The sequence below is a fragment of the Eumetopias jubatus genome, unplaced genomic scaffold (genome assembly GCF_037043125.1).
Source record: "Eumetopias jubatus isolate StellerSeaLion01/CBP00866 unplaced genomic scaffold, mEumJub1_p1.0 scaffold_5, whole genome shotgun sequence".
Lineage (NCBI taxonomy): Eukaryota > Metazoa > Chordata > Mammalia > Carnivora > Otariidae > Eumetopias > Eumetopias jubatus.
In genome coordinates, this window is record NW_028274811.1 from 105,783,318 (window position 1) to 105,854,785 (window position 71,468).

Here is a 71,468-nt window from a genome sequence, read left to right on the forward strand (position 1 = left end):
TTAAGATGAGGTCATTAGGGTGGATCCTTAATCCAATATGATGAGTGCCCATGTGAACAGAGAAAACAGAAACACACAGAAGAGCACCATGTGGAGAAGGAGGCAGAGATCTGAGTGAAGGAGGCAGAGATTTGAGTGACGCATCTACAAGCCAAGAAAGGCCAAGGATTGTCAGCCATCACCAGAAGCTAGGAGAGAAGCATGGAAATAGGTGCTATCATTATTACCATTTTACAGATGTGGAAATTGAGTAGAGAGAGGTTAAGTAACTTGCCTAAGGTCACAGAACCAACAGGTGGTGATGTGAGAATTCCAAACCAGGCATTTTAACTACAGAGCTTATGCTCTTAGCCACTCCTCACTACTACCTCCTCTTCTCTCTCTCTCTTTCTGTTTTTATTCACCAGCTACACAGTAGTTTCTACCTGTACCAATTATTGAGTACTTCACTGAATCTTCAAATCATACAGGTACATGGGTCATCCAATCCCTTAATTCTCAAACATAATTTATTCATATACAGCCTCTGTGAATTTTGTCATTTGCATATGCTACCTTATTTTTAAAATATTTTCCGTTATGTCAACTCTCTTCTTTTTAAATCCTTTTATTGGAAAAAATATTTTTATTGAAAATGAACATACCTATGGAAAAGTACACAAAACACGATGTAACCGGCACCCACTCAAAAAAGAGAACATTGTCGGTTTCCAGGAGTCCATTTCAATTATTTCTTCTCCTTTCCAGAGGTAATGGCCTTAACATCTATAACTTAGTTATGTTCTTTTTTTTTAAGTAATCTCTACACCCAGTGTGGGGCTTGACCTCACGACCCCAAGATGAAGAGTTGCACACTCTACCAACTGAGCCAGCCAGGCACCCTAGTTATGTTCATTTTTAAACTTTATATAAATGAAATCTTCAGTACATATTCTTTGGCATTTGGTCTCTGGATCAACATTATGTTTGGAAGATTCAACCAAGTGTTGAGTGTAACTGTAGTTCATTTGTCTTCATTCTTCTGTAGTATCCCATAGTATAACCATACCAGTTTATCCACTGTATTGTTGAATAGATATTTGGGTTGCTTACATTTTGGGGGTGATTACGAAAAATGCTACTCTGAGATCTCCCCCAGGTTTATCATTTAATACCAGGTACCATTCATTAAATACTAGCAACTTTATATTGTACTGTACTAGCAACATTACATGACTATCTCATTTATTCTGCATAGCTGCCTATCGAGGTTGGATTTTCCAACAATGGAGTGTGGCTCCTATCCTTGAGACCTGGAGCTATCAAGCCACTGCATTACCTGTTCCAAGAAGGAAAAAGGAGAAAGGGGAAGAGAGCAAAGCTCACACCTCCAAGCCAAATCATCTCTCTTTATCAGGTTTTTACTAAAGCTACACAACTTCTGCATATGTATTTTGAGCCTTCCTTCTTCCTTAACTGCAAGGGAGCCTGGGAAATGTAGTTCTTTTATCTGGGCACTTGGCCACTCCAATAATACAGGATATTTCCTCCCTCCCTCCCTTCCCTCCTTCCTTCCTCCCTTCCTTCCTTCCTTCCAAAAGAAGGGAGGAGTACCTGGGTGGATCAGTCAGATAAGCGTCCAACTCTTGATTTCAGCTCGAGTCATGATCTCAGGGTCCTGGGATCGAACCCCGTATCAGGCTCCCCACTCAACAGGGAGTGGGCTTGAGGATTCTCTCTCTCCTTCTGCCCCTCCCCCCACTTGAGAGCATGCATGTGAATGCTCTATAAATAAATTACTACTAATAATAAATAAATAAATCTTAAAAAAAAAGAAAGAGGGGAGAATGCTATTGTATGGGCAACTGGAAGTTTCTGCCACAAAAACCAACAAGAGTAATAAAGCACAGCCTAACAGGCCCTGTACCCTGAACTCTAACTCCCAGACTGTTCTTCCTACCACCTTCAGCCAGTCTATAAGAAAAGAAGTTAGAGAAGGAAAAGGAGAGACAGAGCATTGGTTGGAAATTCCAGGGGCGATGTTACTTTCTTCCCTTCCCATACTGCCCTCCACCACCTGCCTTGAGTCCCTCCACCTCCCACCCCCAGAACAGGTAGTAGCAGGAGCGGGGAGGCTTCAAAGGCAGGCAAGAAGGGAGGACTACTTCCTTACTTACCAGCTGGGGACCTGCAGAGTTTTCCTGGTGCTGTCACTGTAGCAGGGTACCAGGAGAGTCACTGGGAGATCCTGATAGGTATTACCTCTTCTGCTCCCCTTGAGTTTGGGGATGTATGTGAATGTAGACACCAGTGACTGCATGATACTTGGAGGTTTCTGAGGCAGCCTAGACCAGTAGATGAGAAGGATCAGCAATGTGGTATGCCTGAGTAAAGGATGAGGATACCTCACTGCAGTCCCCCTCAGCCTTTAGGGCCTGAAAAAGGTCATCATCATCATTGGTTCCATAAGAAGGAGCTCAGAGGTTGGGGGTGGGGGAAGGCAGGAGCTGGGAGTTGCCTCTGAGACCACTGGGCAAATAAAAGTCATCCCTCCTGCAGAAGATTTGGAGACAGAGTGAGCTGGAAGGGCCAAAGGCAGCTATGGCTGTTCCTCTCTAAGGGATCCTTGGAGATTAGTCTGGTGCTAAAAATGGCCCCAGGATAACCATGTACCATGCCAATGCAGGAAGAGAGAAGACTTCCCAGCACCAGGTGGAAGGCCAATTACACCAAAAGGCCTCTGCTTTGCCTACACTTCAACCCAGGTGATGCAGAGGATCTCAGAAACAGACTGTGGCTCCTACCTCCATTTCAGATTGTTGGGGTGGGAGCAGAGTGAAAGAGCAGACCCAGGGTCTCCTACTCTTAAGCCCCTTCAGTAATAGGCCTGGCCAGTGCTGGGGCTGCAGGGAGGGCACTTGTCACAAAAAGACAAATAATGTATGATTCTGGAAACTCAATGAGTTGTGTAGTCATACTCATGCTAGGGAATAAGGGGAGTGGGTGAAGGGGAGTTATTGTTTAATGGATATAGAATTTCAATTTTGTAAGACAAAAAGAATTTGGAGATTGTTTGCACAACAGTGTAAATGATGCACAACACTATTGAGCTGTACACTTAAAAATGGTTAAGGTGGTAAATTTTATGTTACGTGTATTTTACCACAATTAAAAATAACTAAAATCCTGCATACAACAGATATTTATGACCTAACTGGACAGTGACCTCTATTTCCAAAAATTTCTATTACTTAGAAGATCACTTATCACTGAGACTGACACAGAAAAAAATAATTACCTTTGGTGTGGAAGTCATATTTCAGTTTGTCTTCCCTGATGCTGACTCATTTCATTTGTACTAAGAGCTACATTATGTAAATGAAATTCAGGGTGGAGAGGGGTAAGAAGAAGGAATAATTTGTCTCTAAAGTCTCCTTCCTGCTCTGAACGACTCTAATCAAATTTCTAGTTGGGAGCAACGTATACACTTCCAGGAATGGACTGATAGTTCTGTCATGATTTTGAGGCCGTTAAAACATTAGCATATACCAGGATATACATGGGTATAAAATTTAGAACTATTATTCTAGGATAAATTAATGATTACAGGGCCTTGAAATTGCTATAATACATTAGTTCTGTACTTTGAAATGTAGCTCACATAAGTCAGAGTAAATGGATTTTATTTCTAAATAATCATCAATTGTGTCCTAAAATGGACTTTTTTGTCAACTACCCATTCTTTCTCTACTTAATAGAAGTTCCAGAAGTCATGAGGATATGGCCACTTGGAGGGCTTGGAAGAAGACATTAGGGAACAGAAAGGGGGATTGAGATGTATGTTTCCTAGTCCACTTGACCTTGTTACCACTTAATCCTGCAAATTTACTCATTCATTGAGCAGGTATTTCTTAATTTCCTACTTTGTACTATGCTCAATGGGATGCAACAGCGAACAATACAGCCACGGTGCCTCCACAATGGAGTTCATAGCCAGCTGAGGAAGATGGACATTAAACAAAGAGTTTCACAAGTTAACTGTTGGACTAGAATTGTGTTAAGTGTTGTGAAATGGGTTGGAGGCCCTGCCCTGATTGGGCAGCTGGGGATGGTCCATGAAGTTTTCCCTGAGGAAACAGTATTTAAATTCTGACCTGAATAATGAAGTCAAAAGACAGCTTGCTTCATATCTTCCTGGAATTGTTGAATTTAATGTTGAATAAACATTTTGCCAAAATATTTTGCTTGTATAAAATTTTGGAAAAAACCTAAAATAATGTGAGTTTGCATACCATGGATCAGCCAATTAATAAACACCTATTGGGCACCTTCAATGCATAAGGGCACTGGACAAGGTACTGACTGGGAGGATTAAATAAATAAATAAATAAATAAATAAATAAATAAATAAATATTTTTTAAAAAAATGCCTTCCAAGTGTAAGAAGCTTACCAAGTTTCCAAACCATATTCTCATATATTATCCTATTTTTCCCTTTCAATGAGTCTGTGGGGGAGGCAGAACAATAATTCTCTCCATTTTATAAGAAAGGAAACAAACTTTTTGGGAACTGGTTAAGTGATTTGCCCAGTATCTAAGGGCTTCCAGAACTAGGACTAGAACCCAGTCCTTCTGATGCCACGTCTAGTATCTCCACTCTACCAACTTGCCTTGCTATGTTTTTAAGAAACAAAGTGAATAGCTATTGTTTTTACCTGCCTAGCATCCTAGCATCCCTCTTTCTGTGTTATGGCAATGGCACTCCAACTGTCCTTCCCCTGCCAGACCATTTGGTTTATGTGGGGAATACCTCATATGACCTTTGCTCCAAGGTAAGCACATGACCAAGACTACTGTAATGTTTCAGTGTGAATTAGAAAAAGGCCCCTGTTTCCAGCAGATATAGTTGTGTACCAGACAAAGCTTTGGTAAGTATGACCACACCAGATTTCAGCCCCTGCTTGTCCTCTTTGCAATGACCAACCTGCACAAATATGATGGCCCCACTAATAACTGAGACCTGGCCAGTAATGTTCAGAGATATGCATCTGACCCAAGCCAGGTCAATAAGACAGTCTGACATGCTTCTAGAATGACTAGGAAAAACAGATTCTCTTCCTATTAGAAATGCTGCTTCCTATTAGAAATGACCACACTGCCTTCAAGAGGGAAGAGCCTGCCCATGAATTAGGCCTATACAAAAGGAAAAAAATCTAAGAGATAGAGAAAATGATTTCTGATGACACTGAGTTGAGCATTGGGTCTGGAGCCAGTGCTGCTCCCAGACTCGTATTACAAGTTCTAGGAGGGCAGGGGCCTTGCCTAATATTTTTCAAAGCTCTACCCTCTGTGCCTAGAATAGTGCCTGGCATTGGGGAAGCAATCAATAAATAAGTTTTGAAATATTAAGCCAATAAGTTCCTTTTTTGTATATGGAATTCAGTTTTTAGAAGTCTCAATTCATTAGGGTGTAAATAAATAACTTCATTTTCCCCAATAACTGCTCTCTCATGTTCTCTTTTACTGATGGTTAGGAACTCCCTTAAAGAATCTTGGCCAGGGGCGCCTGGGTGACTCAGTCATTAAGTGTCTGCCTTTGGCTCAGGTCATGATCCCGGGCTCCTGGGATCGAGCCCCGCATCGGGCTCCCTGCTCGGCGGGAAGCCTGCTTCTTCCTCTCCCACTCCCCCTGCTTGTGTTCCCTCTCTCGCTGTGTCTCTCTCTGTCAAATAAATAAATAAAATCTTAAAAAAAAAAAAAAAAAAGAATCTTGGCCAGGGGCGCCTGGGTGGCTTAGTTGGTTAAGTGTCTGCCTTCGGCTCAGGTCATGATCCCGGGGTCCTGGGATCGAGCTCCACCTCGGGCTCCCTGCTCAGCGAGGAGACTGCTTCTCCCTCTCCCTCTGCCTGCTGCTCCCCCTGCTTGTGTTCTCTCTCTCTGTCTCAAAGAAACTTCCCAGTAGGTGAAACATGTTAGTGTTGGTATTCAAATGTTGGTCAAGAGCACTGAGCTCCTCCAAATGCGGGCAACTCTCTCCCTCCCAGTCCTATTCTTCTACCTGAAAGAATAACATCTTTCTTCTACCTGAAAGAATAACACACTGAAACTATAACATCTAAAGCAGAAAGGAGATGAACAGGAAAGAGCTTTCTTAGTTTATCTGCTCTCTCTTCTATTAGGGAAAATGGTTCCTTCAGAAGCATCAAATAGACTGCTCCTTATGTCTCAGGGGATAGAACCTGGGTCACATGCTCACCTCTACCAACTCAGGGCGGAGAGGTAGTTGACATAGCAGGTCTGGTTTTGGCTTTTTTCAGCAAGCCCTTCAGGGAGGTACCTGGCTTAGTAGGGGCTCCTGGAACTTTGAAGTGGGTTACTTCACACTTTATGTTCTAGGCTTTAGGCCTTTGGTATAATTTAAGAACAACAGGAAAATCCCACTCAGTATCTTGTTTATCGGTTCGAGTTAGATCAAAAGCAATTCACATAGAAGAGATGAACTTGGAAGAATAGGATCACACTTTGGGTAAATTCAAGAGCATGAGTAATATATGCAAAGTAGATTGAGGTACATGAGGAGACCCAGAAAGAAATGGAAAGAAGGGGAGCACCTGGGTGGCTCAGTCAGCTGAGCATCTGACTCTTGATTTCGGCTCAGATCATGATGTCAAGGTCCTGGGATCAAGCCCCATGTTGGGCTCTGTGCTCAGTGCAGAGTCTGCTTGTCCCTCTCCCTCTGCTCCTCCCCCAGCTCACACTCTCTCTCAAATAAATAAAATCCTTAAAAAAAAAGAGAGAGATGGAAAGTAGGGAGTGGGGGAAAAAAATCTTACAAGAGACAAATCAGACTTGAGGATATTAAGTACAAGGTAAGGACTTTGGCCTTGATCTATCTAATGGTGTTTTAGGAAAATTAATCTGGCTATGGCATGAAGGATAAATGAGAGTGAAAAAGCCTGGAGGCAGCTAAGCCAACTGAGAATCTATTTTAATATTTCAGATATACAGTGCTGACTAAAAGAAAAAGATGGATAAAAAAAAGAATTTGGCATCCATTAAATGTTTTGAGGTCCTAAATCATAAAGATCTTTAATCCTTTTTAGAAAAGCCAAGACATTAAGATATCTTGAAATAATTACAGATATTATTATTGATACAGAGACAGAGTTGTGCTCACTGAAGTATAAATTCTACCATATAACTAGGAGTTATTTATAAGGCTGCATATTGAGTGCCCCATAATGAGTTGGGCCTGAATGGGCCATAAGTTGGTAGTGAGTTGATACAGACAGATATATTTCAATTTAAGTTTTTCCAGTGGCTGGGCTGCTTTATTGAAAAAAAGAATTTGAAATCTTCATGCCTATCTAAAAGTGGAATCTGGAATGTGAACTTTCTTTTTAGCTTACCCTGTTACTCATTCCTAAGTGATGGAAATTAAAGATAAAAGAAAATCCAGTAAGTAATTTTTGAGTAATTTGCTTGGGAAGAATTATTTCCTAATCTGAGTTCAACGAGATCTTCTTTTTCATTTTAACAATGAAAAAAAAAAAAAAATCAAAGCTCTGCATAACAAACTACCCATGCTTGATTTTTACTACTGGTTCTGGCTAACTGGGGAACAGAAGTGGTTTCTTGAGCACAAATGCCCAGAATTTTACCCCTAAATATTTCTGATGTAGCTTCTGTTTATCTTAATCTTTCAACACTTATTGATTGATTCCCATGTGCCTTCTTATGTGAAGAAACATAAAATTAGAAGAGAATTCAAAGGATTTCAGAGACTGAACCGTACTGCATCACCGACACTGCATGCATTCATGCCATTTAAGGAAATTTTTTCTCTCTGTGACATTTTGTTTATGAAGATTATTACTCAGAGAGGGAGACAAACCATGAGAGACTCTGGAGTCTGGGAAACAAACTAAGGATTATAGAAGGGAGGGGGTGGGGGGAATGGGTAACCAGGTGATGGGTATTAAGGAGGGCACATGTTGTGATGAGCACTGGGTGTTATACACAAATAATGAACTGCTGAACACTGCATTAAAAACTAATAATGTACTAAAAAAATAAAATAAAAAATACAAATATCTCAGTAAAATGTGGGTAAAAGTAAAAAAAAAAAAAAAAAAACATGTTCTTAGGCAAAACCTCACAAATTACTACCCCTTTCTGACTCATCGTAGATGTAGTCTGGGAGTTATCACCTCTTTAAATTACATTTAAAAGTACAATTCTGTAATTACAGAATTTAATGATGAGTCACTGAGTATAAATCAGAATCGACTAACTATATAAATACAACCAAAGTATCTTCACTCTTGAGCTATATTTAGGCTTTGCTTTATACATGTTTGAAGATGAACATCATCTTTTCCATTTCCACACTGAATTTTGGCCAGATTTATCTTCATTTTCCCAGTCAACAGGCTTGAAAGTTTGGAATCATTATTGGCTCTTCTCTATTTTCCTCTAGTAATGGCTAACATGCTTATTAGGTGCCAAATACTTTATCGAGCCCTTTACATAGAACACTTAATATACTCCCAACAGTTCTTTTAGGTATATACTGTTGTTACACACATTTCATAGCACATAGAGATTAAATTATTTTCCAAGGTCACATAGCTAGTAAATGGTATAGCCAGGATGGGAAGCCAGAAATGTAATGCCAGAGCTTATGCTCTTAACCAATTTTCCTATACTGCCTCCTAATAACACCATAACATTGGTTTATGGATTTATCCATTCAATTAGTTGTTAATTTATTTATTCATGGCACAAACACTTCTTCTATTTACTTATTTATTTATGAGAGCAAGCAGGGGCGGGGGTGGAGGGGCAGAGTGGAGAAGGAGAGAGACAATCTTAAGCAGGCTTCACACTCAGTGTAAAGCCTGACCCAGAGCTCAATCTCATGACCCTGAGATCATGACCTAAGCCGAAATCAAAAGTCAGAGGATTGACTGAACCACCCAGGCGCCGCTGCACAAATACCTCTTAAGCAGCCATTCTAAATCAGAAACTATAGAAGGTGCTAGGAATAAAGACAAGGTCCCTATACCAACAACTTAGGAGGGAAAAACATCTTAAAAAAAAATTAAAGTATATTACAAATGTTCAGCAAATGTTATTTTCATTCCTTTTTTATTAATTTGGATGCTCTCGCTGTAAATAACTAGGAGCCTAAGAGAAGCTTCAAGAATATGAAAATTTACTTATATCACATAGGGAAGTTGAGTTTGGAAGTTCCAGGGCCCATGCAGTAGCTCAATGATGCCATTAAGCATTCGAACACTTAATACTTCTGCCTCACAGTTCATACCGTATCAAAGAGATCGTTCCTTATGTTCACAAAATGGCTACTATAGTATGAGGACATGAGACATCATGTCCTCATACTATAACATCTAAAGCAGAAAGGAGATGAACAGGAAAGAGCTTTCTTAGTTTACCTGCTCTCTCTATTCTATTAGGGAAAATGGTTCCTTCAGAAGCATCAAATAGACTGCTCCTTATGTCTCAGGGGATAGAACCTGGGTCACATGCTCACCTCTAGACTTATCTCAGACTAAGAGAACAGTACTTGGCACAGTGTCTTCTAAACAAAAGCAGGATTTTGTTAGTAAGGAAAAAAGGAGAATGGTTAAAAGGTAGGCAACCAATATTGATTACCACACCCCTCTTCCAAAATAGAGGTATATGGAAAGTGCTGGGAAAAAATAGACCAAAAAAAAAAAAAATGTTTCACTCTGCCTATGAGAACTAGAGATGGCTTTTTAAAGAATGGTACATTTAAGCTGACTATTGAAGGGTAGATAGAAGTATGTATCCCAGACAAAGGACCTATATCTCAGAATATCAGAGATAAAAGACCTTAAAGAATATCAGAAAAAAATTACATTCAACATGTATGTACGTCTCTTTCACAGTATTTTCCAAATTTGCCTCATTCTTTTTTATGACCTCCATTTCTCACCAAGTCAAAGCCAATAGTGTTTGGGCCTTTTTGCTTCAGTCAATAGTGATTTTATGTGGTAGGAGGTCCAAGATAATATAAATGCAAGAACCACATTTTTACCAGCTGACCAAATGCCCTTTTGACCAAATAAGATAATAAAAGACATGGTATGCACACTGTAAGGGACCTCAAATATTTGTTCCTTTCCCAGCTCCCTTTCTCTCTCTTTCCATCTTCCCCCTTTATTAATTATCTTACTTTAGGGAAAGCTCAAATTGAAAAGCTAGAACTTTGATTCTTCTGACAGTAATGGAACAGAAACTGTAGGATACCATGTAATAGAGACCAAAGAGCTCCATTTGCTCTTTATTCAGGATTAAAACTGTATTAGTCATCCTTTGCTGTGTAACAAATTATCCCAAAGCTTAGTAGCTTTAAACAACAAGTATGTATTGTCTCACATAGTTTCTGTAAGTCTGGAATTCAGGAGTAGCCTAGTGGGCTGGTTTGGGCTCAGGGTCTTTTATGAGGTTGTAATTAAGAGGTCAGATGGGTCTGTAGTCATCAGAAGAGGCTTGAATGGGGCTAGAGGATTTACTTCCAACATAATTCACTTACATGGCTTTTGGCAGGAAGCCGCAGTCCTCTCCCTGTGTCCTCTTCATAGGGACACTTGGTATATGGAGGCAGAGGATTCAGTAGCAGAGAAAACAGATTGTTAGGATAACTAGATAGGAAGTGAACTTGGATCCTTATTTTACATCATATATAAAGGAAAATCTCTCATAAAGACCTAAACATAAAAGGTAAAACTATAAAACTAATGAAAGAAAATATAAAAGAATTCTTTTGAGATACTTGGGGTGGGAAAATATTTCTTAAACAAGACTCTAAAAGTACGGGCGCCTGGGTGGCTCAGTTGGTTAAGCGACTGCCTTCAGCTCAGGTCGTGATCCTGGAGTCCAGGGATCGAGTCCCACATCGGGCTCCCTGCTCAGCAGGGAGTCTGCTTCTCCCTCTGACCCTCTTCCCTCTCGTGCTGTCTATCTCTCATTCTCTCTCTCTCAAATAAATAAATAAAATCTTTAAAAAAAAAAAGACTCTAAAAGTACAAATTATAAGGTACAAAAACGATGGATGCAACTGCATTAAGGATTCTGTTCAACAGAGGATATCAATGAACAGATGGCTCATAGAAAGATGTTTGCAATGTTTGAATATCTATAATAAACAAGGGACTCCCATGGCTCAACATGGAAAAAAGCAGGAAACAATGATAAAATTATGAATGATCTGAATATGCATAATTACCAATTGGGAAGGCTGAAAGACTAGTAAGCTTATGATGAGATGGTCAATCTCTCTAATGATCAGAGAAGTGAAAATTAAAACAACCATCAGATACTTCTAGACTCCAATAAGATTGGCAAAATGTGTTGAATAAAACCAAGTGTTGGTAAAAAAGTGGAAAATAGGAAATCCTTGTGCACTGCCATTATGAGTTTGAAGTGGAATAGCCACCTGAGAGAGCAATCTGTTAGTGAAGTGTGCATGTGCACACCTAGAACCTAGCAATCCCACTCTTGGGTATATCTACAGAGAAACCGCTATACAGGTTTATGGGGGACACGTCCATGATAACACTGCTTGTGGTAGGAAATTGCTGGAGGCATCCTAGGAGTCCATAATCAGAGCAATGGAGAAGTAAAAAGTGCTTGACAGAATACAGAATTCAGGAGCTCAGAACCAGACGTACCAGTATGACATGGACAGATCTTTCTACAGATTTTTCTGCTTCATAAGGGCAGAAAGTAGATCAGTAGTTTACAGGGGCTGGGGAAAGGGAAAATGGGGAGTAACTACTAATGGGTTTGAGGTTTCCTTTTGGGATAATGAAAATATTCTGGAATCAAATGGTGATTGTTGTGCAATGTTGTGACCATACTAAAAACCACTAAAGTATACACTTAAAAAATAAGCTAAAAAAAATCAGTAAACACATCCACTGGAGAAAGTACAGATAACCAAAAAGAAATTTTAAAAAAATTATGCTAAATGAAAAAAAAAAAGAAACAAATTGAGTCTGTATCTAAGATGAAATGTGTAAACTAAAAAACAAATACATGTGGGGCACCTGAAGGCTCAGTTGGTTGAGTGTCCAACGCTTGGTTCCGAACGAACCAAGATCATGATCTCAGATTATGATCTCAGGATCATGTGATCCAGCCCCGTGTTGGGCTCCATGCTCAGCGCAGAGTCTGCTTGTCCCTCTCCCTCTGCTCCTCCCCTGGCTTTCATTCTCTCTCTCTCTCTCTCTCTCTCTCTCTCTCTCAAATAAATAAATAAATAAAATCTTTACCAAAAAACACAAAAAAACAAATACATGTATTCACCAAACACTGTATATATCACTCAATGATACTTATATAACCAAAGACACACTAAATAGATTAAGTGGGTGCCTGGGAATGGGGGTAAGGGAAAGTAGAATTGGAATGGGAATAGAAAATGGTGAATAAGGAAGTGTCATAAAATAATAAAACGGGAATATGGACTGAAGTAGACAGACTAATGCCCCTCCAAAGATATCCATGTACTAATCCTAGCAACATGTGAATATGTTACCTTACATGGCAAAAGGGACTTTGTGGATATGATTAAGTTAAAGATTTAAAAATAGGAATATTATCGTAGATTATCTGGGTAAGCCCAATGCAATCATAAGGACATTTAAAAGATGGAAAAGAGAGATAAATGAGCCAGAGAAGATGATGTAACAATGGAAGCAGGGGGGGCCTAGAAGGTCAGAGTGATGCATTTGTTGGCTTTGAAAATGGAAGAGGTCCATGAGCCAAGAAATGTGGGCAGCCTCTCAACAGTGGGAAAATCAAGAAACAGGTTCTTCCCTAGAGCCTCCAGAAGGAAAGCAGCCTTACTGACATCTTAGGTTTAGTTCCATGTGACCTATTTCAGACTTCTGACTTCCAGAATTATAAAGTAATAAATTTGTGTTTTTTTAAGTCATTAAATTTATGACTACAACAGCATTGGAAAATTTATACAGGGACTTGCCCAGAGCGAAGCTAATATTCTGCTGGAACTGTAGAGAATAATGAACTCAATTATCCATACTAAAAGTCCAAAAAGAAAAAAAATGTCCATCTTCCCCCATAAACAATTAGTACTTGGTTCATTCTGTGTTTGTTCTAAGAATTAGCATGTGGAGGCAATTATACCTAAACTTTCTAAAATGTAAGTTTAATCAAATCCATTTCACAATTTTATAAGGATAAAAAGTACCCCTTTCTCACCAATTACCATAGATATTTGATTCTTGTTTGTATTAACTCCTTGGGCTGCCTTACAAAATACCATGGGCTGGGTGGCTTAAAAAACACATTTATTTTCTTACAGTTCTGGAGGCTAGAAGTCCTGGATCAAGATCTGACAGGGTTTATTCTTGGTGAGAGCTCCCTTCCTGGCTTGTAGATGACTACCTTCTTGCTATGTTCTCATATGGCCTTTCCCAGGGGTGTTCTCAAAGACGGTAGGGAAGAGGAGAGAGCTCTCTGGTGTCTCTTCTCAAAAAGACACTAATCCTACTGGATCAAGGCCCCATCCTTATGGCCTCATTTAAGTTTATTTACTTCTGTAGAGACTCTATCTCCAAATATAGCTATACTGGGAGTTAGGGCTTCAGTATATGAATTTGGGGGGGAGGAGGTCACAAATATACAGTCTATAATACTGTTTTAGTGGATTCATTTTAAGTAAACTTCTTAAGGGACATTTGTGACCTTAGACAGTTTTGTTATTATTTTAAAATTTCTGTTTAAAAGGTAAGCTGTATAAGGGAAGAGAAATTGTTTTATCCCGTTATATTCCTAGTACCTAGCACAGAGCTTAACACATTTTAGGGGTTCATTAAATATTTGCTGAATGAATAAATTAATTAATCAGTGATTGGAAACTCTCCTCTAGGCTTTCAGTCAATGGATAGTAGCAGTCACAGAAAATGACCAATCCCAGAATTTTCTGTTGCACATTCTCTATTAAGAAAAGAGAGAGAAGAAAAGAGAATACATTAGTTTTCAAGGCTGCTGTAACAAAGTACCACAACCTGGGTGGCTTAAAACAAAGAAATTTGTTCTCTCCTGATTCTGGAAACTAGTACTTTGAAATCAAGATGGAGGCAGATTGATTCCTTCTGGAGGCTCTGAGGAAAAATCAGTCCAATGCCTCTTCCTAGCTTCTGGTGGTTCCCAGGAATCCTTGGCATCCCTTGGCTTATAAGAGGCATCTCTCATCCATCTCTGCCTCCTTACATAATCTCCATCTGTCTCTGTGTCCTCTCCTCTTCTTATAAGGACACCAGTCACTGGATTTAAGGTTCACCCAAAAACAGTATGATTTAATCTCAATCCTTAAGAAATTACATCTTCAAAGAACTTATTTCCAAATAAGGTCACATTCTGAGGTTCTGGACATGAATTTTTGGATACACTACTTAACCCACAACAAGGATCTGATTGAAACAGTCACTGCAGACAGATTTCCATCATTAAGTAAATAAATAACACCTCCCGCTATACCTTACATAAATTGTCAAAAAAACAACTATGGAAGTCCATATATTATTTGACAATTACTGATACCCTTTCACGAAAGATGAGAAATGAGAGCAAAAATCTATCAGGCCCACTAGCAAATCAAAAGATAGCTTTTTTGTGAATAGAAATTTACTGTGAAGGGGGTCCAAATGTTGGATTTCACAGACAAAAACTTCAAAGAAAGTATTATAAATATGTTCAAAGAATTAAATATATGGTAATAACAAACACATTGGAAATATTAATAAGTAAAAATTATTAAAAATTAAAATATGAGAGTTGAAAAGTACAATTGAAATGAAAATTTCACTAGATAAGATCAACATTAGAATTGAGATGGTAGAATAATCAGTAAGCTTCATGACAGATCAAAAGAAATGATTGAATCCAAAGACTAGATATAGATAAAAAGGATGAAGGAAAATGAACAGAGCATCAGAGACTTGCAGGATAATAGTAAGGATCCAAACATGTGTTAATGGGAGTCCCTGAAGGAAAAGAGAAAGAAAAGGAGTAGGAAAAATATTTGAAGAAATAACGGCTGAAACCTTCCTAAATTTGATTTAAGAGAAACAAACAAAAAACTTACAGAGAATCTCAACAAACCCCAAATAAGATAAACATAAAGAGAACCACACCTAAACTCATGATAGCCAAACTCCTGAAAGCCAAAAACAAGGAAAAAATTATGAAAGCTTCAGAAGAAAAATGACTCATTATGTATGGGGGAAATAAAAATGTAACTACTGGCTGACTTCTCAGAAACAAAAGAGGGTAGTGGAATGACAGATTCAAGGTGCTGAAAGAAAAAACAAAAGAGATCAACTATGAATTCTATATCCAATGAAACTAGTCTTCAAAGATGAAGGTAAAATAAAGACATTTACAGAGAAACAAAAACTGAGACAAGTTGTTGCTAGCAGACCTGTCTTCCAAGACATACTAAAGGAAATGATGCTTGACAATAACTTGATCTGCAGGAAGGAAAAAAGGGCATGGGAAATAGTACATATGTGGGTAAGCATAAAAGACCATGTAATTTTTCTCTCTTTTCTTAGAAAAACATGTTTGTTCAATGCAATAAATATATTATTGTATTATTCCATTTATAACATATATAGGTATAATATATATGATAATAATAGCATAAAGCAAAGAGGAGGAAATGGAGTTCTCCTGGTGAAATATATTTTATCAGAATTAGGCAGTATTAACCTATCTTTAGGAAACCTATTAACCATGTTACACCTAAAGGAACTAGAACAAGAAAAACGAACAAAACCTAAAACCAACAAAGGAAGGAAATAATAAAGATTAGAGCAGAAATAAATGACACAGAAACTAAACAAATAGAACAGATCAATGAAACCAGAGCTGGTTCTTTGACAAGATCAACAAAATGATAAACCTCTAGCCAGACTCAAAGAGAGAGAGAGAGAACTCAAAATCACAAATGAAAGAGGAGAAATAACAACCAACACCACATAAAGGCAAACAGTTGTAAGAAAATATTATTAAAAACTAGATGCCAACAAATTGGACAATCTAGAAAAATTGTATAAATTCTTAGAAACATATAACCTACCAAACTGAAGCAGGAAGAAACAGAAGATTTGAACAGACTAATTACCAGCACGGAGATTGAATTGGTAATCAAAGAACTCCCAACAAACAAAAGTCCAGAACTAGATGGCTTCACAGGTGAATTCTACCAAACACTTAAAGAAGAGTTAATACTTATTCTTCTCAAACTGTTCCAAAAAATACAAGCGGAGGGAAAACTTCCAAATTCATTCTATGAAGCCAGCATTACCCTGATACCAAAGCCAGATAAAGACACCACAAAAAAAGAGAACAAAAGGCCAGTATCTGTGATGAACACAGATGCAAAAATCCTCAACAAAATAAAACCAAATCCAATAACGCATTAAAAAAATAATTCACCACAATCAAGCGGGATTTACTCCCAGTATGCAAGGCTGGTTTACAAATCAATCAACATGATACATCACATCAATAAAAGGATAAAAATCATATGATCATTTCAATAGATGCAGAAAAGGCACTTGACAAAGTATAACATCTATTCATGATAAAAGCCCTCCACAAAGTAGGTTTAGAGATAACATACCTCAACAAAATAAAGGCCATATGAAAAACCCACAGTGAACATCATACTCAACGGGGAAAAACTGAGAACTTTACCCCTAAGGACAGGAACAAGGCAAGGATATCCACTCTCACCACTTTTATTCAACATAGTACTGGAAGTCCTAGCCACAACAATCAAACAACAAAAAGAAATAAAAGGCATCCAGATCAGGAAGGAAGAAGTAAAACTTTCACTATTTGCAGATGACATGATACTATATATAGAAAACACAAAGGACTCCACCAAAAAACTACTAGAACTGATAAATGAATTCAGCAAAGTTGCAAGATACAAAAATCAATGTGCAGAAATCTGTTGCATTTCTATACTCTAACTATGAAGTAGCAGAAAGAGAAATTCAAAAACAAGCCCATTTGCAACTGCACCAAAAATAGTAAGATACTTAAACCTAACCAAAGAGGTGAAAGACCTGTACTCTGAAAACTATAAAACATTGATAAAAGAAATTGAAGAGGATGCAAAGAAATGGAAAAACATGCCATGCTCACGGATTGGAAGATAAATATTGTTAAAATGTCTATACTACCCAAAGTAATCTACACATTCAATGCAATCTCTACTACAATACCAACAGCATTTTTCACAGAACTAGAACAAAGAATCCTAAAAGCTGTATGTAAACACAAAAGACCCTGAATAGCCAGAGCAAAACTGGAGGCATCACAATTCTGGACTTTAGGTTATATTACAAAGCTACAGTAATCAAAACAGTATGGTACTGGCATAAAAGTAGACACATAGATCTATAGAACAGAAATAACCCACAATTATATGGTCAATTAATCTTTGACAAAGCAGGAAAGACTATCCAATGGGAAAAGACAATCTTTTCAACAAATTGTCTTGGTCTCAAAAAGCTGAACAAATGAAAACTGTTCAGCTACATGCAGAAGAATGAAATTGGACTACTTTTTTTTTCCCAGAAAAATCACTTTATTAATGACATATTTTTTCAAATTGTTATGTGTGACTATTCCACTTTGATGTACCTTGATTGGAAGGATAATTGATTAGCAGCTTTTAAAATTGAAATATAATTAACATACAGTGTTATATTAGTTTCAGGTGTACAACATAATAATTTGACAATTCCATACATTACTCAGCACTCACCACAATAAGCATAGTGACCATCTGTCACCAAACAATGTTATTACAATCTTATTGACTATATTCCCTCTGCTGTAGTTTTCATCTCTGTGACTTATTTATTTTGTAACAGGAATTTTGTACCTCTTAATCCCCTTTATCTATTTCGCCCCATCCCCCTCCCCCTACCTCCCCTCTGGCAACCACCAGTTTGTTCTCTGTATTTAAAAGTCTGGTTTTTGTTGTTGTTGTTGTTTATCTCTTTCTTTCTTTGCTTGTTTATTCATTTTGTTTTTTAGATTCCATATATGAGTGAAATCATATGGTATTTGTCTTTTTTTGTCTGACTTATTTCACTTAGCATCATACCCTCTAGGTCCATCCATGTTGTTGCAAATGGCAAGATTTCATTCTTTTTATGGCTGAGTAATATTCCATTGTATATATAACACATGTTCTTTATCCATTCATCTGTTGACGGACACAGGTTGTTTCCATCACTTGGCTACTGGAAATAACGCTGCAGTAAAGATAGGTGTGCATATATCTTTTTAAATAAGTGTTTTTGTTTTCTTTGGGTAAATACCCAGTAGTGGAATTACTGGATTATAAGGTATTCCTATTTTTTGATTTTTTGAGAAACCTCCATAATGTTTTCCACTGTGGCTGCACCAACTTGCATTTCCACCAACAGTGCACCATATTTTCGCCAATACTTTGTTATCTCTTGTCTTTTTGATTCTAGCCATTCTGACAGGTGTAAAATGATATCTCACTGCATTTTCATTTGCATTTCCCTGATGATGAGTGATGTTGAGCATCTTTTCATGTGTTTGGCATCTGTATGTCGTCTTTGTCTATTTAGGTCATCTGCCCATTTTTTAATTAAACAAAACAGTATGGTACTGGCACAAAATTGACACACAGATCAGTGGAATAAAATAAATTGCCCAGAAATAAACCCATACTTATATGGTCAATTAACCTATGACAAAGGAGGTGAGAATATATATAGGAAAAAGGCAGTCTCTTTAACAAATGGTGCTGGGAAAATGGGACAGTTACATGCAAAAGAGTGAAACTTGACCACTTTCTTCTACCATACACAAAAACAAACTCAGAATTGATTAAAGATCTAAACGTGAAACCATAAAACTCCCAGAAAAAAACACAAGCAGCAATTTCTTTGACATCAGCCATAGAAACATTTTTCTAGATACATCTTCTCAGGCAAGCAAAACAAAAGCAAAAATAAACTATTGATACCACACTAAAATATAAAGCTTTTACATCAGTGAAAGGATAGGGGCCCATCATAGCTCTTCTTTTGCTATAAAATGGGATCCTTGGCCCAGGGTAATTATGCAGGACCTCATGTCAGTTTATCAACTAATCTCATAAGCTCATAGATGGTGGTACTAATGGAGTCCCGACAGTGGGCCACCTGGTGACCCAGGTAAGAATCTCCGTCCTTGGACCATTCCTGGCACCAGTGGTTCGCTATGCTTCTCTGGAGCACAAACTGAGATGGAGATCTACACGCAAGGCTTTCACTGGGGCGTGCTCTCAGGATCTCTACCTATAAGGAAGTAAGAGAAAAGGGGGTCCAAGGAGGGAGAAGCTGACCTACAATGCAGTCGTGATAAAGGCCTCAGGCCATCCTGTGGAGCATTCCGGAGCTGGGAAAGCCATCAGAGTCATCCTCACCAAGCCAGACGGGTGAGCTGCTGAAGGCAGGGACGGTGTGGCTGTGGGCAGGGCAGCAACCTTCCCCTAAGGGCCATTCTCAGAGACTGACTCCTGGCCAGACCCCAAAGATCAGCGCTCCTGGCAGCGGGGTAGCGAGGGCCTCCGTCCTGAGGCAGGGATCTGGGCTGCTTAACTCTGCACCCACTCTCGGCACCCACTGAGTGCCTGCATCCCTGGTACCGAGATCAGAGAGGCACCCCAAGTTTGGCTTTTACCATCACACACTCATTACTAGGGATCTTGGAGAAGCCCTGGGTCCAGTTACCTGTTGCGATTGTCATTGTTTTTCTGAAAGGAATTCTAGATAATGAAAGCAGAAAAGTAGCAATGGTTTACTGTCTATAGAAACCTTAAAATCCACTTTTCACAGGTAAAACAACAGGAAGGAAGGAAGGGAAGGAGGGAGGGTGAGAGGGAGGGAGGGAGGGAGGGAGGAAGGGAGGAAGGAAGGAAGGAAGCGAAATTGGACTACTTTCTTATACCATACACAAAAAATAAACTCAAAATGGATTAAAAATCTAGATGTGAAACCTGAAACTATAAAAATCTTAGAAGAGAGCACAGGCAATAATGTCTCTGACATAGGCTGTAGCAACATTTTTCTAGATATGTCTCCTGAGGCAAGAGAAATAAAAGCAAAAATAAACTATTGAGAGTATATCAAAATAAAAATTTCCTGTACAGTGAAGGAAAGTCAACAAAACAAAAAGGCAACCTATGGAATGGGAGAAGATATTTACAAATGGCATATCCAATAAAGGGTTAGTATCCAAAATACATGAAGGACTCATATAACTCAACACCCCAAAAAACCTCCAATAATCCAATTAAAAAGGGGGCAGACGACATGAATAGACATTTCTCCAAAGAAGACGTAGCGATGGACAATAGACACATGAAAAGATGCTCAACATCACTGATCATCAGGGAAACACAAATCAAAACTACAATGAAATATCACCTCACACCTGTCAGAATGGCTAAAATCAAAAACACAAGAAACAACAAGTGTTGGCAAGGATGTGGAGAAAAAGGAACCCTCCTGCAGTATCAGTGGGAATGTAAACTGATGCAGCCACTGTGGAACCAGTATGGAGGTTCCTCAAAAAGTAAAAAATAGAACTACCATTTCATCCAGTAATTGCACTACTAGGTATTTAGCTAACAAATACAAAAACACTAATTCAAAGAGATACATGTGCCCTTATGTTCATTGCAGCATTATTTATCTTAGCCACATTATGGAAGCAGCCTGTGTCCATCAACAGATGAATGGATAAAGAAAATATGGTATACATACACAAGGGAATATTATTCAGCCATAGAAAAGAATGAAATCTTGCCATTTGTAACAAGGATGGGGCTAGAGAGTATAGTGCTAAGAGAAGTCAGAGAAAGATAAATACCATATGATTTCACTCATATGTGGAGTTTAAGAAACAAAACAAATGAGCAAAGAGAAAGAGAGAAACCAAGAAACAGACTCTTAACTGTAGAGAACAAACTGATGGTTACCAGAGTGGAGGTGGGAGGGGAATGGGTGAAATAGGTGATGGGGGTTAAGGTGATGCACTTGTCGTGATGAGCACTGGGTGATGTATGGAATTGTTGAGTCACTATATTGTACACCTGAAACTAATATAATGCTGTATGTTAACTACACTGGAATTAAAACAATAACAATTTAAAAATGATAAAATAAAAATTTTAGAAATTGACTAATCTCGGGTGCCTGGGTGGCTCAGTTGGTTAAGCAACTGCCTTCGGCTCAGGTCATGATCCTGGAGTCCCGGGATCGAGGCCCGCATCGGGCTCCCTGCTCAGCAGGGAGTCTGCTTCTCCCTCTGACCCTCTTCCCTCTCATGCTCTCTGTCTCTCATTCTCTCTCTCTCAAACAAATAAAATCTTTAAAAAAAATTAAAAAAAAGAAATTGACTAATCTCTATATTAAGTATGCATGATTTCAGACAAATTTGTAAGTTTGTAAGTGTGCAGATACATATTCAAAAGGAGCTGAGATGACATTTTATAAAAATGTAATAAAATGAATTAAATGCAAGTTCACTGAAACTATAAGGAGGACAAACTGGAGCAACTGCTGAATTTCAAATACATATTTCCTTTGTCCCAAGATGTACCATTCCTTTAAGGTTAAGAAAAAATTATTAAATATGATGGAACCATTAAAAAATACAATAGATTGAAAGTAATAGGATGGGAAAAGGTATACCAAGAAAACACTAGTCACAAGAAAGCTGGAGAGGCTATATTAAAATAGACTTTAAGAAAATCACTAGAGGGGCGCTTGGGTGGCTCAGTCAGTTAAACGGCTGCCTTTGGCTCAGGTCATGATCCCAGGGTCCTGGGATCGAGCCCCATGTCGGGATCCCTGCTCAGCGAGAGTCCACTTCTCCCTCTGCCTGCCGCTCCACCTGCTTGCGTTCTCTGTATCTGTTCAAATAAATAAAATCTTAAAAAAAAAAAAAAACTTAAAAAAAAGAAAATCACTAGAGACAGAGGAACATTTCATAATGATAACAGGGTCAATTCATCAAAAAGATAGAGCAATTCCAAATATACTTGCATGTAACAAGAGAACCCCAAAATATGTGAAGCAAAAATTGATACCTTTGAAAGGAGAAACAGACTATTCAGTAATTGCAGTTGGATATTTCAGTATTTCTCTCTCACTAACTGATAATAGTAATTGGTAATAAACTAGACAGCAAATCAGAAAGGATATAGAATACCTGAGCAATACTATTAAACAACTAGAACACTCCACCCAACAACAGTAGAATATACATTCTTTCTAGTACACATGAAAGATTCTCTAGAATATACCATATACTAGGTGATAGAACAAGTCACAATACATTTATACAGATTGAAATCATACAAAGTATGTTCTCTCACCATAGTGGAATTAAATTAGAAACCAATAATAGAAGAAAATCTGGAAAATCTCTATCTAGTTGGAAATTAAACAATATGCTTCTAAGTAATTCATGGATCAAAGAAGAAATCACAAGGGAAATTCAAAAATATCTCTACTGCAATTTTGGGGTGGAGTCTTTTGGGTTTTCCACATAGAATATCATGTCATCTGCAAAGAGTGAGAGTTTGACTTCTTCTTTGACGATTTGGATACCTTTTATTTCTTTTTGTTGTCTGACTGCTGAGGCTAGGACTTCTAGTACTATGTTGAACAACAGTGGTGATAGTGGACATCCCTGTTGTGTTCCTGACCTTAGGGGAAAAGCTCTCAGTTTTTCCCCATTGAGAATGACATTTGCTATGGGCTTTTCATATATGGCTTTTATGATATTGAGGTATGTTCCCTCTATCCCTACACTATGAAGAGTTTTAATCAAGAAAGGATGATGTACTTTGTCAAATGCTTTCTCTGCATCTATTGAGAGAATCATATGGTTCTTGTCATTTATTTATGTAGTGTATCACATTAATTGATTTGCGATGTTGAACCATCCTTGCAGCCCAGGAATAAATTCCATTTGGTCGTGGTGAATAATCCTTTTAATGTATTGTTGGATCCTATTGGCTAGTATCTTGGTGAGAATTTTTGCCTCCATGTTCGTCAGGGATATTGGTCTGTAATTCTCCTTTTTTAGTGGGGTCTTTGTGTGGCTTTGGGAGCAAAGTAATGCTAGCCTCATAGAAAGAGTTTGGAAGTTTTCCTTCCATTTCTATTTTTTGAAACAGCTGCGGAAGAATAGGTATTAATTCTTCTTTAAATGTTTGGTAGAATTCCCCTGGGAAGCCATCTGGCCCTGGGCTCTTATTTGTTGGGAGATTTTTTATTACCACTTCAGTATCCTTGCTTATTATGGGTCTGTTCAGGTTTTCTATCTCTTCCTGTTTCAGGTTTGGTAGTTTACACGTATCTAGGAATGCTTCCATTTCTTCCAGATTGCCTAATTTGTTGGCATATAGTTGTTTATAATATGTTCTTATAATTGTTTGTATTTCACCAGTGTTAGTTGTGATCTCTCCTCTTTCATTCATGATTTTATTTATTTGGGGCCTTCCTTTCTCTTTTCTTTTTGATAAGTCTGGCCAGGGGTTTATCAATCTTACTACTTCTTTCAAAGAAGCAGCTCCTAGCTTCATTGATCTGTTCTACTGTTCTTTTGGTTTCTATTTCACTAATTCCTGCTCTAATCTTTATTAAATATCTCCTCCTGCTGGGTTTAGGCTTTTTTGCTGTACTTTCTCCAGCTCCTTTAGATGTTAGGTTAGGTCGTGTATTTGAGACCTTTCTTGTTTCTTGAAAAAGGCTTGTATTGCTATATACTTCCCTCTTAGGACTGCCTTTACTGCATCTCAAAGGTTTTGAACAGTTGTGTTTTCATTTTCCTTTGTTTCCATGAATTTTTAAATTCTTCTTTAATTTCTTGGTTGACCCATTCATTCTTTAGTAGAATGCTCTTTAGCCTCCATGTGTTTGAGTTCTTTCTAAAGTTCCTCTTATGATTGAGTTCAAGTTTCAAATCACTGTGGTCTGAAAATATGCAGGGAATGATCCCAATCTTTTGGTACCAGTTGAAACCTGATTTGTGACCCAGTATGTGATCTATTCTGGAGAATGTTCCATATGCACTCAAGAAGAATGTGTATTCTGTTTCTTTGAAGGAATGTTCTGAATATATCTGTGAAGTCCATTTGGTCCAGTATGTCATTCAAAGTCCTTGTTTCCTTGTTGATCTTCTGCTTAGATGAGTCCATTGCAGTGAGGGGGGTGTTAAATCCCCTACTATTATTATATTATTATCAATGTGTTTTTTAATTTTGTTATTAATTGGTTTATATAATTGGCTCCTCCCCTATTAGGGGCATAAATGTTTACAATTGTTAGGTATTCTTGTTGGATAGTCCCTTTAATTATTATATAGTGTCCTTTCTCATCTCTTATTACAGTCTTTGGGCTAGAACTCAAACAGGAATTCGGCAAAGTAGCAGGATATAAAATCAATGCACAGAAATCAGTTGCATTTCTATACACTAACAATGATACAGAAGAAAGAAAAATTAAGGAGTCGATCCCATTTATAATTGCATCCAAAACCATAAGATACCTAGGAATAAACCCAACCAAAGAAGCAAAGGATCTGTACTCAGAAAACTATAGAACATTCATGAAAGGAATTGAGGAAGACACAAAGAAATGGAAAAACATTCCACGCGCATGGACTGGAAGAACAAATATTGTTAAAATGTCTATGCTACCTAGAGCAATCTATACATTCAATGCAATCCCTACCAAAATACCATCAACTTTTTTCATAGAGCTGGAACAAATAGTCCTAAAATTTGTATGGAACAAGAAATGACCCTGAATAGCCAAATGAATGTTGAAAAAGAAAACCAAAGCTGGGGGCATTGCAATTCTGGACTTCAAGCTATATTACAAAAGCTATAATCATCAAGACAGTATGGTACCGGCACAAAAACAGACACACAGATCAATGGAACAGAATAAAGAGCCCAGAAATGGACCCCAACTCTGTGGTCAACTGATCTTTGACAAAGCAGGAAAGAATATCCAATGGAAAAAGGACAGTCTCTTCAACAAATGGTGTTGCGATAACTGGACAGCCACATGCAGAAGAATGAAACTGGACCATTTCCTTACACCATACACAAAAATAGACTCAAAATAGATGAAAGACCTAAATGTCAGACAGGAATCCATCAAAATCCTAGAGGAGAACACAGGCAGCAACCTCTGTGACCTTGGCCACAGCAACTTCTTGCTAGACACATCTCCAAAGGCAAGGGAAACAAAGGCAAAAATGAACTATTGGGACTTCATCAAGATAAAAAGCTTCTGCACAGCAAGGGAAACAGTCCACAAAACCAAAAGACAACTGACAGAATAGGAAAAGATATTTGCAAATGTCTTATCAAATAAAAGGCTAGTATCCAAAATCTTTAAAGAACTTACCAACTCAATATCCAAAGAACAAATAATCCAATCAAGAAATGGGCAGAAGACGTGAGCACACATTTCTCCAAAGAAGACTTCCAAATGGCCAACAGACACATGAAAAAATGCTCAACATCACTCAGCACCAGGGAAATATAAATCAAAACCACAATGAGATACCACCTCACACCAGTCAGAATGGCTAAAATTAAGAAGTCAGAAAACGACAGATGTTGATGAGGATGTGGAAAAAGGGGAACCCTCCTACACTGTTGGTAGGAATGCAACTTGTGCAGCCACTCTGGAAAACAGTATAGAGGTTCCTCAAAAAGTTGAAAATAGAGCTACCCTACGACCCGGCAATTGCACTACTGGGTATTTACCCCAAAGACAGAAATGTAGTGATCCAAAGGGGCACCTGCACCTCAACGTTTATAGCAGCAATGTCTACAATAGCCAAACTATGGAAAGAGCCTAGATGTCCATCAACAGATGAATGGATAAAGAAGATGTGGTATATATATACAATGGAATATTACTCAGCCATCAAAAAATGAAATCTTGCCATTTGCAATGATGTGAATGGAACTAGATTATAAATACGTCAATCAGAGAAAGACAATTATATGATCTCACTGATATGTGGAATTTAAGAAACAGAACAGAGGATCATAGGGGAAGGGAGGGAAAAATAAAACAAGATGAAACCAGAGAGGGAGACAAACCATAAGAGACTCTTAATCATAGGAAACAAACTGAGGGTTGCTGGAGGGGAGGAGGGTGGAGGGATGGGGTAACTGGGTGATGGACATTAAGGAGGGCACGTGATGTAATGAGCACTGGGTATTATATAAGACTGATGAATCACTGACCTCTCCCTGTGAAATCAATAATACATTATATGTTAATTAATTGAATTAAATAAAAAGAAACAAAAGAAACAAAAAAGGAATCACTGAATTCTACCTCTGAAACTAATAATACACTATGTTAATTAACTGAATTTAAATAAAAATACAATTAAATAAACAAGAAAAAATATCTACTGTATGAACATAAAATCATGACATATCAAAACTAATGGTATATGGGTAAAGCAGTACATAGCAGGAAATCTATAGCCTTAAATGCTTGTATTAGGAAGGAAACAAGATTTAAAATCAATAATCTAAAAAAATTCAATTAACTAAGTTCTCAACTTAAGAAATTAGAAAAGAAGAGCAAATCAAACCCAAAGTAAGTAGAATGAAGGAAATAATAAAGATCATAGCAGAAATCAATTTTTTAAAAAACAGCAAAACAATAGACAAAATCAATGAAAGTGTTAGTTCTTTGAAAAAAACCTATGGAATTGATCAAATTTTAGTAAAATAGCAAGAAAAAAAGAGAAAAGGTACGAATTACCAAAATTAGAAATGAAAGAGGAAACATTCTGAACCCTACAGAAATTAAAAATGATAAATGAATACCATAAACAGCCTTATGCCAATAATTTAACAACTTAGTTGAAATGGGCAAATTTGCAGACAGAAATGACCAAATTGACTCAAGATGAAATACAAAATCTGAATGGGCCAATATCAAGTAAAGACATTAAATTATTTAATTGAGTTACTGAAAAATAAAGGCAAGTTGAGGCCCAGATGGCTTTCTTTACAGGTTAATTCTTTTTTTTTTTTTTTTAAAGATCCACTTATTTGTTTGAGAGAGAGAGACAGTGAGAAAGAGAGAGAGGGAGTATGCAGGGGGAGGAGCAGAGGGAGAGGGAGAGAAATCCTCAGGCAGACTCCCCACTGAGTGCTGAGTCTGATGTGGGGCCCAATCCCAGGAGCCTGAGACCATGACCTGAGTCGAAATCAAGAGTTGGACACCCAACTGACAGAGCCACCCAGATGCCCCTTTACTGGTGAATTCTATCAACATTTAAGGAATTAATAATAGCAATTAAATACAAACCCTTTAAAAAAGAGAAGGGAACACTTTCCAGCTCATTTTACCCTGACATCAAAGCTGCAAAGATATCATAAGAAAAGTACAGACCAATACCCTTCATGTATATAAATGTTAAAATTCTTAAAAGTATTTGGATCCAGTAATGTATAAAAAGGATTACATATTTTGATCAAGTAAGGTTTACCCAGATTAGCTTAACATCTAAATATCACTTAATGCAATGCATATATTAATAGAATAAAGTAGGAGTCAGCAAACTACCATCCACAGACCAAATTTGGTATGTCTTTTGTTTCTGAAAATAAAGTTTTATTGGAATATAATTATGCCCATTCATTCATATGTTGTCTATAATTGCTTTCATGCTACAAGAGCAAAGTTGATTGATTGCAACAGAGATCATATAGCTCACAAAACCAAAAATATTTACTATATGGTCCTTTCTGAAAAATGTTGCTGACCCCTGAAATAAAGGATAAAGTCATATGATCATTTCAATAGATGTAGAAAATTCATTTGATAAAATCCAACAAATATAATAAAGCTCTTGACAAACTAGGAATAGAGTAAAACTTCAATTTGATAAAAGGCAGCTATATAAAACCTACAATTAACATCATGCTTAAAGATGAAAGACAATGTTTTCCCTCAATATTAGGTACAAAACAAGGATATCCACTCTTGCCACTTCTCTTCAACATTGGACTGGAGCTTCTAGCCAGTGCAACAGGCAAGAAAATATAATATCAATATTCAACCAACTAGAAATGAAATTAAGAAAAATTACATTTACAACAGTATAAAAATATTCAGGAATAAATTTAACAAAAGAAGTGCAGACTGTATACTGAAAATTACAGGACAGTATCAAGAAAAATTAAAGACCAAAATAAATGCAGATATGCCCCAAGTCTGCAAATCAGAAGACTCAATATTGTTAAGATATCTCTTTTCCCCAAATTGATCCACAGATTTAATGTAGTTCTTATGTAAATACCGATAGATTTTTTTTTTTTGGTGAAAACTGATAATCTAACGCTAAAATTTATGTGGAAATCCAAAAGACCAAAAACAGCTAATATGGTTTTGAAAAAGAACTAAGTTTGAGGACTTACTTGACCTAATTGCAAAATTTACCATAAAGCTGTAGTAATCAAGACAGTGCGACATAACACTTCCAGAGAAAAACCTGAGAGAAAAACCTTTTTAACCTTAGGTTAGGCAAAGATTTCCTAGATATGATGACAGGCATATTGATAAACTAGACTCCATTAAAGTTAAAAACTTTTGCTCTTCAAAAGACACCATTAAGAATGAAAAATAAAAAGAATGAAAAAAAGCAAAAGACTGGAAGAAAATATTTGCAAACATATATCTAATAAAGAACCTGTATCCAGAACATATTAAGAAACCCTAAAAAAAATAATCCCTAAAAATCAAAATTAAGAAAACCAACAACCCTATCTAAAAAAATGGGCAAAAAGACTTTAATAGACACTAGGCAATGAAAATATATGAATAGCAACTAAGCAGATGAAAAGACAGTGTCATTATTCATTGTGAAACCTTATTTTTTAAATTATTTATTTATTTGAGAGAGAGAGCAGAGAGCAAGCATGAGCTGGGGAAGGGGCAGAAGGAGAAGCAGACTCCCTGCTAAGCAGGGAGTCTGACATGGGGCTCAATCCCAGGACCCAGGGATCACGACTTGAACCAAAGGCAGGTGCTTAACTGACTGAGCCACCGAGGCACCCTGTGAAAATATAATTTTAAATCACAATTATTTACTACTACATACACTACATACCCACTAGAATGGCTAAAATTCAAATGACTTATGATACTAAATGTTGGAGAAGAAGCAGAGAAACTGGGACCCTCATATATTGTGAGTGGAAATGTAAAATGGTAAATACATTTTGCAAAACAGTTTGACAGTTTTGTAAAATGTTATACATATATTTACCATATAACCTAGCAATTCTGTTCCTAGGTACCACCAATATTTGTATATGAATGGACATTATGTTCACAGCAGCCAAAACCTGGAAATAATCCAAATACCCATCAGCTAGTGAGTGGATAAACAAGATGAGTGACAGACATCTTACAACAAAATATTTATGTACAATTTGGTATTTCCATACAATGGAATACTACTCTATAATAAAAAAAGAATGAATTACTAATACATTCAACTTGGGTGAACTTCAAAAACATTATGCTAAGTTAAAGAAGCCAACAGTTAAGCTTACATGATTCTCTTTGAATGAAATTTCTAGAAAAGAGAAAATTACAGAGACAGAAAGCACCTGGGGTTGGAGGTGGGGGCAAGAGTTTTACTGCAAATGGAAACAAGAGAGTTTTTTGGGTTTCATTTTTGACCTTTTTTGAGTTGATGGAAATGTTCTCAAATAAGATTGTAGTGATGGTTATACAACTTTATAATTTATTAAAACTTACCAAATTGTACATTTAATTGTAAACCTACAGAAATCAAACCTCAAAGAAGCTATTTTTTGTTAAAAAAAATTGCTTTCTGCTTAAAATATACTCCCCGTATACTATTTGCATTGCTGTTACACAGGACTGTCATATCACCTTTTAAAATTACTAATTCAGATTGGAATATGAACTATTCCTGCACAAAATCAACACTAACTTAATTTATTTCTCTGCCTCTTTTATCATTCTTTGTGCACATACTTGGCTCTTCTATTTAAAACCTAGCTGGTTCAGGGGTTAAAAAGGTGGTTCAGGGGCCAATTCTTTCTGAAAGTCTGCTAGGTTAATACTATTTTCATAATAATTCTAAGACAATATTTGCCTTTTTCACTTCATTCTCTCATGAATGCACCATGAAGCTTTCCATATGACATGTGAATCACAACAGACTGCATGAAGCAGACATGAGAATCCAACTGTTTTCTTTTTCTTTCTTTCTTTCAATTTTTTTTAAATTAACCCAGACTAGATTTACATTGCCATTCCTCTAATTTTGGGGAAAACACAGTTTTGGCATAAAAATGTATTATGTTAATATGTAATGGGTTTCTTATTGATATTTTAAGTGAATTGATAACTATTTTTTAAAGTCCTTAGTTTTTATTTATAATATGGCAAATATTTATAGATAAAACCATATTGATAGATAAAACTACAAATATTGATAAATAAAAGCTCTTTGGAATCTTCAATCATTTTGGTGGGTGTAAATGGTTCCAAGATAAAAAAGTTTGAGAACCACCAATGCCCTTGTCTCCCTGCCAGGTATAAGAACTCCTGTTTACCACATTTGACAACAGGGGATTAGAGAATTGGGCAGATCTTCTTTGAAAGATAACTTGTCTTGGTTGCAAAAATCATTTGCTTCAAGATAAATCTAAAGCTTTTAGTCAGGACATCATTTAGAAATGGAGCAAATGTTAATACAGGATTTCTTTTTCTTGATGAAAATAGCACAGTCCTAGAAAAGGAGAAGCATAGTCATGGAAATGACTTGGAGTAGTGCCTAGTATAAAAGTAAGCCCTTAAAATAGGTAGTAATTACTATGTTATTATTAGACTATGGCAGTCCTTATTTATCTAACAAATATTTATTGAATGCCTACTAAAGCCAGGCTCTAAGGGTCAGCATTGAGGATTCAATAATGAGCAAAACACTGCCTGTCCTCAAGGAGATTACAGTCAAGTAGTGGATTCAGTAGAATAATGACTTAAATACATAATTACGAATTGTGGTAAAAGTTTTTAAAGAAGTGATGGACATATGAGTGCATAAAGGAGATTTGACCTGATTTTCAGAATCAGATAATAAGACTTCTCTGAGAAAGTGACAGTTGAACTGCAATTTAAAAAATGAGCAGGAGGAGGTAAGGAGACACAAGAAAGAAACAGCATTCAAAACCCCTTAAGGTAGAATGATGAGAGGCCAGTGCGGCTGGAGTCCACAGAGCCCAAGCCAAATTGGGGCTTTATATGCTTTGCAAGTATATTAGACCTTTATCATGTGGTCAGTGGGGAGCCATGGGAATATTTAGGATAGTGGGGTGTGACAGAACTAGATTTGCACTTTTAAAAAGATCTCTGGCAGTTGGAACATAGTGGAACAAGGGAGAAAAATGGAGACTATTCACACAAGGACGGCAGTATCCAGGTGAAAGATGATGGAAGCTTGGAACAGAGTAATGGTGGTGGAAGCCCAAAGAAGTGGACGAATTTGGGATGTATTTTTGCAAGTAGGGCCCAAAGAACCTGGTGATTAATTGAAAGTTTAACTAGTACAGTTATTGTACAAAAGGGGTAGTTGCAGCCTCCCCCCTTTTCCCTTGACACAGATCCAAAGGCCCAAAGTGATGCCCGGGGCCTTTCTTGTATTAGCCAGGGCAAATCGCACATACAAAGCCTGGGGACTCACTTGACTTTATCCTCTGGAGGTCAGTGGCATGGAACCACACCGTTTCCTGGGCAACACCATTGTCGGGCTCTCCGGGCGGGGGAGGGGTAACTAAGACAACGGCCGGATGAGAACTCCGGAAGAGAAGCAAAGTCAGAAGGGGAAAATGGGCAGCACGTGTCACAGCCCAGGCCATCGCGGGTGATTCGAGGGCTCAACACGAGGAGACAGCGGAGGGCGGAAGGGCCGGAGAATGCGCCTGTGATTGGAGGGCCGGGGGTATCGGGACGCTTGTGATTGGGCGAGGCCAAGACGGAGGGCCGCTTTTTGAACCGCGTAGGGTTCTGGGTAGCAAGGGCCTTGGAAGGGTCTTAACCGAAAGGGGGAGGGGGAAGGTCGCCAACAAACGGCTGAGCTCACAATCCCGGCTGGGACCAGGCCCGGGCGTCCCCCTCCCCCCATGGAGAGAGCCAGGCCAGAGCCGCAGCCTCAGCCGCGCCAACTGCCACGGGCAACCCCGCCGCGCCCGCTCCGCCCTGCTCCGCCCCAGCTGCCGGTCGAAGGCGCCTCCTTTAGGGCTGCGGCCGCGGAGCTCCCGCCGTCGCCGCCCACCCCGTGCGCGGCCGCCATTGCGACCGTGGCCTCGTCCTGCGGGGAGGCCCAGGCGTCGGGTGTACAACTCGCGGCATCGCGGCTGCTGCAGGTGAAGCCGGAGCAAGTGTTGCTGCTGCCGCCTGGGCCACCACTGGCTCAGGCCCGGGACGAAGGCGTCGTCGCCTCGCCCGCGCAAGCACAGCTGCTGCAGCTGAGGCCCGAGCTGTTGCTGCTGCCACCGCCGCTGCCCGCGTCCGACGGCGCCCCCTGCAGACCCGAGTTGTACCCAGTGCAGCCCCGGGCGCTGCACATCAAGGCCGAGAAGCAGGAACAGGGGCCCGGCTTGGATCCGTCGGCGGGGACGCGAAGGCCTGTGGAGGCGGGCCCTAGAGCCTCCAGGGCGGCCAAGGTGGAAGGCCCGGGACCAGCTCTCGACTGCCGCCGAGGGGACGAGAAGAAGGGCAGGTTGGAGGCGGAGGAGGTCATGAGGGACGTGGAGAAAGGCGGGGAAGGCAAAAACCTGGCGACCATCAGAGAAGGAGTCATCAAAACGGAGGAGCCCGAGAGACTCCGCGAGGACTGCAGGCTGGGCACGGAGCCCGCGTCCAATGGCCTCGTCCATGGCAGCAAGGAAATCCTAGCCCAGCCATCCAGTGCCTTTGGGCCACACCAGCAAGACCTCAGGATCCCTTTGACTCTCCACACGGTCCCCCCTGGGGCCCGGATCCAATTTCAGGGACCTCCAGCTTCAGAGCTGATACAATTGACCAAGGTCCCCTTGACACCAGTGCCTATTAAAATGCAATCTTTACTGGAGCCTTCTGTAAAAATTGAAACCAAAGATGTCCCGCTGACCGTGCTTCCCTCAGATGCAGGTATTAGACGGCAGGGGAATCTGGTTTTCAAACTTCGTCTGTGTTGCCCCGTAGCTGACATGTTAGCAGTTCAGAAGCCTAAACTAGAAAAATCATGGAACTGATTCATTACAGGGCAAAGTCTGCACAGGTATCACTTCCAATTGACTTGTACATATACCGGTAAAATACACTAACATGTTCCAAGATTCCCATTTTTTAAAAAAATCTATTTTAAGGTCCAGTGAATGATGAGATTTAGAGGCGACTAATGTTTATACACAAAATAGAAATATTGTCACTATAAACACAGTTATTTCAGCCATCAGTTTCTATGCTACACTTTATTATAGTAGTTCAATATTTTTACGTGTATCAAGAAGAAAAAAATTTTTTAAAGATTTTATTTGAGAGAGAGAGTGAGCAAGAGAGAAAGCACAAATGGGGAGAGGGGCAAAGGGAGAGGGGGAAGCAGACTCCCCTCTGAGCTGGGAGCCAGACCTGAGATCCCGACCTGAGCCAAAGGCAGACGCTTAAACGTCTAAGCTACCCAGGAGCCCCAAGAAGAAAATTTTAAGTGTTGTTTAATGAAAAAATGTTTATAATCAAACAGGAAAGTTTATACTGAATTTGGAGGTAATTTGTCTTCTTTAAAAATGAATAGTAAACATTTTTATAAGAGAAAACAGTACATGATTAAATGTAACACTTTAGTATTCTAAAAGCTAAGGATTTATAGAAATATAGAAAATGAAAATAGAATAAGCTAGAAATTGTTTTAAAAAATGTAACAACTACATTTTTTTAGTAACAACTACAAGTATTTTATTGCTATCCATTATTTATGAATATATAGTTAGAAAATTCTTATTTTAAGATTTAATTCAGATAATTTTATGCCAATGAATGTCATGGAAAATCATATCAGTTCAGTTTTTTCATTAACTTTTATATTTACTGTTTTCTTATTTTCCTTACTGACCCTTTCTCTCCATCTCACCCTCTTGCTTTTATAAACTTCATTTTCTAAAGGAAAGGGAAAGCTTTCTATATAATACTTATTTAATCCTTTGTGCATTTTAAAAACTTTCATATATCAAGTAACTAAAATAAAGAGAAACAATAGAAGAGGTTTATAGACAGTTGTTTTTGATGAATTAGGTAAGAGATGTGAATTTAGCTACCTTTATTGTAATTTCAACTTGTTCTGGGACTCTCAAAAAGTCACTTTTATTATTTTTCTTTTATTTTTTCTCCCAGGACATAGGGTTAGTGTCAATGACCCACCTTGGCAAGAGCTTCACCTTCATAATGAAATAGAATATAGTATTATATTATAAATATTTTTACTTGAACGGACGCTACAGGGGCGTGTAAATGAGTTTCTTTAAACGTTTAGGGAACACCTAGCTAGTGCTAGGATTATAGTCATGAATAAGTTGTAGTTCCTGTCCCCCAGTAATAGAATATTTTATTGGGAAAGAAACTAAATTAATTATTGGAAGAGGTATTACCAAAGCCCAAAGAAGTAATAAGCCAACAGTTTACTGTGTCTTCAACATTATTACTCCTACAATATCTTCAACAATATTATTCTTTTTGAGGAAAAGAAGAGGCATTCTAAGCTATAGTTTAGAATGCTGAGTTCAGGGGTTATGAGGCATTCGGGAATACTGGCAGTTCTTTGACTATATTTTTCCAGTTAAAAAATAAATACAGGGGCGCCTGGGTGGCTCAGTCGTTGAGCGTCTGCCTTCGGCTCAGGTCGATTCCAGGGTCCTGGGATCGGGCCCTGCATCGGGCTCCCTGCTCCTCCGGGGGCTTGCTTCTCCCTCTCCCGCTCCCCCTGCTTGTGTTCTCTCTCGTGCTGTGTCTCTCTCTGTCAAATAAATAAACAAAATCTTTAAAAAATATATATATAGAGGAAGGTGCACTTCACTTTGACATTGTGTGCGTGTGTGGGTGGGTGCGTGTGTGTGGGACATTAATTCAGTCTCTTAATTTTTGTCATGTAGGAATACCAGATACTCCCTTCAGTAAGGACAGAAATGGTCATGTGAAGCGACCCATGAATGCATTTATGGTTTGGGCAAGGATTCACCGGCCAGCACTAGCCAAAGCTAACCCAGCAGCCAACAATGCAGAAATCAGTGTCCAGCTCGGGTTAGAGTGGAACAAACTTAGTGAAGAACAAAAGAAACCCTATTATGATGAAGCACAAAAGATTAAAGAAAAGCACAGAGAGGAATTTCCTGGTAATCAAATGAAATAAACAAAACTTCTTTCTAATTTCTTTTAAATTTATTTAGGTAAAGATTAGGTTAGGTTGAGAATGAAAGACAAAAATGCGTATTTTTTTCTACTCTGATATGTACAATAAAGAGAATAATGGCTAATATTATAGTAATGATTGAGTTGATACATGGCATACGTTTTCTTAAATAGAACCAAGTAGAGGAATATCTGGTCTCATATTTGCCAACTAATAACAAACCAGGGGACATAATTTTAGTGTGGTTTTGATTAAATATACAGATATGAACTTAATAAAGGTGAAACTCCAAAGTTCCAGGCTACAATTTTGCAAATATACTAGAAAATGAAGAGTTAAAATCATAGCAACAGAAACAAATATGCATCATACACTTAAAGACAATGAGAATGCAGGGATTGACACCATGCTCCATTTTAATGTTATATGGTTATGAGAATATAGTTATGTCTTCTAACTGCCAAATTTATCCTCATCATGATGTAGTTTGAAACAATTTCTGATTTACTCCCCAGCCATGAGGACATTTAGATTAAGCTTGGGTAAAAGCAAAGTGTATGGCCAATATGATCATGCATGATGGGAAAAGAGTTATTTTTTTCTAAAATATGAGCAGAAATGTTTTGGGTGTCAGAGGCAACAGTTACAGAGAACCAGTGATTCCCCTGGTTAGGGGAATAACAGTGGCTGCAAACTGTTAAACTCCACTCTTCTGACTTTGGAAGGAAATTGGGTTGTTTGTGGACTTGCAATTGCCGAGTTTAAGAGAGTGATTCTTCCTAAGCTAGGTATAAAAATAGGGACTGGTCATTAGTGACCATTCCATTGTAAGATAGAGACAGTTATATCTCATAGAAAGTGAGGGAACAGGAGATGAATAATATAGGGGCATTATTTTATAAGTAAAGGAAAAGCTTTGGGATTCAAACTCAATGTCTTTAATGTTGATTTTACAGCAGATTCAATATGTGTCTCTGGTTATAAGACATTTGCCCTAACTCTTCCTTTGAATCATGGGTTACAATATTGACCACTAGTTAGGAGCTATATGGGTATTAAAAAGCACAGAAATCACATAAGTTAGAAAAGACACTTTAGACAATAACTTATTTTTTTAAATTTAGAAGTATTTTGGATTCTTTATTGTGAAAAAGAACTATTTAAAGGCTAAATAGGGTCTTTATGTTGAAATTAAAAATCGCTTATCTTCTTCTATAGGTTGGGTTTATCAACCTCGTCCAGGGAAGCGAAAACGCTTCCCTCTAAGTGTTTCCAATGTATTTTCTGGTACCACACAGAATATCATCTCTACAAATCCTACAACAATATATCCTTATCGCTCACCTACCTACTCTGTGGTAATTCCCAGCCTACAGAACACCATCACTCAACCAGTTGGTGAGTTTGTTTTATTGTAGATTATGAATTTTTAATAGGTGTATGAAAATTTTACCTTAAGTTGAAATGTTGTTTCTGTTAGCTTAAGAATTTTTAGAACAACAATATTAAGGAAAAAAAATCAAGAAGAAAGTAAAAACATGAAATTGGAGAAGGAAAAATTTCAGAGATTGCCATGTACTGTATTATCCTAGCACATTTTTATCTCATTAAGTCAATCTAGCAATGTAGTTTGGTATTCTCCCTTGTTTTGGTGAATATTTCCATCTCATATGTTTTCGCAGTGTATAGTATATTCCACTGCCATATTTGCATCCCTGCCTACCTACCCCCATTACCTAATGTTTATTAAGTACCAAATATAGGTCAAACTCTGTGTTTGAGACAGAATACAAAGGTATCTTTACAGTCTCCTATCAAAGAGCTTATATGGTAGTTTAGAAAGGATAGATACCAATACAAATAATTTTACTATTTCTTTGATAAAATCTATAGTACTTTGTCTGTTATTATTTCTACAACCAATGCATTATGTTCACTCTGTCTTTCACATTTAATGCCACATCCCAAGCTCTTCTCCTGTTTCTTGTTTCCAAAAGTGATTACAGCATGATAGTCCAGAATTCTTTTTAGATATCTTTCTTTTATCAAATGTCTTTGATGCTGGTTATGCCAGCATTTTCATTTTATATTAAATATCAAATTTGTTTATTTTAAAGTCTTCTAGAACTCTGGTGGAAGCTATATTTATTTTAGTCTGGCTTTTAAATGTCACTTTATACATATATGAATTTTCTGGTGAATAATTTTGTTCTCTACATTTTATCTCTAAAGCCTGAAATTGGTTTGCCTTATTATACTGTTACTCAGTTGACATCTTTCATTCTTCTGAATTCATACATTTTCTCTAAATTTTTAATTAAAAAAGTTTACTACTATTTCAGTTGTTTGGTAGTAGACACATGGTGCCTCTTCAGTTTACCCACCTCTTCTTGTTTAACTGAAACAGACAGAAAACATCCATTTTTCTGATACTATTATAATCCAAAAAAAGCTGCTCTTTGCCTTAAGATCCATTCCAGCAAAGTATCATGTCCATGAGAAACACAAATCCGGCTCAAAAATTCCTTGAAAAGTGATATAGCTCTTTATTGTAGGTTTTCTTGAGGGGCCAGGGAAGGAAGAATCACATGGTTCAACATATAGTAAGTCATCTTGGGGCTCCTCATTACCGTCTTCTCTCTCCAAAGTCCCACTTTTTTTTTTTTTAATCAGTTGCCTGTTTGTCCCAATTCTCCATTTCCCATCTCCGTCTCTATGTCTCTGCCTGTTACTCTATTTCTCTCTCCTCTCCTTCTGTCTCTGCCTCTTTTTCTCTTTGTTCAGCCACATGCTGTTCCTTCTCTCCTTACTACCTCCATATAGCTTTTTCTTGTAGAGAAATTTGGTCTGTCCTCAGTTTCTGCCATTCTTCACTCCTTCACTATTTATCCCAGTCACACAACAAAAGCCTCGGTGCACCCTCTGTCCAGTCAGCACAGGCAGTGAATTCTTTCCCTTTGGGAGAGGTGGTGGGAGAGTATTGAAAATTAATAACTTTTTTTGTTCCTGTAATACTATACTATACATCTAGAATTCTCTTTATCTCATGTAATGATTAGATTATGCTAGCTGCTTTATAAGCACCTAAACATAATGGTTTAAACAGAATTATGGTTTATTTAAAGTCTAAAATAGGTATTTCTAGTCAGTGTATGGCTCTCTTTGAAGGGGTGACTCATGGGCACAGACTTCTTCCACCCTGTGGCACTGCCATCTTTAATATGTGGCATCCAAGGCCACTGGACTAATGTGCATGAACTTGCAGAAGGGGAAAGAGCTTAGAAGATAATGAATGAAAGGTTTTCAGGGGCCAGTCGCCAAAGTGGTACACATCTCTTGTAACTTCCATTGGGTAGCTCTTGGACCCATGGCAACTCCTCTGACTGCAAGGGAGGCTGGGAAAGGTAATTTAGCTATGTGCTAGAAGAAGAGAAAACAGGTGACTGGCTAGTCTTTTCCATACCTTATCTAAAGTTTGATACATTAGAGCTCTGCCCTTCCCACAAGTCTTCTCTCTTCACTTACGGTTTATGGAGATGACTGGATGTTGCAGACTTTAACTTCCTGCTTAGCAACCAGAATTTTGACATTTAGGACATCTTCCTTATACTTCTATATAACTCTCTATGCATGCATTTTATTTTTAACCTCAGACCAAAACAGTGCCTGACATATGTTAGTTACTTGGTGAATATTGAATTAAAGGAATGCATGATTTATCATATCGTGCCTCATACTGCTTTTTTTTATAGAAGTATCTTTGGTTAAAAAGAACATTTCATGTCAGCTAAAAGATGAGTCCCTTCCTTCTTCAGTAACTGAAATAATATCAGTTGGTCTGTATAGCTCCTTTACTTTGCCTGGGAAGATCATACTTCTTTACTGAGGACTAAGAGCTTCTTGAACTAGCTATAGGGAAGCAAAACCTGTGTCAGAGGAAGATGTTAGGAGCAGATGTCTTGAGTGCAGTGATAATTCAATTACAAATCAGCCTGGCTTCATAGTTGTTTAGAGAAGGGAGTTTTCTTTATATCAGAGTGGTAAAAGTGCTATCAGATATAGATTTATTTGTTAGGGTTTTTTTTTTTTCCATCTAGTCAAAGCTTTCTTAACTATTATTAGCCAAGTTCTGCACCAAAAACTGGGATGCAGACAGGAATGAAAGTGTTCCTGCTCTCAAGCTTCCAGTTTTGTGATTGTGGTAGGGGTGGCAGACAAGCAAATAACATATTTATAATATTTCATAAGATATAGATTTACATGTTCTGAGGGAACATGGAAGAGGGAAATTACTTTATGCCTGATCAATCAGGAAAGGCCTAGGGCCTGTGCCTCACAGATGGGAGGGCACATAACCCTATCAACTACGAGTCAGGACAGCTTCACTTACACCCTGTCCCTGTGTTATCTGTGCTTCACTGGGTCAGGGGCCATCTTTGAAACAGATAGATTAACAGATAATTACCAGATAATTAGTAACAGATAAGTACCTACCTGCAGGTTTAAGAGGAGTATTATATGCCTTATCTGGAGAGAAAGAAGAAAGGAAAGGCCTTCACTGGGCAAGGCTAAGAGAAGATCCACATTCCTTTCAGCCTCTCACAGAGACATATTTCTAATCATAGAGTCTGTTCTTGGACTGCATCTTCTATATTAACAGAGATCTAACTGCACTGGAATAAACCAGATCATGACTCTCTTGCCATGGCTTCTCTCTGTATTTTTTGGAAAATTTTAATTAAGTTTAGGCTAAATGTGTCATTTGAATAACTTGGTAACTCAATTAGTAGTCCTCTCTTGTTCAAGAACATGATTGTTACACCTCCCTATAAAATTCTGCCATATTTGTTATGCCTCGCTGCAATAATACTACTTTCATATCTGTCAGAAATTGTTGACCTGTGGCAAGTCCTCTTCTCACCTGGGAATTTCGTTCTGTAATCACATTGACACTGAATGCAATAAAGCAAAATAATTTTACTGATTGTTTATTTTTTCAATCAAAAAACTAAATGTCATTTTAATGTCAGATTAATATAGAGAAGTATATGGGATAGTAGTAAAATGACCCACACACTTCCCTGAAACCTCAAAGTAAGGTTAATATGTTTACACAATAGAAAATTTAAACAGTACCAATAGATGTATAATAAAAGTCTAGCTTTTCTTTTTGCCACATTGCCCTGACCCTTCTCCCAGATGATTGTTCCTTAAAAGTAACCACTATCTGTAGTTTCATATTATTTTTTAAAGAAACATTTATATATACGCATTAGCATCTGTATGTATTCATCTTTCACTCAGTCACTCAATTTTATTCATTTATTTATCCATTCAGAAATATTTGTTGGGTGCCTGGGTGGCTCAGTCGTTAAGCATCTGCCTTTGGCTCAGGTCATGATCCTGGGGTCCTGGGATCGAGTTCCACATTGGGCTCCCTGCTCTGTGGGAAGCCTGCTTCTCCCTGTCTCACTCCCTCTGCTTGTGTTCCTGCTCTCACTGTCTCTGTCTCTGTCAAATACATAAATAAAATCTTTAAAAAAAAAAGAAATATTTGTTGAGGGCCTTTTCTGTGCCATACAGAATTTTGAGCCCTGGAGATACAGCAGGGAGCAAAACAGAATAGGTCTCTCCTCTCATGTCACTTAGAATCTAGATGGGAAAGAGAGACAAAAAATGTAAAATAGGTAAACAAAATGATTTTGATTTGTTCAAATACTATAAAGGAAATAGAGTGGTGTGATGTAGTAATGTTAGTAGGTGAGGTGGTTAGTGAAGGCTTCTGGTTGTACAGCTTATTAAATTCTGAAAAAAGAAAAACATGGAGCAACTCAATTAATGTCAGACCTATGCTATTTTTATTTCTAAAGGTGATGCCCCACCTGCCATCCAGCTGCCCACACCTGCAGTCCAGCGCCCAAGCCCCATCTCACTTTTCCAGCCCAGCGTCTCCAGTACTGCCCAGGTGGCCGTCCAGGCTCCAAGTCTGCCCCTCCGCCCGGCACTCCCACCCCAGCGCTTTGCTGGGCCCTCCCAAACAGACACTCATCAGCTTCATTCCGGAGCCAGTCACTCTGTGAAGAGACCCACTCCGGTCTCTCTGGAGAACACCAACAGGATTCCAACTAGTGCAAGTACTGCCCAGGCCAGATTTGCGGCCTCAACCATCCAACCTCCCAAGGAGTATCCCAGTGTTTCCACTTGTCCCAGAAGTGCTCCAGTCCCCCAGGCTCCTCCTATTCCACACTCACATGTCTACCAGGCTCCTCCCCTTGGCTATCCAGCCATGTTGTTTGGGACACCACCACGATTTTCTTTTCATCACCCTTACTTCCTACCTGGACCTCACTACTTCCCATCAAGGTAAATGAACATTTTTTTCTTTCAACTAAAGACACATATAGCTAATGCATTTTTACCTATGAAGGTACCCATCTTTTTATTTTAAAAGGGACTTCCTCAATTCTGATTGGAATCTGATTTAGATTAGAGGCTGAATTAGGGGCCAAGCAGTTAACATAAAAACATGAAGGAGGCTAGATGAGGACTGGGAGGGCCAAAGAGAGTTCATGCCCCATCTAATGGGGTAGCTGCTACTGAGCTATAGCTGATTGTTGCCACAAGATAATACAGGGTCTAATGTTATCAGATCTGATTTTTCAGAAAAATCAGTTAGTGAAGGCTTCTGGTTGTACAGCTATAAGTGTCTTTAAAATTATTTAGTTACCCCCCCACCAATACCTTATTGTATAGAGTTGTGTTTCTCAGACTTACTTTTATATGTATATCATTCATATGTGATCTTGTTACAATGCAGGTTCTGAGTCAGTAGGTCTGGGGTAGAGCAGTATCCTATACCAGGGTATAGTAGGCCTGATATTCTGCATTTCTAACAAGTTCCCGAGTGATGCCAGTTCTGTTGGTTTATAGACCAAACTTTGAATAGCAACAGTATAGAGGAGAGTATTTGGTCTCGGAGGTTTAATGACTTGTTCAAAGTTACACAGTGGTCTTTTTAACAACAACAACAAAAAATCCCGTATAAATTATCAGTAAAAGAATTGATTTTTATAGGAAGGAATCTAGAGAAAACAAATTTGTAACTTTTCACTTTGGAGTGATAGAATTTAGCTTCCTTGCAAGCATTCTAATAGAGTATAACTTCTACTTTTCAATTGCTGGTAAGTGTATAAACAGAGATAGTTTCTACTGAGATTGAAATGTTACATGTCTAATACCAATCTTCTATTGTTACTTATTTAGGAAAGTAAAATTACTTCTCACTTAGGCATACCAACAGCTCAAAGAACTTTTCAGGTATATATTATGTTACTTCAGTTCATAATAGGATTGCTTGTTTTAAAGTCCTTAGCCCAGTTTGCCACAACCATTCCCCATTTTATAGCTTAGTGATGGTCAAGGGGATGGTGGCTAATGTTCTGGTGTGACTTTTTGCTGTTGGAGGAGGCATTATAGACCTTTTATTCCTCAAAGCATTATGGTTGTGCATTTTGACTTAATTTGGTGGCTTCCTGAAGAATTGGTTCAAGGGCTTACCTTTGTTTCACTCACCTCAAAACACTCGCAGGGTTTGAGTTGTCTTTCAAGTGGTGTTTGTGAAAAATATTCAAAGGCATATACTACCCTCAGCTTTCTGGTGTAAGGGACAACAGATGGGGCAAGCAGCAGGCGACTGAAAAGCCTAGAAGAGACTGGGAAAGGAGGTACATGGGGGAATAAAGGCTTTGAAAAACTCCCATGTATACTGGGAAATATAGAATGGCACACACATGTCCAGGGCTAGACACATATTCAGCAAACACCTGAGAAGACTGTAAGCTTTCACCTCTGACTGATATTTAGGCTCTGTGTAAATAGGAAACCAAGTCTAAGAAAGAACTGTAAACAGCCTGGCTAAGCACTGAAGGAGTGCCCCAACTCAGAACCAATCTGCAAAGACTGGGAGGGTGTTTTTTGCTCTCGTTTGTTTTGTTTGGCTCTACATGTTTAAGGAAAGCTCTGCCAAATCACTAAATTAATGGAACAGAGACTTAAATAATCACAAAAGGCAAAGAATGAAGTCTTTACAAAAATAATTTAGAAAAGTCACCAATGAAACACACAAGTACAACTCAAAAGAAGCAACCATATCATACCCTGGGGAGGGGCAGAAATCTGATTTTTAGAAATACTACATTATAATACTCAAAATATCCAGTTTTCAACAAAAAATTACTAAGCATGTAAGGAAACAAGAAGGTATGGTATTTACAAGAAAAAAATTAACAGAAACTATCCCTGAGGAAGCCCAGACATTGGATTTACTAGACAAAGGCTTTAAATCAACTGTCTTGAGCTAAAGGGAGCTGAAGGAAACCATGGACAGAGAACTAAATGAAACCAGGAGAACAGAGTACCATCAAATAGAGAAGAACATCAATAAAAATACAGAAATTATTAAAAGGAACCAAATAGAAATCCTGGAACTTAAAATTACAGTAACTGAAATGAAAAATCACTATGGAGATCCAGCGCATATTTGAGCAGGCAGAAGAATTAGTGAATATGAAGATAAGTCAGTTGAAATCATCCAATCTGAGAAGCAGAAGAAAAATAGTTAAGAAAAGTGAACAGAATCTAAGGGACCTGTGGGACATCATCAGATGTACCAACATAATCATCAGAGATCCCGGAGAAGAGGTGAGAAAGGAAAGGGCAGAAAGAATATTTAAAGAAATAGTGGCCAAAAATGATCCAGATTTGAAGGAAGATGTGAATCCAAGAAGTTCAATGAATACTAACTAGGATAAATTCAAAGAGATCCACACTAAGATACATTATAATCAAACTGTTAAATACCAAAGATGAAGAAATAATCTTGAGTGCAGCAAGAGGAAAGTGACTTATCTTGTTCAGGAGATTCTCAGTAAGACTAACAGCCAATTTTGCATCAGAAGCCATGGAGGACAGAAGGCAGTGGGATACATAGTGCTGAAAAAAAAAACAATCCATCAATCAGGAATTCTATAATTGACAAAGTATCCTTCAAAAATGAGAAATAAAAACCTTCTCAGATAACAAAAGTTGAGGAAGTTCATAACTAGTAGATATGTCCTACAAGAAATGCTAAAGGGACTACTTCAGACTGAAATGAAAAGACACTAGACAGTAACTCAAAGCCAAACAAAGAAATAAAGAACTCCGGTGAAGTTTACTATATAGGTAGATATAAAACCCAGCATTATTGTATTTTTGGTTAGTAACTTCTCTTTTTTTTCCTGTATTATTTAAAAGGAGAATACATAAAACAATTATTATAAATCTATGTCAATGGATACAAAATGCATAAGTATGTAACTTATGACAACATAAAGTGGGGATGGTGTTTTATAGAGAGTTTTCATATGCCAATGAAGGTAAATACCAATTTAAATTAGATTGTTATAAATTTAGGATTTTAACTGTAATCCCCAAGGTAACCATTTAAGAAAATAACTTTAAAAATATGCAGAAAGGAAATAGGGAAACAAAATAGAACACTAGAAAAATCCATTAAACATAAAAGAAGACCTTAATGGAAAAACTAAGGAATAACAAAAGAATGACATATAGAAAGCAAATAGCAAAATGGCAAAATAAGTCCTTCCTTATCAGTAATCAATTTAAATGTAAGTGGATTAAACTATCTAATTAAAAGCAGAAATTGGCAGAATGTATTAAAAATAGGATCAAAATATATCCTGCCTGCAAAAGACTCACTTTAGATCCAAAGACACAAATAGGTTGAAAGAGGGGAAAAAGTAAAAGAAGATATTCCATGCAAAGAGAGATGGGGTGCCTATAATAATATAAGCAAAATAGACTTTATGTCAAAAATTGTTACAGTAGACAAAGAAGGATATTACATATTGATAAGAGTTAACACGTTAAGAAGATAAAGTGATTATAATCATATACGTATGCAACAAAGGGCCCCAAAATTGCAGAATTAAATGGAGAAATAGATAAATTTACAATAATAGTTGAAGACTTAAGGATTTTTTTGAGATATAACAACTGATATATAACATTATATTAGTTTCATGTGTACAACATACATTTTTTTTTTTGCTTGTGTTGAGAACTTTTAAGATTTACTCTCTCAGCAACTTTCAAATATACAACATGGTATTAACTATAGTCACAACGTTGTACATTATATCTCCAGGACTTATTTATCTTATAACTGGAAGTTTGTAATTTTTGACCACCTTCGCCCATTTTTGCCTATTTCCCACCCCATCCCCCTTCTGGCAACCACCAGTCTGTTCTCTATGAATTCATTTTTTTTAAGTTCCACATGTAAGTGAGATCATACCAAATTTGTCTTTCTGTGACTTATTTTACTTAGCATAATGTCCTCAAGGTTCATCCGTATTGTTACAGGATTTCTTCCTTTTTCTATAGCTGAATAATATTCCATTGTGTGTATGGAACTTCTTCTGCAGTGAACATGGGAATACAGTTACTTTTTCAAGTTAGTGTTTTCATTTCCTTCAAATAAATACCCAGAAGTGGAATTGCTGGATCATATGGCAGGTCTATTTTCAATTTTTTGAGGAATGTTCATACTATTTCTCATAGTGGCTATACCAATTTACTTTCCCACCAACAGTACACAAGGGTTCCCTTTTCTCCACATCCTCACCAACACTTGTTATTTCTTGTCCTTCTGATAAAACCAATTTAGCAGGTGTGAGGTGATGTCTCATTGTGGTTTTTATGTGCATTTCCCTGATAATTAGTGATGTTGAGTACTTATCATGTACCTGTTGGCCATCTGTATGTCTTCTTTGGAAAAATGTCTATTCAGATCCTGTGCCCATTTTTTAACTGGATTGTTGTTGTTGCTATTGACTTGTATGAGTTGTTTATATATTTTGGATATTAATGCCTTATCAGATATATGAGATGCAAATATTTTCTCCCATTTGGTAGCTTGCTCTTTCATTTTGTTGCTGGTTTCCTTTGCTGTGCAGAAGCTTTTTATTTTGATGTGGTCCCACTTGTTTATTTTCGCTTTTATTGCCTTTTGGTGTCAAGCCCAAAATATCATCAGCAAGACCAATGTCAAGGAGCTTACTGCTTATGTTTTCTTCTAGGAATTTTATGATTTGGGGTCTTATGTTTAAGTCTTTACTTTTTAATTTTGGGTTGATTTTTATATATGGTGTAAGATAGGGGTTTCATTATTTCCATGTGGCTGTTCAGTTTTCTTAACACCATTTATTGAAGAGACTATCCTTTCCTGATTGTATATTCTTGACTCCTTTGTAAATTAATTGACCATGTATGTGTGAGTTTATTTCTGGTCTCTCTATTCTTTTCAATTGATCTATATGTCTGCTTTTATGCCAATACCATATTGTTTTATTATAGCTTTATAATATAGTTTGAAATCAGGGAGTGTAATGCCCCTAGCTTTGTTCTTTCTCAAGATTGCTTTGACTATATGTGGTCTTTTTTTTTTTTTTAATGTTATGTTAGTCACCATACAGTACATCACGTAATGTTCCATGATTCATTGTTTGCTTATAACACCCAGTGCTCCATGCAATATGTGCCCTCCTTAATACCCATCACTGGGCTAACCCATTCCCCCACCTCCCTCCCCTCTAAAACTCTCACTTTGTTTCTCGGAGTCCATAGACTCATGGTTTGTCTCCCCGTCCGATTTCCCCCCCTTCATTTTTTCCTTCCTTCTCCTTATATCCTCCATGCTATTCCTTATGTTCCACAAATAAGTGAAACCATATGATAATTGACTTTCTGTGCTTAACTTACTTCACTTAGCATCATCTCCTCCAGTCCCATCCATGTTGCTGCAAAAGTTGGGTAGTCATTCTTTCTGATGGCTGAGTACTATTCCATTGTATATATGGACCACATCTTTATCCATTTGTCTGTTGAAGGTCATCTCAGCTCTTTCCACAGTTTGGCTAGTTTGGACATTGCTGCTATGAACATTGGGGTGCATATAGCCCTTCTTTTCACTACATCTGTGTCTTTGGGGTAAATACCCAGTAGTGCAATTGCTGGGTCATAGGGTAGCTCTATTTTTAATTTTTTGAGGAACATCTACAGTTTTCCAAAGTGGCTGTACCAACTTGCATTCCCACCAACAGTATAAGAGGGTTCCCCTTTCTCCACAACCTCTCCAACATTTGTTGTTTCTTGCCTTGTCAATTATTTGGGGTCTTTTGTGGTTCTGTACAAATTTTAGGATTGTTTGTTCTATTTCTGTGAAAAATGCCATTGGAATTTTCATAGGGGTTGCATTGAATGGATCCATGGGCACAGAATATCTTTCCATTTATTTGTGTTTTCTTCATTTTCTTTTATCAATGTCTTATATTTTTCAGCATACAAATCTTTTACCTTTCTGGTTAAATTTATTTTTAGGTATTTTATTCTTTTTGAAGCGGTTGTAAATGGAACTGTTTTCTTAATTCCTTTTTATAATAATTTATTGTTAGTGTATAGAAATACAAATGATTTTTGTATTTTGATTTTCTATCCTTGAACTTTACTGAATTTGTTGATTAGTTCTAACATTTTTTTCAATGGAATCTTTAGGGTTTTCTATGTATAATATCATGCCAGTCCAATAGAAATAGTTTTACTTCTTCTTTTCCAATTTGGATGCCTTTTATTTCTTTTTCTTGCCTGATAGCTCTGGCTTGGAGTTCCAATACTATGTTGAATGGAAGTGGCAAGTGTGAGCATCCTTGTCTTACTTTCTTTTTTTTTTTAAGATATTATTTATCAGAGAGAGAGAGTGTGAGGGGGGAGGGCCAGAAGGAGAGGTAGAGAAAGAATCATAAGAAGGCTCCTTGCTCAGCATGGAGCCTGATGTAGGGCTCAACCCCACGACCCTGAGATCATGACCTGAACAGAAATCAAGAGTTGGTTGCTTAACTGACTGAGCCCACCAGGTGCCCCTCTTAATCTTGATCTTAGAGAAAAAGCTTTTAGCTTTTCACCATTGAGTATGATGTTAGCTGTGAATACTTTAAATAATGGATAGATCATTCCTCCAAAATGAAGGAAGATTATAAGGAAATAGAAGACTGTACAACACTGTAAACCAGCTACATAACAGGCATATATAATGCTTCACCCAATGACGGAATATAGATTCTTCACAATTGCACATAGGAAAGACCATATGTTAGATCACAAAGCAAGTCTCAAAAATGCTTTAAAAAATTTGATCATACAAAATTTCTTCTCCAACCATGATAGAATAACAGAAAAATTATAGCTGCAATGACCTACATTCAAAAAGGAAGATCTCAAATCGACAACAACTTTACACCTTAAGGAACTAGAAAAAGAAGAGCAAACAAAGCCTAAAACCTGCAGAAGGAAATGATTAGAGGTAAGTAAAGAATAGAAAAACAAGAGAGTTTAATGAAATAAAAGAAAATCAACAAAAGTTAGCTTTTTAAAAAGATCAATTGAATTGATGAAACTTTAGCTAGACTGACAGAAAAAAAGAGAAGACATAAATTATTAAAATGAGATGTGAAAGTTGGTTACATTGCTACCAACTTTACAGAAATAAAAATGATTATTGGAGAATATAGTGAATAATTGTACACCAGCCAGTTAGATACCTGGATAAAGTGGACAAATAAGTGAATTACCAAAACTGACTCAAGTACAAATAGCAAATCTGAACAGACCTATATTAAGAGATTGAATCAGTAATCAGAAACCTCCCAGCAAAGAAAAGCCCTGGGCTAGATAGCTTCATTGGTGAATTTTACCAAATATTTAAAGAGGAATTAATACCGATTCTCAAATTCTTCCAAAAAATATGAAGGAACACTTCTAGAACCAGCATTACTCTGCTACCAAAGCCAGACAAAGATATCACAAGAAAGAATATTACAGACCAATATATCATATGAATATAGTTGTAAAGTATGCTCAATAAAATACTAGCAAACTGAATCCAGCAGCATATTAAGAGGATTATATACCAAGACCAAGTGAGATTTACCCCAGGAATGTGCACGTGGTTCAACATCTGAAAATCAATGAGTGTAATACACCTTATAAATAGAATGAAGGAACAAAACCACCTGATCATCTCAATTGATGCAGAAAAAAAGCTTTTGATAAAATCCAACACCTTTTTTATTATTAAAAACAATTCCTGATTTCAAAATTGAATTGTCAAACTAGGAATAGAAGAGAACTTCCTCAACATGATAGAGGGCATCTCTGAACAAAACCCACAGTTAATATCATCTTCATTGATGAAGGACGAAAGGCTTTCCCCCTGAGATTGGGAACCAGAAAAGGATGTCTGCTTTCACAATTGCTATTCAACATTGTACTAGAAGTTCTAGCCAGAGAAATTAAGCAAGAAAAAAAAGACATCCCAAACAAAAGAAATTTATCTCTTTTTGTACATGATCCTATGTATAGAAAATCCTATATATAGAAAATCCTAAAGAATCCGCAGAAGTTTATTAGAGCTAATGATAAGTTGCAGGGTATAAGATAAATATACATAAAACACTTGAATTTTCTATACACTAGCAATGAGCAATCCAAAAAGGAAATTAAGAAAACAGTTCTATTGGATCATAGCAGAAGAGAGGAATAAATGAAACAAGACAAAACCAGAGAGAGAGACAAACCATAAGAGACTCAATCTCAGGAACCAAACTGAGGGTTGTTGGAGTAGAGGGGGATGAGAGGGATGGGGTGGCTGGGTGATGGACATTGGGGAGGGTATGTGCTATGGTGAGCGCTGTGAATTGTTTAAGACTGATGAATCACAGACCTGTACCCCTGAAACAAATTAATACATTACATGTTAATAAAAATTTTTTAAAAAAGAGTAAAAATTTTAAAATTTTTAAAAAAAGAGTAAAATACCTAGGAATAAATCTAACCAAGCAGAGGTACAAGACTCATAAACTGAAAACTACAAATCATTACTGAAAGAAATTAAAGACCTAAATAAATGCAAATGTATTTATGTTCATGCATTAGAAGACTTAATATTGTTAAGAAGACAATACTTCATAAAGTGATTTGCAGAATCAATACGATCCCTCTCAAAAATCCCAATGACTTTTTTTCACGGAAATGGAAAAGCTGACCTTAAAGTTTATATGGAATTATAAGTGACCCAGAATAGTTTTAAAACACTCTTGAGAAAGGGGAACAAATTTGAGGACTCACAATTCCTGACTTCAAACTTACTACAAAGCTACTATATCAAACAATGTGGTATCAAGAGAATGAAAGACAAGTCACAGACTGGGAGAAGATATTTGCAAAAGATGTATCTGATTGAGGACTGTTATACAAAATGTGCAAGATATTGAATTCTTAAAACTCAACAATAGAAAACAACCTATTAAAAATGGACAAAATACCTGAACAGACACCTCACCAAAGAACATATACAGATGGCATTTAAGCACGTGAAAAGATGCTTCACATTATATATCTTTAGGGAAATACAAATTTAAGTGGAATACCACTACAAACCTATCAGAATTGCCAAAATCCAAATTATGGACAACACCAAATACTAGTCAGGCTGTGGAGTAAAGGAAATTCTAATTCATTGCTAGTGGGAATGCATAATGGTACAGTCACTTTGGAAGACAGTTTGGCAATTCCTTATAAAACTAAAAATACTCTTACCATATGATCCAGCAATCATACTCCTTGGTATTTACCACACATACAAAAAAAGAAAACTTGTGTTTACACAGAAACCTGCACACAAATGCTTATAGCAATTTTATTCATAGTTGCCAAAACAGAAGCAGTCAAGATATCCTTCAGTAGGTGAATAGATAAACTGTGGTACGTATAAACAGTGGAATAGCATTATATTAATATAATATAATTAAAATTAATATATATTAAAAAGTAATGAACTATCAAGCCATGAAAAGACATGGAGGAGACTTACATGCATACTACTAAGTGAGAGAAGCAATGAATAGCATTATAGTTTTGCCTTAGTTACCATCTTGTTACAAAAATTTTTATATGCAAAGCAGAATAGCATATTGAATCTCCATGTACCCATCACTCAACAATTATCAGCAATTTAGCTATTCTTAGTTCATTTATTTCTTTTACTTTTTTGGGAGAAGTATTTTAAGTATTTTAATGTGAATCACAGATGCATATATAATTGCATATAATTTCATACATACATCAGTATGTGTATTTACTAGTTAGGGACTTGAAAAAATGACCAATGATTTTCATACCTGAAAAATTAATAATACCTTATTATCATCTAACCACTAACTGGCTTGTTGAATTTTCCTCCCTTGTCTCAGTCTTTTCACAATCAGTTTGCATAAAACAGGATCTAAGCAAGATATACACATTGGATGTGATTATGTTTAAGCCTCTTTCATGCTTAAACATTTCACATTTCAATATAGTACTCTATCGTCTTTAATTGTTTTTTAATGCCATGTATTCATTGAAGAAACACATTATCCTCATCCTGGATTTTGCTTATTTTATCCTTGGATTTTATTTACGTGTTATCTTTTTTTTTTTTTAAGATTTTATTTATTTATTTGAGAGAGTGAGAATGAGAGAGAGAGAGAGCACATGAGAGGGGGCAGGGTCAGAGGGAGAAGCAGACTCCCCGCTGAGCAGGGAGCCCGATGCGGGACTCGATCCGGGGACTCCAGGATCATGACCTGAGTTGAAGGCAGTCGCTTAACCAACTGAGCCACCCAGGCGCCCCTACGTGTTATCTTATTACCCTTTTTTTCCCTGTAAAATGATAGATCTTGCAACTTTATTAGATTCAGTTTCAAATTTTTTTCTTTTACTCTCCCCCCCCCTTTTCTTTCTTTTTCTTTACTCTCTCTCTTTTTTTGGCAATGATACCTCATGGGTGGTGCTGTGTAATTTGTATTGTATCACATCAAGAAGTACACAAAGTCTGTTTTTCTCTAATAGTGATGTTAAGAATGATCTATAGGTTCACGTATTATCACCGTAAGTGATACTTCTCAATTATTGGCTGCAAAGTAGCAACATTTGAAGAGTTCAGACCAGATAAATTAGAATTGTTGTGGATGTAGGACCTGGGCAGCAGTATTCTTTAAAAGTTTCTCCAGGTGATTGTAATGGTCAACTAAGGTTGAGAAATACCAGGTAATTTTAGTAGCTATGGGGATTTTTCCCTAGAACCATGGGATTGCAAAATGGTGATTTTCTGATTCAGTATTCCTTCACTCATTAACTAGAATGCTTTTTTGAAGAAAAACTTACCCTCATCAATTGGTTACTCTGAAATATAGAAGGGTAGGATAAATTCTTGATTTTTCCCCTCATATCACTGAGTCTTGTTTGGTTTTAGGAATACCATCATGAACAAGTAGATTTTTGTATATTTGCTATGCTTTGATAGATTGCAGTCATTATTATATCTTTTGATGCTCAAATTATCCTTTTATTTGTCTTTTATTTGTCTAGTTGGCTACAAGTTGGGTCCTGTGTTCTTAATCTTTGATAGCTTTTTGTCCTCTGGCACAATATGTCCTAGGCTTATCTTGTACATTTTGTACATACCAGACCTGGAATAAGCCATTTTACCCAGAAATCCAGGTTCCTTTTACTGAAACCACAATTTGGGCAATAGGGATGCTTATTGCTACTGAACTAATAAAGTATCTAGGGATTTTCAGTGGAAAATATGAGTGTATTTTTTTGAATGAGAAAAAATAATTCATGAATATATATTGATATTTCCAAAATAAATTTAATATTGTAGTTTCAAATGAAGTTCTTTGATTTTATGTGCTAGTATCTTTTCCCCCTAAAAATCTTGTTTCCTAATGATAATATTTGCTTTATCCTACTAAACATGTTTTTTTCCTGATACATATGTGTGTGTGTGCATATATAGAGAATAGCCTCAAAACAATTATATCAGTAGTTTCAAAGCAGCAATATCACAAACAATAAAATTACCAAATGCAGTTTAAGATTTGTTTGTAATTCTTTCTTTAGCGTGTATCTTACCAGGAAGGCACAATAAAAATATCAGATTTAGATTACCTTGAAATAATGTTTCTCTGGGTAGTTAAGGCAACTACAACTTGATATAACTGGGGTTCACTTGTTTTCATTTGCTTTTAATTTTTAGGGATCACTTTTTAAAATACTACATTTGTTTTAAAATCATGTAAAGTAATTACATGGTTTCAAAGTCAAACCCATAATACGAAGTCCATTCTGAGAAGTCTAGCTTCTTTGCTTGTCTCCTCCCCTCTTCCATCTTGCCTCCTACATGCCACCATTTCAGTTAGATTTTGTTCTATCTTTGCATTCTTTCTTTTTGAAAATCAATGTAAGACATACATTTATGTGTGTGTTTATGAATATATTATTACATGTAACTTCTTGTGAGACTAAATCATATTACATTAAAAGTGTTTCAAGTTTCTAAAGTACTCACAGATATCCTCTCTCAAGCTCCTCCTGACAGATCTTTTAAGTTGGCAGAACAGGTGATATTATCTCTGTTTTTTTATAGAAGGAGCCCAAAGCTCAGAAGAATTTAGGTTTATTTCAGGTTACCAGGTTTTTAAGTGGCAGAGCTAGAACTAGTATGCAGATAATGTGGCATGGTAATTAGGAGAACGAGTTCTAGAGTTAGCTTGCCTCATTCTATTTCACTACTTGCTAATTATATGACTTTGGGCAAGTCACTCAATCTCTTTAAGGTTCTCTTCCCTCATCTGTAAAATGGAGATTTAGTATCTGTCTCATATGGTTGTTCTAAAGAATAATTGAGATAACACATAAACTCCTTAGCTAATGCCTAGAGAATATAGTAAATCCTTATTACATGTTGGCTAATATTATCATTCTAATAATTCTAATTGATGCTTTTCCCACTACACCACAGTGCTCCTAAACGTATTCATTTTCATCCATGCAATCCTCTAGGATTACTCTTATCTTAACTGATCTGTTTTCTGAATATAACGTGTTTTTAACATATCTATATAGCCATGAAATGTTTGCATTTTACATTATAGACTTTAGCACATGTCTAGTATATACCTAGATTCTAGATCTTTTTTTAAAATTAAATTCTCCACCAAGTCTTGTGTAGTGTCTTGCCTACATTGAGTCCTGAAAACAGATAGTGAGTACAGGGTTTCTAGCTGAAGTGAGGGCTTTGTGGAGGAGAGCTATCTGTATAATTCAGTGGGTGGAGGACCTGAGGGTAAAAGAACTGCAGGAGAAAAGTCATACTAGCTAGAAGTATAATGTGTTCCGGATGTATGTGTTATATTAAAAATGCCTCAAGGAAGATGTGGCAATAGGAAAGGAAACCTGAGACATTTTGGAACTTTAGCCTCATTATTGGGACATTTAACATGGGCAAGGCCCCCAGCACTTGGGAGATTTGGGGATGGGATGCCAAACCACTTAAGATAACCCATATTTTAAAAGAGTTTGAGATGACAGTCTAGTATGTCAATCATACTTATGTTTTTAAAGGGAAGATAACAAAGTTGACCTTTTTAAAAAAAAAAATGTGGGAGCATGAAGTGAAACCCTCGACTTGTAGGTTTTGCTGAATGTGGTTATTATATTTATGTTATCTGTCACTAGATGGAGTCCATGAGCCCAGGGATCTCTTGCTTGGACTTTTGTGTACCCCTTCCTATGATTCCCATTCTGTGCCTTTGAAAGGGAGAATACTCGAAAAAAAACCTAACAAATGGGCTTGGATGGTAGAATTTTTAGATTTTCTTTAAAAAAGCAGTTTGTTAAACAGCAAAATAATCTTTTCAATTGTTCACATTGCAAAAACTTTATTTGGAAAAGATCTTTAAAACCACAGTTTAATATCCATTCTAAATCTTTCTGAAAGGAAGAAAGTTTCTAATTTAACTTATTATGGAGCGTCAATTAAAAAGTTAAGTTGTTATCCTCTGTTCCAGTGCCACAGCCCCCCTGCCCAGGAACTCTTTTTTTTTAGTATAGTTTACAGACAATGTTATATTAGTTTCAGATGTACAACATAGGGATTTGATAAGTTTATACATTATGCTATGTTCATTATAAGTATAGCTACCATCTGTCCCCGTACATTGTTATTACAGTATCATTCACTATATTCCTTATGTTATACCTTTTGTTCCTGTGACTTATTTACTTTATAACTAGAAGACTATATCTCCCACTCCCCTTCACTCATTTTACCCAACCTCCCACCCCTGTCTCTTCTGGCAAACATCAGTTTGTTCTCTGTATTTATGGTTCTGATTCTGTTTTTTCTTGATTTTTTTTAGATTCCACTTACAAGTGAAATCATATAGTATTTGTCTTTCTCAGTCTGACTTATTTCACTTAGCATGATGCCCTCTAGGTCTATTTATGTTGTCACAAATGGCAGGATCTCATCCTTTTTTATGGCTGCATAAATTTCCTGTGTGTGTGTGTGTGTGTGTGTGTGTGTGTAAAACACATCTTTTTTTAATTAACATATAATGTATTATTGGTTTCAGAGGTACAGGTCTGTGATTCATCAGTCTTATATAGTAACCAGTGCTCATTACAACACATGCCCTCCTTAATGTCCATCACCCAATTACCCCATCCCTCCACCCTCCTCCCCTCCAGCAACCCTTAGTTTGTTTCCTATGATTAAGAGTGTCTTATAGTGTGTCTTCCTCTCTTGTTTCATCTTATTTTATTTTTCCCTCCCTTCCCCTATGATCCTCTGTTTTGTTTCTTAAATTCCACATATCAGTGAGATCATATAATTGTCTTTCTCTGATTGACTTATTTTGCTTAGCATAATACCCTCTAGCTCCATTCACATCATTGCAAATGGCAAGATTTCATTTTTTGATGGCTGAATAATATTCCATTGTATATATACACGACATCTTCTTTATCCATTCATCTGTTGATGGACATCTAGGCTCTTTCCATAGTTTGGCTATTGTGGACATTGCTGCTATAAACATTGGGGTGCAGGTGCCCCTTTGGATCACTACATTTGTGTCTTTGGGGTAAATTCCCAGTAGCGCAGTTGCCAGGACATAGGGTAGCTCTATTTTCAACTTTTTGAGGAACCTCCATACTGTTTTCCAGAGTGGCTGCACAAGCTTGCATTCCCGCCAACAGTGTAGGAGGGTTCCCCTTTTTCTGCATCCTCACCAACATCTGTCGTTTCCTGACTTGTTAATTTTAGCCATTCTGACTGGTGTGAGGTGGTATCTCATTGTGATTTTGATTTGTATTTCCCTGGTGCTGAGTGATGTTGAGTACTTTTTCATGTGTCTGTTGGCCATTTGGATGTCTTCTTTGCAGAAATGTCTGTTCATGTCTTCTGCCCATTTCTTGATTGGATTATTTGTTCTTTGGGTGTTGAGTTTGGTAAGTTCTTTATAGATTTTTGGATACTAGCCCTTTATTTGATAAGACATTTGCAAATATCTTTTCCCATTCTGTCAGTTGTCTTTTGGTTTTGTTGACTGTTTCCTTTGTTGTGCAAAAGTTTTTATCTTGATGAAATCCCAATAGTTCATTTTTGCCTTTGTTTCCCTTGCCTTTGGAGACGTGTCTAGCAAGAAGTTGCTGTGGACATCCCTGTTGTGTTTCTGACCTTAGGGGAAAAGCTTTCAGTTTTTCCCCATTGAGAATGACATTTGCTGTGGGCTTTTCATCTATGGCTTTTATGATATTGAGGTATGTTCCCTCTATCCCTACACTGTGAAGAGTTTTAATCAAGAAACGATGTTGGACTTTGTCAAATGCTTTTTCTGCATCTATTGAGAAAATCATATGGTTCTGGTCCTTTCTTTTATTTATGTAGTGTATCACATTATTTGATTTACAGATGGTGAACCACCCAGGAGTAAATCCCATTTGGTCATGGTGAATAATCCTTTTAATGTACTGCTGGATCCTAGTGGCTAGTATCTTGGTGAGAAGTTTTGCATCCATGTTTGTTAGGGATTATTGGTCTTTAATTCTTCTTTTTGGTGGGGTCTTTGTCTGGCTTTGGGAGCAAGGAAATGCTAGCCTCATAGAAAGATTTTGGAAGTTTTCCTTCCATTTCTATTTTTCGAAACAGCTTCAGGAGAATAGGTATTAATTCTTCTTTAAATGTTTGGTGGAATTCCCCTGGAAAACCATCTGGCCCCTGGGCTCTTGTTGGTTGGGAGATTTTTGATTACTGCTTCAGTATCCTTGCTTGTTATGGGTCTGTTCAGGTTTTCTATTTCTTCCTCTTTCAGTTTTGGTAGTTTATATGTTTCTAGGAATGCTTCCATTTCTTCCAGATTGCCTAATTTGTTGACATATAGTTGCTTATAATATGTTCTTATAATTGTTTGTATTTCGCCAGTGTTGGTTGTGATCTCTCCTCTTTCTTTCATGATAGAACACATCTTCTTTATCCATTCATCTATTGATGGACACTTAAGTTGTTTCCATTTCTTGGCTATTATAAATAATACTATAATAAACATAGGGGTGTGTATATCTTTTTAAATTGGTGTCTTCATTTTCTTTGGGTAAATACCCCATACTGGAATTATTGGATCATATGGTATTTCTATTTTTAATTTTTTGAGGCACCTCCATGCTGTTTTCCATGGTGGCTGTATCAATTTACATTCCTACCAACAGTATATGAGGTTCCTTTTTCTCCACATCCCTGTCAACACTTGTTATTTTTTTGTCTTTTTGACTTTAACCATTCTCACAGGTGTAAGATGATACCTCATTTTGGTTTTGATTTGCATTTCCCTGATTATGAGTGATGTTGAGCCTCTTTTCATAGATGGTCTGTTGACCATCTGTATATCTTCTTTGGAAAAATACCTATTCAGGTCCTCTGCCCATTTTTTAATCAGATTGTTTGTTTTTTGGTGTTGAGTTGTAGAAGTTCTTTTTATATTTTGGATACTATTGGATATGTCATTTGCAAATATCTTCTCCCATTTAGTAGGCTGTCTTTTAGTTTTGTTGATTATTTCCTTTGCTGTGCAGAAGCTTTTTATTTTGATATAGTATCAATCATTTATTTTTGCTTTTGTTTCTCTTGCCTTAGGAGACATATCTAGAAAAATGTTGTTATGACCGATGGCAAAGAAATTACTGATTGTGTTCTCTTCTAGGATTTTTATGGTTTCAGGTCTCACATTTAGTTCTTTAATCCATTTTCAGTTTATTTTTGTGTATGGTGTTCAAAGGTAGCCCAGTTTCATTCTCTTTACATGTAGCTGTTCAGTTTTCCTAGCACTATTTATTGAAGACAGTCTTTTCCCCATTGTATATTCTTGCCTCTTTTGTCATAAATTAATTGACCATATAATTATGGATTCATTTCTGGGCTCTCTGTTCTATTGATCTATATGTCTATTTTTGCACAAGTGCCATACTGTTTTGATTACTATAGCTTTGTAGTATATCTTGAAACATGAAATTGTGATACCTCCAGCTTTTTTTTTTTTTCTCAAGATTGTGTTAGCTTTTCAGGGTCTTTCATGATTCCACACAAATTTTAGGAATTAATTATTCTAGTTTTATGAAAAATGCAGTTGATGAGTAGCTATTAATTCCAACCCAACTATATATCCCTCCCCTGGTAAGTTTTGTTTCAAATACTAGTAAAAACAATTGTTGCACTCCTTACTAAGCATTGATTTTTAACACAATATAACACACACCTGCATTTCCAAAACCTTAAATGGTATCCTGCAGAAAAGCCCAGATTAGCAATTTTTCTTTATCAAGGTTGTCAAAGGTAAGAAGCCCAACGTTGATACTAGATAATAGCTCTGGTGAATCACAAGCTTACTTTGCCATTTATTTTATGTTGGGACTTGGTAGTAGTAAAAGAGCAGATGAATACATGAAGTGGTCGCAGAAAGTTATCTTGGGAACTTTCCAGGCCCCAAAGAGGATGCAGTTAAACTTGCTCAATTAGTCTGTATGCAAGGCAGCATGGGGACAAGGTATGATCTAACTGTCTTTTTGTTTTTGTTTTTGTTTTTTTTGTCTTTCTGCTACAGCACGTGCCCTTATAGTCGGCCTCCCTTTGGCTATGGAAATTTTCCAAGTTCAATGCCAGAATGCCTTGGTTATTATGAAGACAGGTACCAAAAACATGAGGCTATGTTTTCAGCTTTAAACAGAGACTATCCTTTTAGAGACTACCCAGATGAACGTACACACAGCCAAGATTCTCGGAGTTGTGAGAGCATGGATGGGACCTCTTACTATAACAGTCATAGCCACAGTGGGGAAGAATACTTAAATCCCATGCCTCAGCTGGACATTGGAGCCTTGGAGAACGTCTTCACAGCCCCAACATCAACTCCCTCTAGCATCCAGCAAGTCAATGTCACTGACAGTGATGAGGAGGAAGAAGAAAAAGTGCTCAGGAATTTATAATTTTAAAACAAATATGCACAGAAAATAAACATTTCTTAAAATATATTCTGGGTCAGTTGGTATGAGGAAAAAAAGCCTAGAATGCTTTGCTGAGAGTTTTCAGCCATGATTTGAGGAGTCAGACCAAACGTAATTTATACCTTCATAAAGTTTTGATTAGTGAAACTAGAGTCTTGATGTTTCATCGTAGGAATATTTAAGATATGAAGTAGTTTATTTTTGTGGCTGAAATTTGTATCAACATATATTATCATTACCTTATCTTGGAATATGCAAAATACTGAATCCTCACAATTATATTGAGGGGATAGGGAGTATATATCTGGCATGACAAGTGTGATTTGTATTTTATCTCGGGATACATTTATATATTTTTCTCATGATTTTTTTGTTTGGTGTTTATGTAATACTTATGGATATTGTCTGTTTTTATGTAACAGTTTGAAAATATTTTGATAATTTTTAGTAGTGAATTGAGACTCAGTTACTAAATTTAATTTATGTTAATAACCAATTATAAGTTGCAAATGTGTTTTCATGGCACTTGGGTAATTCCTTCAGCTAAATTAGTCATTTCTGTTCCTAAACATTTTCATCATCTTTTTTGGATTTCTTTTTCCATTTGGTATGCATTGTTCTACTTTTGTTATAATTAAATAAACATAGATAAAATTGTTCTTGTTGGATGTTTTCTGTTTGGGGGCTAGAAATAAACAAAACGAGTACTGTTCAAATGAGGATGGTTTCCATACCACGTGCAGATATTTATTTTTACTTAATAGTCTCCAGAATTGCACAGATCCTATTAGCTTACATGAGACTTTAAACTGTATCAACAAAGATGTTGTGCACATACTCTGATACCATTTTCAAACTCTTTACTCATGTTGTACATGTGACTTAACCACCCCACCCCACCCCAAATGGAAGAGCTCCTCCAGATTTGGTGCAAGCAGCTGTCTCTAAAACCATGGAGTTCATGTAAGAGCACATGGAATTTGTTTAATTCACAGTGAGCAATAAAAATCATTCTTGTGATGTGTCCTTATGGTAAGTGTCCACTATGGATGGAGAGAACTTATTTAGAACAGGATCAGGACCAACAGAATTGGGATCATGGTAGAAGAAATCTACAAGGCACCTGAACTGAGGATTGGAAATAGCCACAAACCAATACACTTTTCCCTCAATGATCTGTATAATTTATGCAAATTGAGATTTTTGTTACTTAAAACTACTTGGAAATTTTGTATGGAAACCTGTTCTAAGCTTCCAACTTCTTCCTTTACTAAGTCTGTATATTTGTTCCTTAAGGAAAGGTTGTTAATACATTTCATCAGCCCTATACTTAATTGTATGTAAGATTTCCTCTTCCCAATAAAAATTTTATTTTCATATTTTATATTCTTTATTACTCTGCAATGTCATTTCAATGTGGTTAAAGAGCACAAAACTTGAATATCTTGGTGGAGATAGCAAACATGTAACCTCATGTTGGAACTAAAGCAACAGATGGTTGTCTTCACAATTGATGTTTATACACATGAAGGAAAAATGTGTGTGACAGTTTGACCCATTTTATCACATCTCATTTTAATAACACCATAGTAACTAAACTGGGTTTTGATGACAGACCTTATTCTTATAGACAAATTGAATGTTATAGGGCATAGTTTAGGGTTTCCTAACTACCTGTCCTCAGGCTAGCCCTGCACCACTAATTCCTTCCTTTCTTCTCCTTAATGATTGTTGAGGATGGGCAACAGTGCTGGGATCAGAAGTCAGGAGTTTAGATTCTATAAAGATCCACAATATAATTTGAACTGGAAAATATGGGTAGCTTTTATGTAGAAAAGTAACCCAATTGCAAATAAGCACGCCTAGCTACAAATGCCCATATCTGCTCATTTCTAGCTCTTTAAATCACAGTTGGCTCTGACTAGAGATCTACAGACTAAACAAAGCCCTGCCCTATTGGCACTAATTCATCTGCCTCTCCAAGTCATCAGAGTGAAATTCTCTAAGCTTAGAGCCGCAAGCACTTTCTAATAGGTCATTGCCTTGTTTGTCCTTATTACAAATCAGAGGTAATAAGAATAGCCTTCTTTATTTTATTTATTTATTTATTTATTTATTTTAAAGATTTGATTTATTTATTTGACAGAGGGAGACACAGCAAGAGAGGGAACACAAGCAGGGGGGAGTGGGAGAGGGAGAAGCACGCTTCCCGCGGAGCAGGGAATCCAATGAGGGGCTTGATCCCAGGACCCTGGGACCATGACCTGAGCCGAAGGCAGATACTTAACAAGTGAGCCACCCAGGAGCCCCAAGAATAGCCTTCTTTAAAGTGTGTTGAGATGTCAATAGGTTTAAAATGTTAAACTTTTCTATGCTTTGGACAAAGCTGCTCTGGCTAGTTGCAAATTAAGAAAACTGCTCTCAGTTAAAATAAAACAGAAATAAATATAATCCCAATTTAGAGCAGTGTTTCTCTAAATATGTTAGTTGGAACCCATGCCTTTTAGAGATTCTGACAATATTTAAGTTTGGGAAACACATGCTATTCCCCACCCTGGGGAGTGTGAATGCCCATTATCATTGTAAAGATTCTCAAAAGTCTTGCAGTGAAGAATCATGTTTAACAGTTTATCTCAATGCTACCCAAACTTACTGGCTTGAGACTCCCTTTTTTGTTTTAACAATCTCTGCTAACATCTCAGAGAATCCACTTTGGAAAATGTTAATACATTTATAGCTGGTGGCTTTGGTTTTCAGTTGTTGACTTCACATACGGTTTCCTGCACTGATCACCTTAAATCCTTTATTGAAAGAAGGCAGTGGCTAAATAAGCTGGGTTTTGTTTTGTTTTGTTTTTGCACTATTTGATGATCTTAAAAGGGTGAAGAACTGAAACTTAAAGTTGTAAGTTGCCTTTTTCTACTAAACTGGCTCTTTAATGGAAGTTGATATTGGGTCTAAGAATTCAAGTGGGCAAATGTGCTAAATTCCCACACAAGTATATTTTCCACAGTGTAAACCAGCTGTCGGTAGGATTATTCCTGAGCCAAAAGTATAAGCTACATTTGAAAGTTGTAGTTAGGTTAGAAGTTGAAATTCTGGGGAATCTATGAACTACTTGTAATATTTTAAAGTAGTATAATTTTGATGTGGGCAGGGTAATTCTGAAAAACTTCTGGCCTACATTTTGGAACAGACTGCTGAAGCACATCATATTTTTAGCTTTCTGAATCATTTAAACTTTTTGAATTTTAGAAAAATTCCAAAAGCTTCATAATAAAATCAGCTTTCTAAAAACAAGTGTATAAGGAGTTACATTCTAATTCTTCTTGATAAAAAATTCCACATCCTCTAGACAGATATGTACCCTTTGTCACTACATTCTGCATTCTAACTACCTGATGCAACCTTACCTGTCTCCTTTCTGATGATTTTAACATAAACAAATTTTTTCACTAAGTGATGAATGCTTGTAGAGAAGTTGGAGGTTCTGCTTGCTAGACCCTTGTAACTCTGGCTCCTTTTCTGAAACCAGGGAAATGTTTTATTTCTAAAAATAATGAACAGCATCTTACATGTATTCTTTTTCAAGGGAATATTTTCAAAAAGCTAAGCATTTGCCTGTGTTCCCCGAGACACTGTCTGTGGAGGCTGACAAACCCCTCCTGGAGAATCTTTTCAGCTATTGCTAAGTATGTAGGTCATAGACAATGGAAAGGTGTAAAGTGACCAACAATCCCAGTTTGCCCAGTACTGTGGGGTAGGGAGTCCCAGAACATGGGACTTTCAATGCTACAACCAGGAAATTCCTTGGCAAACTGAGATAAGCTAGTCACCCAATTGACTAAAATGAATATAGAATCATCCAGAGGGCTGGCTTATGCAGACCGTACTATCCAAATGTAGAGTTTGAAATCATATCGCTTCTCTCACAAAAGCAGAGTACAGTCGAACTTGTGTCAGGTTTAATAGAAAGGTGTGGGGTGGGGGTAAGTTACAGGATGTGTAGGGTCTGTGAGAGAACTGGAGATATGTAACTATTAATACCTGTGGTGCTTTAATCAGACAGCTCCACGTTTACTTGGAAGACTAAAAGAAAAATAATCAAGGCTGTACCTTTTAGCAGTATTTCATTTTATAATCCAGATAGGGAAAGAATTTTTGTTAATATAGAGTCTTTGTTTTAAATTTTCTCACTGCTTTCCCCAACAAAGGTAGAGGAATATTGGTCATAGTCTTTTTTTTTTTTTTTTAAGATTTTATTTATTTGTCAGAGAGAGAGAGAGAGCACAAGCAGGGGGAGCAGCAGGCAGAGGGAGAGGGAGAAGCAGGCTCTGCTCAGCAGGGAGCCTGATGTGGGGCTCATCCCAGGACCCTGGGATCATGACCTGAGCTGAAGGCAGATGCTTAACTAACTGAGTCACCCAGGCATACCTATTGGGCATAGTCTTTAGCCCAACACAAAGCTGAGCTACTTTGGCACAGATAATGTCTCAACTCTGTACTTTTTTAGGTATCTCTGAAACACTAGCCAGGACAGAGTTTTTCAAATGTGGACAGTGCACCACTTCCCACAAAATGATCTGGGATGCTTGTTAAGAATGCAGTCATTCCCCAGACCTATAGAATCACAGTCTCTCTGGCTAGAATCCAGAAATCTGCACTTTTAATAAGCTCCTCAGGTAATTCTTAAGCACACCTACCTTTGACAGCAAGTAAAGGTTGTGAGACTTCTTTCAAACTGTATCTGCTATAAAGGTAATGTAACCACACTGGTTTTCAGAAAAGAAAAACCTTTCATCCACCCAATAATTTCTTTTGTTTTATGATGTGTTTTCTAATATTTGTCCATATACACATTCTTTCACATAATTATAATCACGACACATGCACACACTATTGTGTACTTCCTCAGTGTTTTATCATGAGCTATTTTTCATGCTCTTTGATTTTATAATTGATTACCTTCCATGTTTGCACAATATTGCTTCAGGCAGATGTGCCATAATTAACCACATGAAAGAGTTAGGGTTGTAGTTTTTCCAAATTGTTTTCAGTAATCTGTCCTGGTAATTTCAGTGATGTGATTTCAAAGTGAGCTCTCTTACAGACCAGAAGGAGTGGGGGGGTACCTTTGAGCAGCCATTATTCCAGTGACATGAGGGGTTTTGATATCATTTTAGAGGTCATTTTAGAACAGAACACTGAATGGCCAGAGTAGGTAGGCTTATTCTAGGTGGACTTCGGGTCCCAGGATGAAAGATGATAAACAGAGCATGTGGAAAGAAAAGTGTGGCATGGTGTCCCATCCTGCTGAAGGAGACACACTAGTCCACTCTTCTTGAGTCTACTCTGTGACTTACCCTCCCTAATGGCTAATCATTCTTCATATCTCAGCTTAGAGATCTTCCAGTTGTCTCCCAATTCTTTCCTTTTCTTTTTTGGTAATTGAACTCTCTATTTTTATCTATGCTTCATTTCTTGAATGTACCTAAGTACTGGACTATAAGATGTCAAAGGAATTTTCATGAGCAACTTCCAGAATGTACCCTTAAATGGAGAGGTTATGCCCTTCTTTGCTCCTTTGTCCTTCTTGCTGGGGGGAAAACAGAAGTGAGGGCTGGAATCTGAGCAATCATCTTGGACCGTATAGGCCTTATGCTGAGAATGATGAAAAAACAAGAGAGGAATCTAAAACACCATACCAGCACAGGATTACTTTCCTCAAGACCTTTACATGACAGAAAAACAAATTTCTATCTAGTTTAATCCACAATAATTTTGTGTTTTCTGTCATGTGCAGCTGAACCAAATTCTAACTTATCCAGGATTCTTCCCTTCCATAAAGTTTTGTCTAACCCTCACAGACTAAGTTGTTCCTGCTTTATAGTCCCACAACACCTTTGTTCATATACCCTTCTAGATTCTAAACTCCTTGAGGGCCCATGGGGGCAAATATCCTAGAAACTAGAAACATAAACATATGGTAGCCAGCAGAGCAATAGACACAGCTCTGTATTCTCAGCCTCAGTGACTAATGGAATTCATAGACTGGCTGGCAAGAGTGCTTCTCATCTGATTGCCTATAAGAAAAAACTAAAAAAAAAAAAAAGAAAGAAAAGGAGTTTAAAAAACACCCTAGATTTGAGGATGGGAACTGGGAACTGTATCTTTTTTAAAGATACATTTGAGGATGGGAACTGGGAACTGTATCTTTTAAAGCCTCCCCCAGGTGATTCTGAAGCCCACCAGGCAATGGTGGACAAAATGGCACTTGGATATCCTGTAGGAGAGCGTCAGAATTTTCCTCCCATTATCAGTCCATTTTCCTTTCCTCTTCATGTCACTTAGGAGCCAATAGCTTAATGCCTTTCCAAGCTCAAGCTTACTGTAAATGCTGAACTCTTGAGAATGCTCCCAACACATAGATAAAGGGGTGGAGAGAGATTGAACAGGAGGGTTTTAATACCAATAATAAATATAAGCATGGAAACAATTTCATTTTTTTCAAAGTAGTTATCACCATCTGTAACTATCTTGTTTGTTTCCTTGTTTATTTTTCTCCTCACCAATCCCTGCTGGGAGAAGCTCCAGGAGAGTAGAAACATTGTCTTTCTTTCTTGATTCATGATCCCTGATGCCCAGCACTGTGCCTTGCAATGTATTACATGCTCAGTAAGTATTTGTTGAATTAATTAAAAATAAGCTACACTTTGTTGAGCACCTGCTGTGTGCCACTCTATCTGCTATTTTATGTGATTATCTCAATCATCATGAGAAGCTTGTAAACAGGTGTTATCATCTTTATTTAACCAGTGAAAAATCTGGAGACTTAAGTGAAGTGACTTATTGAAGGCAACCCAGCAAGTGAGCAAAAGAGTTGACAGGTGAACTCAAGTCTCTCTACAACCAAACTCAACACTCTTCCTGCTTCACCATATTGCCCTTGCTGACAAACAATTCTGGAATAAAATCTACCTCAACTGGAACTCACAGATTGATGGAACTTTCTTCTACCACATATGGAAGCCTGAGCTAGCTTAGGGTAAAAGAAAACATGAAAGGAAGCTGTAAGATTAAAGGGGCCATCAACTCATCCCTAATTTTGTCACCACCTTCCAGAGCACAATGAGGGACTTCCACAGTTTCCCTCTTAGGAATATCACTTCCCACCTGTTCTTTTGGGGATCCTTTGAAGGCAACTGTCTCTCTCTGGTGCAGGCAATCACAGTAGTGCATTGGATGCAGTGTTGGGTCCAGGGTTGGTTGCACTATTCAACAGGCCAGTCAGAGCCTTCACAAGGATTTTTCTAAGTGGACATGGTGGGACAACTTTGCTTCCCTCATCGAAAATGATTCTCTAAGAAATGACTTTGGAGCTGCCCATGGCCATGTTTCCTCTCTGTAGGGTAAGGCTTATCTCTGGTAGGAGCAAATGACACCAACACAGAAGAAGAGGCAGGAAAACAGAGAGAATCCAGACATTGAATCTTTGTTTCCTTTCACCACAGACCTTAGCTTCATAACTACCTACACTGGTCCTTGAGCCAGTTAGTTAGTTCCAGCAGTTTCTACCCCATGGTGGTAGGTTTTTATTTCTTGCATATTAGTCGGGACAAACACAGGGACATATAAAAAGTCCCCTTCATGTGGTGCAAGGAGCCAGTCGACATCTTGAAACTCAGTGAATACTCTTCACAATGTACATTTTTTTTTTTTTACCTCTAGTGATGCTGTATGGAATAGTGTTTAAGAATTTCTGACAGTTTTGGGAACAGACATAACTAGAAAAGAGTCCTGCTCTGTCACCCTGGAACTGTGTGACATTAGCAAGTAACTTTACCTCTCTGAACCTGTTATCTGAACAAAAAGAATAATATACATACCTCATAGGATTTTTTGGAGGATTAATGATGGTACACAACGTTGGGGGCATATTATGAGCAGTAGTCATGTCCCTCTTCCCTTTTAGCAACAGCACACAGCATCCCCCTCCCCACTCTATTTTATAATGTCTCGGGGACACCTCCAAGTTGCTAGAACAAGGCTAATCCTGAGAACATGATGGGGAGGGAAGTAAATTTGTCTTACTCAGGTGTCCACCTGCCCAAGTGTTGGCTTCTGTCCCTCCTTAAGATGTGATGGTATAATTATTGGGAGGGTACTAGCCACTACCACCTCCTGGCATTTGTATAAAGCCAATCAGAACGTTTTGCTTTCTCCTTTGAGTTTCATGAAAAACACAAGGTGAAGAAACTGAGACCCAGAGAACGGCCATTGACTTGTCTCACATCAAGCAGTTCCTCCTTGTTGGAAGAGCAGAACTCAGGTCTGCCAGGGAGAAGTTCAACTTTGTACAAAGAATCATAAACTGCTAGTTATAAAGTATTGAGACATTTTCTTAAAATGCCTTAATATGAAGCTGAAGTTTACTTGTTCTAAATTTCTTTTTACAACAAACTGTACTCTTTGCATGAATTAGGAAAACACAGAAAACCCCCAAATTCATTCATAAGTACTATCCTTCTGTAACTTCTGTGCAAATATATTTATGCATATATTTTTTTCTAATTGTAAATAGATTTATTGTTGTTTTCTGCTTATAAGAGTAACAGTGATTATTGGAAAAAAAACACAGTAGTAAACACCATAAAAAAGTATGAATTACTCTAATCCAGTCATTCATAATTAATCATAGTTCATTTATCATTTTGGTTCATGTATTTCTGCAGATTCTTTCATATGTATACCCACACAGTTATAAAAACAAGATCATCATGGAACTTAAGATACAACCCCCTTGTAGATTCTTTTTTTTTATGTAATATGTCATAAACAATTTTCTGTGACACTAGATTTTCCTCTACACCATGCTTTCTAAAAATTTTTATTATGATAATTTTAAACTATACAAAAATAGCATTAACATTATAATAAACTTACTGTACCTATTACCTACATTTAACAATTACCAATTGTATACCCCCTACTGCCTTTACTCAATGGATTTTTTAAAAGCAAATTGCAAATATTATATTGTTTTATCCATAAATATTTCAGTATATCTCTATAAAAGACCCTTTAAAAAAAAAAAGGATTTATTTATTTGAGAAAGAGAGCTACAAGTGGGAGGGGCAGAGGGAGAGAGAATCCGAAGCAGACTCCATACTGACCTCAGAGCAGGATATAGGGCTCGATCTCAGAACCTTGAGATCACGACCTGAGCCAAAACCAAGAGTCAGATGCTCAACCAACTGTGCCACCCAGGTGCCCCAAGATTAGGACTCTTAACTAATTGCAATCATTCATTAGTAGCATCAAATATCCAGTGTTCAACTTTCCCAATTGTCTCGTAAATGACTTTTATTTTATAATTACGTGTTTCAAACAGGATTTAAGCAAGGTCTACTTACTGCATTTGTTTCAGATATATACTAAGTCTCCCTTTCTTTATGTATTCCTAGTGTCATTTTGTTTTGTTTTAATTTTTTATTGTTATGTTAATCACCATATATTACATCATTAGTTTTTGATGTAGTGTTCCATGATTCATTGTTTGTGCATAACACCCAGTGCTCCACGCAGAACGTGCCCTCTTTAATACCCATCACCAGGCTAACCCATCCCCCTACCCTCGTCCCCTCTAGAACCCTCAGTTTGTTTTTCAGAGTCCATCGTCTCTTGTGGTTCGTCTCCCCCTCCGACTTACTCCCCTTCATTCTTCCCCTCCTGCTATCTTCTTCTTTTTCTTTTTTCTTAACATATGTGCATTATTTGTTTCAGAGGTACAGATCTGTGATTCAACAGTCTTGCACAATTCACAGCACTCACCATAGCACATACCCTCCCCAATGTCTATCACCCAGCCACCCCATCCCTCCCACCCCCCACCACTCCAGCAACACTCAGTTTGTTTCCTGAGATTAAGAATTCCTCATATCAGTGAGGTCATAGGATACATGTCTTTCTCTGATTGACTTATTTCACTCAGCATAACACCCTCCAGTTCCGTCCACGTCGTTGCAAATGGCAAGATCTCATTCCTTTTGATGGCTGCATAATATTCCATTGTGTATATATACCTTCTTCTTTATCCATTCATCTGTCGATGGAGATCTTGGCTCTTTCCACAGTTTGGCTATTGTGGACATTGCTGCTATAAACATCGGGGTGCACGGACCCTTTCGGATCCCTACATTTGTATCTTTGTGGTAAATACCCAGTAGTGCAATTGCTGGGTCATACGGTAGCTCCATTTTCAACTGTTTGAGGAACCTCCATACTGTTTTCCAGAGGGGTTGCACCAGCTTGCATTCCCACCAACAGTGTAGGAGGGTTCCCCTTTCTCCACATCCCCACCAACATCTGTCGTTTGCTGACTTGTTAATTTTAGCCATTCTGACGGGTGTGAGGTGGTATCTCATTGAGGTTTTGATTTGGATTTCCCTGATGCCGAGCGATGTTGAACACTTTTTCATGTGTCTTTTGGCCATTTGGATGTCTTCTTTGGAAAAATGTCTGTTCATGTCTTCTGCCCATTTCTTGATTGGATTATTTGTTCTTTGGGTGTTGAGTTTGATAAGTTCTTTATAGATTTTCGATACTAGCCCTTTATCCGATAGGTCATTTGCAAATATTTTCTCCCATTCTGTCGGTTGTCTTTTGGTTTTGTGGACTGTTTGCTTTGCTGTGCAAAAGCTTTTTATCTTGATGAAATCCCAATAGTTCATTTTTGCCCTGGCTTCCCTTGCGTTTGGCAATGTTTCTAGGAAGAGGTTGCTGCGGCTGAGGTCCAAGAGGTTGCTGCCTGTGTTCTCCTTTAGGATTTGGATGGACTCCTGTCTCACGTTTAGGTCTTTCAACCATTTGGAGTCTATTTTTGTGTGTGGTGTAAGGAAATGGTCCAGTTTCATTCTTCTGCATGTGGCTGTCCAATTTTCCCAACACCATTTGTTGAAGAGACTGTCTTTTTGCCATTGAACATTCTTTCCTGCTTTGTCAAAGATGAGTTGACCATAGAGTTGAGGGTCCATTTCTGGGCTCTCGATTCTGTTCCATTGATCTATGTGTCTGTTTTTGTGCCAGTACCATACTGTCTTGATGATGACAGCTTTGTAATAGAGCTGGAAGTCCGGAATTGTGATGCTGCCAGCTTTGCTTTTCTTTTTCAATATTCCTCTGGCTATTCGGGGTCTCTTCTGGTTCCATGCAAATTTTAGGATTATTTGTTCCATTTCTTTGAAAAAAGTGGATGGTATTTTGATGGGGATTGCATTGAACGTGTAGATTGCTCTAGGTAGCATTGACATCTTCACAATGTTGGTTCTCCCAATCCATGAGCATGGAACATTTTTCCATTTCTTTGTGTCTTCTTCAATTTCTTTCAT

General features: G+C 37.4%; 1 protein-coding gene across 3 annotated transcripts; it reads left to right on the top strand.

The window, feature by feature from the left end:
* Positions 1-32,320: 32,320 nt before the first annotated feature.
* On the top strand, positions 32,321-60,063 carry SOX30 (SRY-box transcription factor 30). 3 transcript variants are annotated; one of them, XM_088023686.1, is made up of 6 exons: positions 32,321-33,329; positions 35,324-35,563; positions 36,799-36,978; positions 38,136-38,183; positions 41,451-41,943; positions 59,682-60,063. In XM_088023686.1, the coding sequence occupies exons 1-6, from the start codon at positions 32,321-32,323 to the stop codon at positions 60,061-60,063; spliced, it is 2,352 nt and encodes a 783-aa protein (XP_087879812.1). The 3 variants fall into 3 exon arrangements, with proteins under 3 accessions (XP_087879812.1, XP_027962524.2, XP_027962525.1); XM_028106723.2 differs by lacking the exon at positions 38,136-38,183; XM_028106724.1 differs by lacking the exons at positions 38,136-38,183; positions 41,451-41,943 and having other exon boundaries at positions 59,682-59,800.
* The last annotated feature ends 11,405 nt before the right edge of the window (positions 60,064-71,468 follow it).

Excerpts from the sequence above, each read along its gene's own strand:
- SOX30 (XM_088023686.1), top strand. The coding sequence starts at position 32,321 with ATGGAGAGAGCCAGGCCAGAGCCGCAGCCTCAGCCGCGCCAACTGCCA. Across the intron at positions 38,184-41,450 it reads ATCACATGGTTCAACATATA|GTGATGCCCCACCTGCCATC; the intron begins GTAAGTCATCTT and ends TTATTTCTAAAG. Across the intron at positions 41,944-59,681 it reads CCTCACTACTTCCCATCAAG|CACGTGCCCTTATAGTCGGC; the intron begins GTAAATGAACAT and ends TTTCTGCTACAG.